Raw genomic sequence first — 72,089 nt, forward strand, 5'->3', positions numbered from 1 at the left:
TCAATTCAATTCAATTTCTTACAATTTTAATTTTACTTCAAAGGTTTAACGATATCTAAAATGAACAAAAACGCTTTTATTCTTTATTGTGGTTATCAGATCACAATTTTATCGTCACGCCCCAGCAGGGAACCAAGGGAAAGTTCAGATATTTAATTAAAATACAAAAATACCTACTAAGATATGTGTTCCGCAATAATTGAATTATTTTATTATATTCTAATATATTTATTATTCATTAGCATTTCAATTATGTATATGTTTAACGAAGATATTGAAGCTTCGTTAAACATAGACCAAAAAGGAGATGGCGGGACGACTTGGACGTATTTTGTCCGGATTGGCGGGAAATTTCAAAAGACAGGGTTGAGTGGAGGAAGCGAGGGGAGGCCTTTGCCCAGCAGTGGGACATTTAACCAGGCTAACAAAAAAAAATTGAAGCTTCAATTAATAGAATAGCTATTTCGTTCCGCTGTGTAGCGTTTATCGATATATAACATGATTAAAATCGACTTTTCACATCCCTAAAAGAGCACACATACACGTTTTTACGCACACATACACAGCCTGGATGCATCAAAAAAGGCAACACTTGATTTGAAGTTCACCTTGTCAACAGTATGGTTGTCCTTTTTTGACAAATGGCATTTTTAAAAGAGCGAGGAGAGAGAAATTATACTAGTTGCTGCGCCGTCAAAGAGAACAGAAAATGTAGGGGCCTTGACTACAACGTAGGAGCACAAAACAGATAAGTACAGAAGTCAATCACATGTATGTACTTTACTTTTCATACCTACGCTCGGCGGTCGCTCTAGGGTTGCGATTGTCGCGAACTATGACTTATGCACAAAAAAACTATCGTGGTAGTGGGACTCGTATCCATCGTATCGTATCTCGTATCTAGTTGTTTGATTTATTGTTGAGGATGAAACGGGAAGAATGGAAATATAAATTAATAATAACATTAATAACTCAATTAGGTATTTGAATTTTAATGTCATTGTTATATATTACAAATTTGCCACAGAAAATATCTTGCGATGATTTCGAGATTGGCGAAATGCACGATTATTATATTTTAAAGTGTAATAAATTCGCATTCTCATGTACGATGTAATAAATTCGCATACGCATTCTCTCTGAAACCACTGGGCCCAGTTTTATAAAGTTACAAGTTACAAGTTTACAGGCGTTTACTGGCAACACTTGCTCCGTTTTTTACAATTTGCGTTTTATAAAAGTACTGTGTTACAATTTTACAGGTTACAGGTACAAGTGCCTGTAGCTCAACCATAGACGAAAATACGGGAGTTTTATAGTTTTAAACTCATAATCGAACAGGCGTTTTATAAAAAATTTGTAAATTACAAGGGTAGATTGGTACACTTGTAACAAAAACTTACATACGTCTTGAGTCCTGTAACAGCACAACAGCAGTTACTTGTAGACTCGTTTTCTGAGAGATTTTAAACTTTACTCTTTATTGTTAAGCACCAACGCCAACGATTGTGCCAGGGCATGCATACTTTTCCATGCACTGACCTTATCAGTTTTTGTTAATGTATCTGAAATATATAGTAAATAGGAAATAAAGTGACAATATGTTTGATATTGATTTTATTGACGATTCGTTTTATTTTATCTACTAGGAAATGGAAAGGGATTATTGCCGATATTTGTCGTTGATTTATTAGCATTCGTCTCTTTATATAAGTATAGTGCATTCACATTATGGTAAAGTGTACTATTCATAATTTTCGATACACACCGTATTTATCTACCCTCTCTATCTTTGAGCCGCTACCGAAACGATACATTTTAATGTAAGAATGTGAAAGAGTACCTACTTATTTATAAGTTATTTACTTATTACGTAAATATTTCATTAAATCTAACTTAATCTGAATCTGAAAACGGCCCAAAAAGTATATCCTTGGCATGGAACGCCGCTCTCAACCACTCGATTTTCCCTTCATTTCTGGCCATTTTTCCAGTAATTAATATTTTACAGCAAACAAAAACACATAATTTAGTAGAGAACCGAGTATCTATGACACACGTTTTTTTTAAAATAGTGATGTCCTTCACACCTGTAGATTTCACATGTAATCGAGATTGACCGTGGTTCTTTACAACTGTAATTATTTATGTGTATTTATAAAACACCTGTAGCCGTTCACAGTGCATTACAGGTGCCTGTAGCCTGTACTCTTGTAACCTGTAACTTGTAACTTTATAAAACTGGGCCTAGCTTAAAAAACGACAATTCACCGGTTAATGTTGAATTTAAACAACCGTCCACTGTACAGTTATAATAACTTTTTGTTTTGTTTCTCCATTATTGCACAAAAAAGTTCACAGACGCGTGTCTCAAGCGGATGGCACTCGCGCTCGCACTGGTCCCAACTGGTCCGAGATATCGTGTCCGTGAGCAGTGTCTATGTGTGCGTTGCTTGAGCGCGCTTTGTATGTAGATTGATTTCTGTACCTATCTCTTTTGTGGTAGGAGTGTGAATGGGGGGGCTAAAGCAAGGGCCCAACGCTTTCTGTTCTATTTGACGGCGCAGCAACTAGTATCATTTCTCTCTCCTTGCTCTTTTAAAAATGCCGTTTGTCAAAAAAGGACATCCATACTGTTGACAAGATGGACTTCAAATCCAAGTGTCCCCTTTTTAGGTGACCCAGGTTGTGCATGTGTGCGTAAAAACGTATATGTGTGCTCTTTTAGGGATGTGAAAAGTCGATTTTAATCATGTTATATATCGATAAACTCTACACAGCGGAACGAAATAGCGATTAATTGAAGCTTCAATATCTTCGTTAATCATAAACATAATTGAAATGCTAATGGATAATGAATATATTATAATATAATAAATAATTCAATTATTGCGGAACACCTATTTTAGTAGGTATTTATGTATTTTAATTAAATATCCGAACTTTCCCTTGGTTCCTTGCTGGGGCGTGACTATAAAATTGTGATCTGATAACCACAATAAAGAATAAAAGCATTTTTATTCTGTTACAACCTCATTTCATACCGCATATCACATTATCGACGGTCTTCATATGTCATGTCTGTCAATTCACTTTTCATTGTCAACGTATTTATAAAACATTAATTAAGCCAATAAATATGTAATTTATATCAGTGGCGACGAGGATTAAAGAAAAATCGTCACAAAATGAACAGCGAACAATTTGACAAATTCCTTGCATTGCAAGCTACACAACAACAACAAATCTCGGACATATTACAATTGCTGTTAACGCAACAGCAAAAGGCAGCTGCCGCGACTCCCACACCAACAACGACACACGGCACGGAGTCGCCCAGCTCTTCGAACACGAACGGTAACAGAAACAATGTTTACAACGGCTTTAAGAGCGACAAATTCAACCCGGATGACACCGCAGTTGAAAATTTTATCGACTATTTCGAAACCAAATGCAAACTTTGGGGCGAGGATGCACGTATCATACAGAAGGAACTGCTATTTACCTGCCTCTCACCGGAGACCTTTCACGAAATTAAGGTTGCCCTTACACCGCACTTTGAAAACAGTACATATGCGGATATTCGAAATAAACTGCTCGACCTATTTAGAATTAAACGCACACGATACAGAGCATTAACGGACTTTTGGAACTGCATACGAAAAGACAACGAATCTATGGAACATTAAGCCCGCTCCACACTCGTGCGCGAATCGCGGCGCGAAGCCGCGAACGCGAGTCTGGAGTCGATTTCGCATATCAGCGAACTAGACTCCACACTCGCGTTCGCGGCTTCGCCCCCGATTCACGCGCATAGTCTGGAGGGCGCTTTACGCTAACAGATTGAAAGAAATAAGTAAAGATTGTGGCTATAGCGATAACTTATTAGAACGACAGTTACGTGACCGATTTGCAACCGGGCTTAACCACGAACAATTACAGATCGACCTGAAACAAAAATGGCCGGATCTACAAGAAATTCAAGATGGTACGACGAAAGAAGTCACCTTCTCTCAGATTTTTAGCGTTGCTCAATCGCGGGAACGAGCAGAAGGCGATACAGACACACACGTCAAAGTCAATAAGATTAAAAGAAACCCCAAATCTTACCAGAACACGTCACCGCGCAAATTACGGACCCATCAATGCTTGAGATGCGGTGAGCCCGAAAGACATCCATTAAACCAGTGTGCTGCCAAAGCACATACATGCAAACAGTGTAACACACCAGGTCACTTTGAGGATTGCTGCATCAAATCAGGCAAAGCATGCTTACCTAATCGGAACTATAAACAAACAACATTTACTAAAGGAAACAAGCTGCACAAACTTAAGCATGACGGGAGCAGCAGCCACTCGTCTCAATCTTCCTACTCAGACGACAGCGGAGATGAAACGGACGTTGTCTGTCAAATAAGCAAAACTAAAAGCAAGGACAGCAAAAAAATTGATGTTTTCATTAACGACATTCCGTGCACGATGGACTGGGACCCCGGTTCACTCTATTCAATTATTAGTACACAATTGTGGGCGCGTATCGGAGCTCCTTCCCTCATGAAGGCTCCCAGCTTGCGCGCATATGGAAATACAAGACTCAAACCAAAGGGTCTAACAAACGTTACCGTACGCATTCAAGACGAGGAAAAACTACTTCCTGTTGTTGTAATGAAGTCAGCTGACCCTATGTTGTTCGGCCTACAGTGGAGCGAAATGTTCCAGATGGATTTCCCAAAGCCAGTCTATTCCATCAAGAAAACTCGACACGAATCCATTACACTAAAACAACTCTTGGACAAGCATACAACTCTCTTCGACGGCAAACTTGGAAAAGTAAAAGATTATCGAGTAAACATACATATCAAGCCCCATGCTCAACCGAAACACATCCCAGCCAGATCAATTAAATTTTCAATGAAGAAAAACATTGAAGTTGAACTATATCGTTTGGTCGAAGAAGAAATTATAACCAAAGTAGAGCCAAATATAACTCCGGTTCAGTGGGCAACGCCGACAGTTAACGTGGTGAAAACCAATGGCCAGATCAGAATCTGTGGTGACTTCCGCAGTACACTTAACCCTGTTCTTATAACACACGCACACCCTGTTCCTTTATTTGACCAACTACGCCAGAGTCTAGCGGATGGTGAGAAATTCTCGAAAATTGACCTAAAAGACGCGTACTTACAATTTGAAATTGAACCTGAATCGAAACAATTCCTGACAATATCGACACACAAAGGATACTACGTCTACAACAGAATGCCGTTTGGCATTTCGACGGCGCCGTCAATATTCCAACATTACCTTGACAAGCTTCTAGAGGGATTGCCAAATGTAGCAGTCTATTTTGATGACATTGCGGTTACAGGGAAAAATGACAAAGACCACCTTGAAACATTACGTACCGTATTCGAAAGACTGGAACAAGCCGGATTGAAAGTCAATTTAAAGAAATGCACCTTTTTACAGCCAGAAGTCGAATATCTTGGACACAAAATTGACAAAAATGGAGTACGCCCTACAAAATCAAAGATTGAAGCCATCACCAAAGCCTCCCCGCCAGCTAATGCCAAGGAGCTACGAGCATTCCTTGGGTTGGTCAACTTCTATGAGCGGTTTATACCACACTTGCACAGCGTCTGTGCTGATCTTCACGCACTAACTGGAAACAGGGTGAAATGGCAATGGACCGACAAGGAAGCTGAGGCTTTTGAACGTGCTAAGTTAATGATTGTACATTCTAAACCACTTGTAGCTTTCAATGACAAATGCCCACTTTATCTAGCCTGTGATGCTTCAGAATAATATTGAACAACCAATCGCTTTCGCATCACGAAAACTCCGACCCGCAGAGTCAAAGTATTCTGTCATAGACCGCGAAGCCCTAGCAATATTTTATGGAATTAGAAAATTTGACCCATACCTTCGCGGCACGAAATTTACATTAGTCACGGATCATAAGCCCCTAATACACATTTTGGGATCTCAACGAAACTTACCCAAACTCGCTAACAATCGCCTAGTACGATGGGCTTTAATAATTGGAAGTTACGATTACGACATTAAGTATACAAAAGGTTGTAACAACCTGATCGCAGACTATTTATCAAGAATGCCCAACCCAGAAGAACTGCCATCCAAATCTGAGCTTAAGGTTCACAGAATTGTAGCGCGATTGCAGACTGACAGCATTGGTGATCTTGCACTATCTGAAAGCGTTATACGAGAAGAAACACGCAAAGATATCACGCTGAAACAAGTATATCATCTTATAAAAACTGGTTGGCGTGAGCATCAATACTCAAACGATGTAAAACCATATGCTCGAAAGCGCGGTGAGTTGTCACTAGAAGATAAAATAGTCATGTGGCAGGGCCGTATTATTGTTCCTGATACTCTAAGGAAGGCGACCCTAAAATATCTGCATCGTGGACACCCAGGCATTTCAGCAATGAGAGCACTGGCACGTTTTTACGTTTGGTGGCCAACTATAGAGGAAGATATAGACACGCATGTGAAGGCTTGCCACAAATGCCAAGAGAATAGACCTAATACTTCAGATTTACCAATCTTCTCATGGTCTATGCCAGATCAAGCCTGGGAAAGGATTCACGTTGACTTTGCCGGACCATTCGAGGGCACATATTGGTTAGTTGTATCAGATGCTTTTTCCAAATGGATCGAGATCAAGCCGATGACCAAAATTACGACAACCAAACTCTGTGATGAACTGGATACCATTTTTACTACCTTTGGCCTACCCCAATTTTTAGTGTCTGACAATGGCCCACAATTTATATCTAAGGAATTTCAGGATTACTGCAAAGAAAAAGGAATAAATCATATCAAATCGTCACCTTATCATCCACGGACGAACGGATTGGCCGAAAGGCTTGTGAGGACTTTCAAGACCAGAATGTCATCCAGCACAGGATGCCTCTAAAAACGTTTAGAACATTTCCTTTTCGCTTATCGCATCACACCCCATAGCACCACTGGCAAATCCCCGGGCCAGCTAATGTTTGGAAGACAACTACATTGTGTGCTTGACAATGCCCGACCAAGTGCTAGACGTTCATTACAATACAAACAGATACAAGCAAATGTTAACTCCGACGGCCAGACTCCAAACTATAGACCAGGTGATGCTGTGTATGTGCGAAGCAGGGAGCAGCCGCGGTGGGAGCCTGCCACAGTATCTCGACGCACGCATCGATACTCCTATGTCATTAACACTCCAGTCGGGGTGGAGAGGAGGTATCACGCAGATCATATACGACCCCGTCTGCCTGATCTAGAAGAAAGCCCTGCAGAGCAAACTTCTCAATCATCTATGGTCCCAGTTGCCTCATCGACGCCAGTACTGGGAACCAATAGATCCGCAATGCCTTGCCCAGGGTCAAGAGCTGGAGTGGAACTTGACCCAGAAGTTATTTCAGCTGGCTCACCTCAGAATGAGGCTCCAGAAGTTAGTCCAGCTGGCTCACCTCAGAATGAGGCTAGCGAGGCCACAGCAGCTACACCGATGGCACCGCGTCGAAGCAAGCGTGCCATTAAACCACCTCGTCGGCTAATTGATGAGATGGACATGTAAATCTTTAAAGGCGGACGAATGTTACAACCTCATTTCATACCGCATATCACATTATCGACGGTCTTCATATGTCATGTCTGTCAATTCACTTTTCATTGTCAACGTATTTATAAAACATTAATTAAGCCAATAAATATGTAATTTATATCATATTCATTTTAGGTATCGTTAAACCTTTGAAGTAAAATTAAAATTGCAAGAAATGTCGATAGTATATCGATATGACTTTATCGACATGGCTACAGCAAAGTGGGCCGCTTTGTTAATCGTACACTAAATAAAAGTGGTCCCACTGACAGCTCGCTTGGAAGGTATCTGTATATATTATTATATCTATGGGCTAAAGGAATAACATGTAAAGGCAGGATTACACTAGTGTGCGGCACCCGATTTCATAGACAACAATTTTTTTTACTGGCAATTCCGTTCTGATCGACGAACAAATGAAATACGGCAACGTCACGTACGTTTAGTGAGTAGGGGAGATTACACAGCTCAATCTTTCGGCGTCTCCAATATTCGTAAATTTTCTAATTGTAATTTTAATTTGTGATAATTATGGCAGACAATAGGAGGTAAGTGTATAATAATGATTAAATTTCATGATAGCTTTGTAGTTTTTGTATAATTCAACGGGATTCTACTAGAAACCGATGTTCGGAAAATTGGCTTGTCATCATGTCCACTTGAATGAAAAACCAAATCAGCATCAAATTTTGCAATTTCATCATTGTGTTATAGTATTTCTAGTAGTAAATTTGTGTTTTAATGCGAAAAGTATCAAATTCTTGTGTGATGTTTGTGCCGAGTGGGGGTTATATTTTCGGTGGGTTGATTTGGAGTTGTTATGTGCAGCCCGGATGATCTGTCGACCGCGATCCTGCGCCGCAAGGACAGGCCAAACCGCCTGATCGTCGAAGAATCCACCAGCGATGATAACTCTGTCGTCTCCCTCTCACAGGTATGTTTCCTTTGTCTCCATTTTGTTTTTGGTGCATCATTCTCCTTGTCCTTAAAAGTCTAGGGACGAATTAAGAATTCTAACCCTATATCAACTTGTTTCCAATAAGGTGCCTGAATATTGGTGGTTTAAGTTAGGCCAGTATACAAACTTTCATTATGATCAACTTGTCAATTCAAAGTAGCATGTAATAATTGTTACCATGAGCAAATAAGATGGTCATCCTGATCTCATTTTCTGTCTTGTTGAATATAAGAGAACTAACAATTTGATGAAAACATTCACATCTCCAAGTTTTACTAAATTTATCATCAAATTTTTACCTGTCATGTCAACTTGTAAGTGTTGCTACAAATTAAAAAAGTCACAAACTTTTTTGTTTGTTTTTTTTTATTTGACTAAGTTTTGGGCTGCACAGCATCCAAAGTATTATTAATAGTAGAATTAGACCAAATAGTAGAGTTAGACCAAGAAATGTCTGCAGCAGCAAGAAAAGTTTGATAGCCCACATAGTGCAAGTGTTATTTCAAAGTCATAATTTCATACAAGTTTGATGTTTAAAATAACACTGTCACTGTGTGGGCTATCAAAATTGCTGCAGACTTTTTTTGGTCTAACTCTAGTTTGGTACACCATATTATTTGTATGGGATCTCAGTTACCAGTTGGTATTATGGCTACTATAGTCACGTAAATGTTCATGCCAAGTTTTATTTAATTTAAGCATTTCATTTTAAAATGAGAGTATAACTCTGATTATATGGGAGTTACTTTTTGGTGGTGGGTCAGTGTGACTCTTAACACCAGTGAGTTACAAATTATTACTTAACATTTTGGGAAGTGGTTGATGGTTACACTACATTTGTGGAATGTTGCAAATTATAGTTATGTTGGCCTATATGTTTTACTGATATGAACACATTCATAACGTCCTTTAGATTATTATTTATATCCAATACCAATTACCAAACTATTACAATATACATATATTAGTATTACAATGTAGTTATAGAACACAAAGCTATTATAAAGAAGTGTGTAATTGTTTATAATATTACATTATTGTTATCAAGACTCAGCATTGCACAACATATAGGAATTTGACATAAAACCTTTTATTGTTAGTCATTACAAATTCCCACACCATGCACCACTTATGAGAATTAAGAACTTATTCATACAAACTTAAAAAAATATCTAATTTCTATCTCCTACTGCTAGATGACAACTTCTTCTTGTTAGGGGCTATATAAGGCTCCATAGCCTATGTATCACTGCAACCATCCCCATTCTATTGGGATCGCCACCAAGTAGTAACCTCGATCCAAACCTGCAACCTCAAACAGCTGCAGGATCTTTTTGATTTCAAGAGATTTTAACTCCTCCGGGCGCAATAGATGACAAGTACAAAAAGTTGATTGAACCTCATATCAACTTTCTACTATTGTACAACCTAGATTGATAAACTTTGCTAGTATGTCAACATGTAACAATACGTCAAATGATAAAATATTGCATTACTGTTCAGAAGGTAAAACATGCTAAAATGGAACATGTAAATGCTGTTCATCCATCACCACTAAGATCCCGAAGGTCCGATCTCACCTTGATTTTGGTTGGGGCGCAATACCTACTACATGGTCGGCAACTAGCAAGGTTAGATTGGTCGTGAGCTTCGTTTTATAGCACTTTAAGGCATGGGTTGGCAATCGTTTTGCTGCCAAGGGCTACATAGTAGTTAACGAAATTGACGCGGGCCGCGCTTCATTAATATTTGTGACTTTAAACATTTTCTTTTGTCAATATTACACGCAAAAATAGCCAAGGAGGCTCGCGGGCCGCAAGTGAAAGGTTCGCGGGCCGCCTGTTGCCGACTGCTGCTAAGGGTTTACAATAATTAATAATATACTCGGTTGGCAGGCTAAAATGGAGCAGCTCCAACTGTTCCGAGGAGACACCGTGCTCCTCAAAGGCAAGCGGCGCAAGGAGACCGTCTGCATCGTGCTGTCGGACGAGAATTGTCCCGACGAGAAGATCCGCATGAACCGCGTGGTCCGGAACAACTTGCGTGTGAGGCTGTCCGACGTGGTGTCTATTGCGCCATGCCCGTCTGTCAAGTACGGCAAGCGGGTGCACATACTGCCTATTGATGACTCCGTCGAGGGATTGACTGGGTAAGTGATACTCTTAAACTGGTTTGTTTGAAACCATATGCATTTTATATGTCAACAATAACAGTTGGGATTCGGAACCGCTTTGCCCTTCTGTCAAGTAGGCCAACTTGAAGCTTTATCAAGTTTTGGTGTCGCAGTGTGTTGCAGACTTGTCTTGGGCTAACTCTATCAAGTTTGTTGTATGCTGTTTGAGATTTTCGTGTTGGTACTGAACAGTATTTTGATATATTTTAGATATGAGTTTCATTCTTACTTCCATATTTTATCAAAACCTTTCTCCCCTAGAAATCTCTTCGAGGTGTACCTGAAGCCGTACTTCATGGAGGCGTACCGGCCCATCCACCGCGACGACACTTTCATGGTGCGCGGCGGCATGCGCGCCGTCGAGTTCAAGGTCGTCGAGACGGACCCGTCGCCTTATTGCATCGTGGCTTCTGACACCGTCATACATTGCGAGGGCGAGCCTATCAAGCGAGAGGTAAGATCATCTAGATGTTTTTCAAACTTTTTCATGACGCGGGTCATGAACGGGGTCCCCTTAAGGTTCGTGTGATGGATGTGAGGCGCATTTTCCGGGCGAGGTATGTAAAAGCGGCGCGCCTCGCGCACGCGCCGCCCGCAATACGCGCCTGTGTGACGGAGCCTTTAGTACGAACAAAATGTTTCGCTTATGTATTGTTTTAAGGCTGGCAGAGGCTTCACAGTTTGAAAAACAGTGATCTAGTCCAGTGGTCGGCAACCTTTTAGCAGCCAAGGGCCACATAGTAGTTAACGAAGATGTCGCGGGCCGCACTTTGGTAATATTTGTGACATTGTCGTTCATCAGTATTACATACAAAATAGCCAGGGAGGCTCGCGGGCCACAAGAGAGAGGTTGGCGGGCCGCGGGTTGCCGACCGCTGATCTAGTCCATATACAACTGCGATGACACGTCCATTTTTATATGGAGTCACTGTCACGTAAAATGTTTGAGAACATTTCTTGGAAGTTTAGCACATAAATTTAGTTAGAAATGTTACCAACGAGCAGTGCTGAGCCGAACGGACCCGAGTTTGCCCGAAGCGAGGAGTTTCGCACCCTTGTCCATAGATTAAAGTAATGAATGTATTTATTGTTTTTTCTCATCTCTTATTTATTTTAAAAATTCGACAACGGCAGCTGTCCAAAGAACAGCAGGCAGGCAGGGCAGGTCGGGTATAGAATATGTTATGTAAACACCGCGTTTTTCGCGTAGGTAGTATGAGTTAAAGAATATATTTAGCCAATATCCAAAACTAAGCTAATTTGGTCAAGTCAGGTGAATTTTGCCATTATTTTGATGATTATCTGTTCATGTCATTAACCCTAAAATATTTACGAATTTATTTTCTTATTTTGACTGCATAAAGTACGATAAGAACGGATAAGTAATATTTTAACAGTCAAACTATTGTTCTAGTTAGTCAGAAAGGCATTGTAGTAATTGCCGCTGCATGTAAAAATAACTAACTGTTACTCGGTAACAATCAACTAGTGTTTACATGACAATCTACCGCAGCTTTTATTGCGGTCACGGCGATTTTATTATTCGCAAGAACATGATACTATGCGAACTAAACTTAGCTGCAAATAAATTTAGAACTAACTGTTCTGCAGGTATTCTATTTGGAATAGTGCCTTACATATACCACCTATATTTCTGCGATCGATAATAGCCGTTGAGGTTGGTGTGTAAAATTGTATTTCCATCTGATGGACCATTAAGTTTCGTTTATACTTTATCATTTACTATTAATTTATTTTGGTTTAAAAGACAGTCATCATTTCAATTTTGAAATATGAGGCCTGTCACCCAGTTATTCAAAAAACCTGTTTTAAAAATCGTAATTTTTAAAACACGTTTTTTAGGGTTCCGTACCCAAAGGGTAAAACGGGACCCTATTACTAAGACTTCGCTGTCCGTCCGTCCGTCTGTCCGTCTGTCTGTCACCAGGCTGTATCTCACGAACCGTGATAGCTAGACAGTTGAAATTTTCACAGATGATGTATTTCTGTTGCCGCTATAACAACAAATACTAAAAACAGAACAAAATAAAGATTTAAGTGGGGCTCCCATACAGCAAACGTGATTTTTGACCAAAGTTAAGCAACGTCGGGCGTGGTCAGTACTTGGATGGGTGACCGTTTTCTTTTTGCATTTTTTTCCGTTTTTTTTTGCTTTATGGTACGGAACCCTTCGTGCGCGAGTCCGACTCGCACTTGCCCGGTTTTTTGAATACCTAAAGGAACGAGTACCTAATGTTCAACGACACGTTAGATTTGACAAACATTTATGAATTATGGTACAGTCGCCATCAGATATATCGGAGCGGCCGAGGTGTTCACAATATCTGAACACGCGCTCTAACGCCTTAACAATAGAGGCGTGTTCAGATATTTGTGAGTGGCGGATGTCGACTGTACATGGCAAAATACTTCTGTTATGCAATTTTATATTAGTTTTATCAAATATTTGAACATGGTTACTATGTGGAAGTTACATGGGTATATTTTAAGCAGATGAATCTCATGAATTGCTTGAAATAAAATAAAATCTTGGTCCACCAAGTGCCCAGTCACTCAAATTGTAAATGTAGACTTCAGAGAATTGAATAAATGTTTATTGAGACTACAATGCTTATTTCTTAATGAGAATTAATATAGTACGCTTATCTGGTATGGTAGATACAGCAACTTTTGTTCGTTCAATTGTTACGTTTAAAATGATAAGAGCGCTGAAGGTAAAAGTAATTATGTATTCTGGAAAAGGCAGTTTTGCTTGTAAAGTGCGGTGAATTTGAATTGTAGGGGCGGAAGATAAACCTTTAAATTTTGAATTTCACACCTTTCTTTACTGACAAATTGGTTGGCTTGCCGAACTACAGATGTGGTGCATAATTATTTTCCATCGTATTTTGTCGGAAACGTACGAACGTGTCTCTGTGTGAAAATTACTGGGTTTGGGTTGACTGAAGTAGCATGACAAATACGAACATTTCCGAAAAAATACGATGTAAAACAATTATGCAACACTACATCTATGTACAATTTCGAGGCAGTATTGTACAGGTAGCCTCGTGAATGTATGAAGGGCTATTATAATATTATAATTTATACGTACAGTAAAGGGCCAAAAAGAATGCACATCGAGCTTTAGAAAGAGGCAATCGGCTAATTTCGACTTCGTATAGCGATATCTGTGTCGCACACACCATGACGTTTGTTTTGTCAGTCATGGTTCAAATGCGAGAGAGTGCAGTCGCCTATCTAAGTCAATATATATATAGAGCTGCTAAAACCCCTATAAAATTAAATTTGTACTATGGCATCTATAGGGAAAAAAGGTAAGCCGTTACTCTACCAGTCACGCGAAATTATCCACAATGTTTATAAATATTTTTTATCTGAAGCCAACCAATTTAAAAAAACATGAGGATGTTAATGTAAGTAATTATTTTAAGAAGGTTCAACAGAGATTTGTCATTACAATATTACACTTTTTGTCGATCTTATATAAAATATATATTTATGAAGATTATTTTTCCCTAACAAGAATATAGCAATAATTAAAAATAGTTACATCGTGTTTTACAGCTCTATATATTTCACGTGAAATCAAAACAAAACAACAATAAAGTACTTAGTTCTAAATTCAAATTCTGATAAACGACTAACCTAATAATTGATGTACATGGAAATGAGCATTCGTTTGTATTCGGAAATGCGATGATTGCCGATGTGCATTCTTTTTGGCCCTTTACTGTAGGTACCTCGACATATATTTATAAATGTCTCAATTCACAGGAGGAAGAGGAGGCCCTCAACGCTGTTGGCTACGACGACATCGGCGGCTGCCGCAAGCAGCTGGCCCAGATCAAGGAGATGGTGGAGTTGCCCCTGCGCCACCCCTCGCTGTTCAAGGCCATCGGCGTCAAGCCCCCGCGCGGCATCCTCATGTACGGCCCGCCTGGTACTGGCAAGACGCTCATCGCTCGCGCCGTGGCCAACGAGACTGGTGAGTGTAAAAAGCTATCTCAGATCATGGTGTAGTTGCCCCTGCGTCACTCGCTGTTCAAGGCCATCGGCGTCAAGCCCCCACGGCGTCATGTACGGCCCGCCTGGTACCGGCAAGACGCTCATCGCCCGTGCTGTGGCCAACGAGACTGGTGAGTACTGTAACAAGCTATCTCAGATCGTGGTGTAGTTGCCCCTGCGTCACTCACTGTTCAAGGCCATTGGCGTCAAGCCCTCGCGGCGTCATGTACGGCCCGCCCGCTACCGGCCAGACGCTTATTGCTCATGCTGTGGGCAAATCGTTCTCTAAAAATTGCATTAAGATGACTAAAAATACGGTCAGGATCATACGCAGATAGAAGGTGAGCTCTTGGTTGACACTAATAGGGCTAACACAAGATGGGTAAATTGGTGGCTTTAAAAAAGCGGTGGGAGCACTGCTTCTTAGAACTACATACCTACGTGAACGATGGCGTAACGTTTAACTTATGATATGGCATCCTATCTTCTAGTATTCTGATGATATGGACACAAATTCTTCCTTATTAGAAACTGGTTTTCCCTTCAGGATTATTCTGTTCCCATTTCTTAGGGTAGATGTCTAGTGACAGTATTAATTTCTAATACCTAATTTACCTCCACAGGTGCTTTCTTCTTCCTGATCAACGGTCCCGAGATCATGTCCAAGCTTGCCGGCGAGTCCGAATCCAACCTACGCAAGGCCTTCGAAGAGGCCGACAAGAACTCGCCCGCTATCATCTTCATTGATGAGCTGGACGCCATCGCGCCCAAGAGAGAGAAGACCCACGGAGAGGTGGAGCGCAGGATTGTGAGTCAGCTGCTCACACTTATGGACGGTAAGTGGTTAACAACCAACCTCTAAATCTAAAGGCCTGCGCAAACCGACGGAGCGTAGCGCACCCTGACGAATTTGTTGTAAGTTTTAAAAAAGAAAAAAAGTTACTGCGGAGTTCCCTTAAAAATAAAATTTAGAAGCAATTTTCATATTTTTAGCTTTTGTGCATAAATTGTTACAATTTTTTAAAGTGCGTTTTAGACTTTGCAATCGCATTGTTATTTAAAAAAGCAGTACGAGATTCCATAAATTCCGGTCTCAGAAACCTAGTAGGTTTAACCTACGGCACTTTAAAAGTTCAAAAAACCGTTCATCATGGTTCAAAACTATGCTTATTTATAATCTTATCTAAGATGTTCTGTTTACCCAGGTATGAAGAAGTCGTCCCACGTGATCGTAATGGCCGCCACCAACCGTCCTAACTCGATCGACGCGGCGCTGCGTCGCTTCGGGCGCTTCGACCGCGAGATCGACATCGGCATCCCGGACGCCACCGGCCGGCTCGAGATCCTGCGCATTCACACCAAGAACATGAAGCTGGGAGATGATGTCGATCTAGAACAGGTAAGACTATAGACAGAGTAAATTCCTAACTTGCCTTACTTAAACGGCCCGGGGAGTTTTCGTCGATTTTAGACAAGTTTTGAGCCGTTACTCCTAAATTTGCACTACAGATAGAATTATAAGACAAACGGCTATCGGTTCTTCAATCTTTTATCTCCATTCTGCTCTGCTGGATTTTAAAAGAATTGTATTCTTATTTTTTTATGAATTTTTGAAACATTGTCTAAAAACACTATAATATAATTGGGTTGGTCTTAAGACGTTTTTAAAAACTGGTCAGATATTTTAAATTTAAACTAATTAACACAAAAGTTATGGCCAGAAAACCAGTTATTTTGGTCTAAAATTGTTCCACTTTGATGCCAAATATCTCGAAGGCAATGAACTTTGAAGTAAATATGGGATACTATATTGCTTAAAGCCGTTGCTGTTAATATGATAAGCTACAAAAAACATTAGAAAACCAAGGGATTCAGATCGTAGGTCGTTGGCGCCAGGGAGCCCCTTAATTTCCCGTCAGTTGACGTCTCCATCCTACGAATGCCGGATAATTAATGCCAATGTTTTGTGACAGATCGCAGCCGAGTCCCACGGCCACGTCGGCGCTGACCTGGCGTCCCTGTGCTCCGAGGCCGCGCTGCAGCAGATCCGTGAGAAGATGGACCTCATCGACCTCGAGGATGACCAGATCGACGCGGAGGTGCTCAACTCGCTCGCCGTCAGCATGGACAACTTCCGGGTGAGTGTACTAGTCAAGGGGCCAGGTGTCTGTGCTCCGAGGCCGCGCTGCAGCAGATCCGTGAGAAGATGGACCTCATCGACCTCGAGGATGACCAGATCGACGCGGAGGTGCTCAACTCGCTCGCCGTCAGCATGGACAACTTCCGGGTGAGTGTACTAGTCACGGGGCCCGGTGTCTGTGCTCCGAGGCCGCGCTGCAGCAGATCCGTGAGAAGATGGACCTCATCGACCTCGAGGATGACCAGATCGACGCGGAGGTGCTCAACTCGCTCGCCGTCAGCATGGACAACTTCCGGGTGAGTGTACTAGTCAAGGGGCCAGGTGTCTGTGCTCCGAGGCCGCGCTGCAGCAGATCCGTGAGAAGATGGACCTCATCGACCTCGAGGGTGACCAGATCGACGCGGAGGTGCTCAACTCGCTCGCCGTCAGCATGGACAACTTCCGGGTGAGTTCACACTACGACTACTATGGATGAGGTCTTGGCACAGAATAAATAATAGTACTAGGTACAGAAGACTCACTCTCTAACAAAACGTGTCTGTCACGATCAGCACAGATATGGCCGCTAGGTGGCGACAGCGCTACGCGCGGCTTATGGCAAACCCCAAAATTGGGGTCGAACGTATGTACTTTTAGCTACCTGTAGCAAAGCGACGAAACTAGGTACAGAAGACTCACTCTCTAACAAAACGCGTCTTTCACGATCAGCACAGATATGGCCGCTAGGTGGCGACAGCGCCACGCGCGGCTTATGGCAAACCCTAAAATTGGGGTCGAACATATGTACTTTTAGCTACCTGTAGCAAAGCGAAATAGCGGAGTGAGCCACGCCTGGTCTTGGTTGCTCAGATCAGATGGCAGAGCGCTGGAGTATCAATCCAGGCCGCGTAGCCAAGATGCCAAACGCTTACGCTCCGTAGCGATCGATACACAACTCTCACTGTCGCGCTAATTTGGAAGAGTGTTAGAGAGACATAATGCTTTTCGTTGTCGAAGCGATAGCGATTGTAACCTTGGCTAGGCCGGCAGAGGCCGTGAGTTCAAGTCTCACAAGACAGTAATTTTTCCACTTTTTAATTTATGTTCTGTTGTCCCCAGTACGCGATGACCAAGTCATCCCCGTCGGCGCTGCGCGAGACCGTGGTGGAGGTCCCGAACGTGTCGTGGACCGACATCGGCGGCCTGCAGTCCGTCAAGCGCGAGCTGCAGGAGCTGGTGCAGTACCCCGTGGAGCACCCCGACAAGTTCCTCAAGTTCGGCATGCAGCCCAGCCGTGGGGTGCTGTTCTACGGCCCGCCTGGATGCGGTAAGACCATCATCTTCCTCGCTTCGTCCCGGCATTTTGCCACGGCTCATGAGAGCCTGGGGTCCGCTTGGCAACTAATCCCAAGAATTGGCGTAGGCACTAGTTTTTACGAAAGCGACTGCCATCTGACCATCCAACCCAGAAGGTAAACTAGGCCTTATTAAGATTAGTCCGGTTTCCTCACGATGTTTTCTTTCACCGAAAAGCGACTGGTAAATATCAAATGATACTTCGAACATAAGTTCCGAAAAACGCATTGGTACTAGCCGGGGTTTCCCGCGACGTCCGGAATGAAAGTCGCATGTTCTTACCGCTAGGCCACTAGCGCTTAGTCATCATATCTCACGTTTAAGCCCGATTTAGACGATGCGAGAACTCTATATGAGATTTGTTTTGGTTGGCTAAGGTGGCATAAAAATTTCACAGATTGTATATGTTCTAACATATCATATATTTACAGGTAAAACTTTACTGGCCAAGGCGATCGCTAACGAATGCCAGGCCAACTTCATCTCAGTGAAAGGCCCGGAGCTGCTCACTATGTGGTTCGGTGAATCTGAAGCCAACGTGCGAGATATCTTTGACAAGGTATGCTCATGAAATGTATCTAATTATGTTTATTCTCGGAGACCTGGGCTATAACCGCCAAAATCGAAGTTGCGGGCATGTTTCTCTGTCGCTCTAGTTACGCCTTGATTTTAGTAAAAAAAGGAAGATGCCCGCAATTTTCGAACTTTGGTGTTCGCGGTAGTTCGCCCTCTTTAGAAGATTTGTGTGTAGTATGTTTATACAATAGTCTATGTCAGGGGTCTCCAAACCCCGGCCCGCGACGCGTTCCAATCCGGCCCGCCGGCCGCGAGAGCCAGGCTCCAGGGGTTCAGCCCTAACAGCAGCAACCAGATATGGATTTACCAGAGTTTGAATTTAAGTGACTCGCTTGTCATTGCAAAGTCTGCAGATTGAGCTTAGTTTGAATGATCGTGTGTGTATTCCAGGCCCGATCAGCGTCGCCGTGTGTGCTGTTCTTCGACGAGCTGGACTCGATCGCGAAGTCGCGCGGCGGCTCCGTGTCGGACGCCGGCGGCGCCGCCGACCGCGTCATCAACCAGATCCTCACCGAGATGGACGGCATGGGCGCCAAGAAGAACGTCTTCATCATCGGTAAGTTGAAGACATTTTCTTCGACGAGCTAGACTCGATCGCGAAGTCGCGCGGCAGCTCCGTGTCGGACGCCGGCGGCGCCGCGGACCGCGTCATCAACCAGATCCTCACCGAGATGGACGGCATGGGCGCCAAGAAGAACGTCTTCATCATCGGTAAGTTGAAGACATTTTCTTCGACGAGCTAGACTCGATCGCGAAGTCGCGCGGCAGCTCCGTGTCGGACGCCGGCGGCGCAGCGGCCGGCGTCATCAACCAGATCCTCACCGAGATGGACGGCATGGGCGCCAAGAAGATGGACCTGAATTTATAACAGCTTGACTTAGGGCTCCGTCACACAGGCGCGTCGCTCTCATCGCGCCCCGCTCACGCCCCGCCCGCAAAACGCGTCTGTTTGACGGAGCCTTTAGGTCCATAGGAGAGCCCATTGATCCGACCTACGTTGGCCCCTTGGCGCACGCTCATCCGGTTTTCGCAACCTGAACAAGACCCGAAATATTGTCTCCCGAACCTATTACAATGTCCTTCAGATTTTAGCGATATACACCTTTTTTTCCTTGTGCTTAACGTGACGACATAAACAAGCAATCAGAATGCGAAATTGTTGGATCTTATGTTTATTTCATTTGCGTACAGAATATTACATGTGCTTGCCGCATAGTGCACTTTCTATGATGCGAGAAGCTGCAATTTTTTTACAACTTACAGCAGATCCATGTCCTTTTAGAGTCGTTGAAAATACCGTCCATAGTGTTTTAGGAATAGTATATACTCATTTGTTTGTAGCCATTACGGGCCGCGGTAGTGTTACTCATCGTCTTGGGGTCGGTTGCACCAAACTGTTCGTATCGTTAAAGAGTTCGCTATATTTTTTGTATGGAAAGTTTCATAGTAAAGCGCCGGAGCGCGCCGGCTGACGTTGATCAGTCAGTCAAATGTGTTTGGTGCAACTGGCCCTTACTGTGGTATAATGAGAGCTTCCCTTCTATTATCATTTTATAAGATAAATTAGTTACACTCGTGGTCTGTTTCAGGCGCGACGAATCGTCCCGACATCATCGACCCGGCCATCCTGCGGCCCGGCCGCCTCGACCAGCTCATCTACATCCCGCTGCCCGACGAGAAGTCGCGCGAGGCCATCCTGCGCGCCAACCTGCGCAAGTCGCCCATCGCCAGGGACGTCGACCTGCTCTACATCGCCAAGGTGTGTATAACTTGGCCCCAGTGATCTGGGCATTTTCATTTTAACTTGTGTTTGTTGTGTTTTAAGCGCGACTTAAGTCGTGTTTCAGTAACGTCTTACCGTTTCTGACAAAATGTATGGGATGTTAAATTGATCGTCAGTTTTGTAACGATTGCTAACCGGCCGTTATGGTACACTGTTAAGTGAAAATGCCCATCAACATCTTTTATGTTTTGGATAACTACCTTTTTGCTTTGAATAGTGGGAGAAACTTCACTAACTCCCCATTCTTTCCAACTAATTTAAAATTTTCATTTATAACTATTTAACACTGATACTAGGTTTTCAACCTGTTATAGTTAAAAAAAAAACTAGTTCATTTGTCAGTTGCAGCACTTGAATCTTTAACTACGTTCAAGATACCACGCCAAAAGTCCATTGCTATGCTCGAGTAGCTTCTCGAATCCTTGACTACGCTGAAGATTTTACGCAAAATTCCTTGTATAGGCTTATATAGTGCGACATAAAATAGAAAATAAATGAGGACGCCACTTCCTACGTAACTGTCACATTTTTTACGTAAAATGCTTAAACATGCCAACAATTTAGTATGGATTTTTTTTGTTCCATTTTATTTAATTTCTAATATTTTGTGTCGCACTATATTTTGGAATCTTTTGCTCCGTCGGCGAACTACTACGGCTTGGCCGTTTATAAAATACACTAGTCGTTGATATGTATTTTTGTGTATCACAGGTGACGCAAGGCTTCAGCGGCGCTGACTTGACGGAGATCTGCCAGCGCGCGTGCAAGCTGGCCATCCGGCAAGCCATCGAGACCGAGATCACACGCGAACGCGCCCGGCAACAACAACAGGCCGGCATGGACGTGAGTATAACATCATCATTGGCCACATCATCTGTTGTAGATGTCATCGCCGTTGATGGCTATAAAGTCCTATAGCAGCGCGGCATTTCTTGCCACATCGACCGCACACAAAACGCGAGTCCGCAGGAGGTGGTAGAGCACGACGAAGACTTTTCCGTCAGTCAGTCATCGTCATTACTAGTATTTCTAGCCTTCTGATTAACAAGTAAGTTCTGCAGTGTAGAGTAGTCTGAAATCACCGTGGTATATGCCAATGGTGATGATAATGGATTCACTGGTTCTTGTTTCTCTTATATCGGGCCTCTTTATAAACACGATTTTAAATAGCATTTACTTCCAACAAACATGTATTTTTGTGGTAGTCCCATAATTGGCCATCCCAACCATATGATAATGTTAATGGGGTGTGTTACAACATTATATGGATTCCCAGGTGTCTACATTTGCCAGCTGAAAAACGACCTTGACGTTTTAAAGTTTGAATTGTATTTTGGTTGTCATTTACGTGGCACTCAAGGAGTTAATGCGCGTATCTGTAACATTGCAGATGGATGAGGAGGACCCGGTGCCGGAGATCTCCCGGGCGCACTTCGAGGAGGCGATGAAGTTCGCGCGGCGCTCCGTGTCCGACAACGACATCCGCAAGTACGAGCTGTTCGCGCAGACGCTGCAGCAGTCCCGGGGCTTCGGCACCAACTTCCGGTCAGTAACACTTAGTTATTTTACACCTAGAATCGGGCCAGGTCGACTCTGTAGAGATGTTACAGTGACAGCTCTGTGCTCTCTTTTTACTGTGTCATTTACAATACGGTAAACTTGTAATTTCTATGATAATATTACGTTTTGGCACTTGAATTTCGTCTCGTTGAAGTTTTGTGCAGCGTTAGCTTAGATGGATTTTATTAATATATATCGCACTTTGACACATTTGTAAATCAAACATTAAATTTTCGCTCAAAACTGTCTTAGGCTACTAATAACGACTAATTAGCCTACTAGAATGTGAATTTGCAAATAATTATACATTTTTAAACGCGACTCTTCGTTTGCCTCTGCATCCAGGTACAGTCAACTTTAAAAATATGGGTGCACAAATCAGCTCAAAAATATGTCCCATAGCTCTGCCCTATCCTATGTTATGTGGGGTCGGCACAACATGTTTTTCTCTTCCATTCTCCTCCGTCTTTCGTCACCTCAGCACTCAATCCTTTCTTTCTCATATCCTCTTACACAACCTACCTCCTTTCCAGCTACTACCTACATTTTTACTTTTTGATTGGCGTTTGTCTACAAACAAGTCATCCCGGCTACGGCCTTTATTAGCTTTCTAGCACGTAGCCTCGTCTCGATTATTGAGCGCTGATAGGCGTGGCTCACTCCGCGATTTCGTCGCTTTGCAACAGGTAGTTAAAAAGCCGCGCGTGGCGCTGTCGTCACCTAGCAGCCATACCTGTCCTGATCGTAACAGACGCGTTTTGTTAGTAGACCAGCGGTGGAACAAAAATGGGTTTTGATAACATTAAAGTTTTTTCTTTTTTGATATGTTATTGTAAGCATGTTAAATAACATTCATGTAAAAAGTTAGAAAATTTTAGGTGGAGCGTTCGGCCATATTTAAATTTTTAATTTTTGCTAAATAACTATGTAAATATAAAATTAAAGTTACAAAAAACTTTAACATATTCAATAACACTTTAATTTATTCACACTATTCGGTTTTTAGAAATCTGGAACAGCTGCTTTCTGGTGAACGTAAAAACAGGAATTATTATGAAAATACAGAATTAGAGTAGCTGATATTGCAAAATTACGATATTATCTATCAACTTAGTATACATGTAAAAAGTTAGAAATGTAGACAATGTGCTTGTCTAGATATTGATTTCTCGTTAAGCAGTATAGCCAATATTGAATTAAAGTTTGTAGAGTTAATATTACACGGTCATAATAAAGATCTTACTTCTCACACAAAAGATTAGAAATATAAAATCACGGCGACACTAAATACTGATACGTAAGTATGCATTCCGAGCTTATATTAAGTTACATTTCAAACGCGCGGCGTTTGCGCGCGCCGCGCTGTGCGCCGTGGCAGGAGGCAGCGATCGACGGTCGCGGCTAGCGGTTAGCGCGGTGCCCTTAAAAATACGCAAAGCGTTTATAAAATTATTATCAATGGTAAATAGTTATTTTACACAGTACACTAATGAAAACTTACCTTCCCTTATTTATTTCTATATGTACTAGGGATTGCCCGCGGTTTCGTTTACGTAGAATTCGTTATCGTGTTAAGTACAGAAATAATAGATACATTTGAAAATTATTTTAGGTGCATTGTCATACAGATAACTACCCTTGTTAAAGTATTCTTCAAATTCAATACACAGGTGTCATTTCAATATAATTTTGCGTAATTTGGCGCTTTTAGGTTATAAATGACTAGCGACATATATTTTTTAAGAGCGATCATCTCTGATAATATTTACTTTATCATAAAATCAATTTCAAACTGACGTTATTCAATATTTATCATTTTAAAGTCAATATTACCAACCAACTGATCCAATTTACCTACGGTAACAACTCAAAATTTGCATCAAATTAAATGCCACTTTTCTTATCCGTTACGAACAATCAAGAGGGCCTTTACGAGCTGATGTGGTGAAAATTTTATTTAACCTTCGTCCCTTGAAACCTTCACTACGCTCAAGGTTCAACTTTACGAACCACTAACTACGCTCGTGGTTCAATTTTAGAATGTTTGAATTTGTGAATGCCTCGAACAGCCAAACTGTGGAATGAACTGTCCGATACGACCTTCAAACCTTCAAAGACCCCCATCTTAAAGGTCGGCAACGCGCTTGCAACCCTTCTGGTGTTGCGGGTGTCCATGGGCGGCGGTAATCGCTAACCACCAGATGATCCGTCTGCTCGTTTGCCTCCTATTTAATAAAAAAAAATGTTTCGCTTGTTTGGGTATCAATATTAGCACGAGCGGTTAATCAACAACTTTTCCCCTTGTAAAACAAATAAATAAGGTAGATGAGGTGCAGGCATATGAGGCCCGGCGGGTAACAAGGCCCAGCATTCAAAAATAGCAGTTGCTCCCTATTATTCCCAATTATTCTGAATTTGTACTTGTTGCTAAGAAGGCCCACTGTCAGTGCAGGTAAAAAGGTCTAGTCCCGGGCCTTATTGAACGTATGAGATGAAATATTAGATTAAAATATTTTAAGATAATTTTCAATATTTTTAATCTCTTATTAATAAGGTCGATTTGAAGAAACTTCTATGAAATTATGACTTATAAATAACACTTGCACTGCGTGGGCTGTCAAAATTGCTGCAGACTTTTCTTGGTCTAACTCTAATAATTTTTCACTTGCTTTATTGACCTAAAGACGTTTTAAAGAATCAAAAAGTCTAATAACATTGAGGCACTTATACTTTTTAAAGGCAGTAACTAATTACAAGTGACTTTTTTTTGTTAATACATAGGTAGGTATTTACGATCATCATCATATATTTAAGAGTATGACTCTTGTCGGTGGAGCAAATTCCATGTTTGGCGGTCCTCCGCCTTCTCTTTGACAGCCCGATACGACACGACTTTGATCTTTTCCTTTATTTGATCCATGTACGCTCTCCTTGGTCTTCCCCTCTTCCTGTTTGCTTCAACTTTCCCTTCTATGATATTTTTGATAAATTCGTCGTGTCGTATCAGGTGCCCAAGCATCCTTCCTCTTCTATTGTCTATAGTTCTTAACAAACTCCTCCTCTCTCCTACTACATAGGCCACACTGAATGTTTTGCACTACTGGCCACTGGTAAACATTTAAATTATGAATTGTATATTTAAAAAAAATACAGGCTTTTGATTATGGAATGTGACAAATGTTGGCGACAAATCGATCGTCTTTTGTTTTTAATGGCTTGTCAAAGTAAGTCAGTGCGTTGAACGTGGCTTTAACGCGAAAATATTTTTAGAGCTATGATTTTGTTATGATTTTAAAAGTTCGCTTACTCCGCAAGAGTGTAGTGCTTGCCTTCAAAATGCTTTTGGGATTGAAGCACCACATCAGAGCATCGTGAGGCGTTGGTATGGTAAATTTAGTAGAGACAGTATTATTCTAGATAATGATTTTCGTGAAGGTCGACCGTCCACGGCGATCATTCAAGGAAACGTGGCTACTGTGAGACGACTCATTGAAGAAAACCCACGAATCACCTATGACGAAATTTGAGGACAATTAGGGATAGGTATGAGACAAATACAAAAGATTTTACAAGAATATTTAAAAGTCGGGAAGCCTTGTTGTCTTTGGATTCCTCACGAATTAACTTCAGTCCAAAAACAGGTACTTTTTGACTGGTGCCGAGAAATGCTGCGTAAGTACAAGCAAGAAAGTTCAAATGCTGTATATAACATCGTTAGAGGAGATGAAATCTGGATTTACTGCTACGATCCGGAAAAAAGGCATTAGTCCAGTCAATGGGTCTTTCGAAGGTGACAGGAGGCCCATAGAAGTTCAACAAGCCAAAAGCGTTGCCAAACATTTTTATCGTCTGTTTTTTTAAACGCGACTTTTTTGTACCGTACTTTTAAATAATAAAAGAACGTTAAATACTGAGTAGTACACTACCATTTGTGTGCCCGCAGTCATTGAAAAAGACCGCGAGAGACGACCGAGAAGCCGCATCCTCCTGCGTCATAATAATGCGTCCACCGATACCGCAATAAAGGCAAAAACATTTTTTCATTACGAAAACGTGGAAAATGTCTCTTATACGGATTATAATCCAGACATTGCACCCTGTGACTTCTATCTATTTCCCAAAATTAAGGATTTAATTTGGGGTTTGACATTTAAGACCCCGGATAAGGCAGTTACTACGTTTCATCACCACGTCGAAAACATGCAGTCAAGTGATTGGGCCTCATGCTTCCAAAAATGGTCTGAGCGAGTGAATATGTGCATAGAATGTAAAGGGAAACATTTTGAGAAGCAATAAATGTATTATTATGGTTATAAATGATTTTATTCAAAAGTTACGCAAAACTTTCAGTGCGGCCCTCGTATGCGTAAAACCTCTTCGTTAGTTTTCTTTTCTTTTACGATAGAATTGCGAAAAATAGATATTTTGCAACGAGTGACGAATTTTAAAACACGGTCAAAGGGAGTGTTTTAACGTGCTTATTATAGCACCGGTCGTAATGTAGCACCAGATGTACTGTAAAAATTATGTTAAAAGATAATACTTACTGTTACGACTAAATATTTTTACTGTAAAAAAATATCCCACCAAACACATTTTCATGTAAATTTTGTTGCTAAGACGAAACCATAAGACTCGCACTGTCAAAAAGTTGTCAGATCTCTTGTCGAGCCAAGCTTCAAACTCTACAAGCCCTAACTTCACTAACTCTACACCTTAGTCAAAATATGTGGGTTGGCTGTTTCGCTACCGCCACATGGGCATAAGGTGAAAAATTTATTAAATTCATTATTTTTAGGGTTCCGTACCTCAAAAGGAAAAATACTGAACCCTTATAGGATCACTCGTGTGTCTGGCTGTCCGTCTGTCACAGCCTATTTGCTCCGCAACTACTGCACCAATAAGTTGAAATTTGGTATACACATGTAAGTCTCTAGCCCAAGGACATACACGTAAAGTAAATAATAGAAATTCAAATAAAGGGGTCACTTTTGAGATGAATGATAAATAGAAGAAAAAAAAAACTATATCTTGTTATAATTAATATAAGAGAATTAGAATATGAAATAATATAAGAGAATTTTGTTAGAATTTTAATTAGTAGAAAGATAGATATGTATATTGTCATGTTATTTTCTCGAACTCCCCATCGGCATACAAACCTCCTCAAGGTTTTGCCCACGATGGGTCTTGTAATAATAATGTACTTTATTTAGCTTATTGTTCAATAAATTAAAAAAAAATATATATATATATATATATATATATATATATATATATATATATCAAACAAAGGGGCTCATTGTAAGAATCTCAGATATATTTTTTCATAATTTTAAAATAAATAGTTTAGAAGTGATTTAAGAAAATACGCAAAAAATGACCATTCCCCCCTCCCCCCTTATCTCCGAAACTACTGGGTCTAAAATTATGAAAAAAATACACATATTAGCTCTCTTCCTATAGATGACAGGAAAACCTATTAGAAATGTGCAGTCAAGCGTGAGTCGGACTTAAGTACCTAGTTTTCCGATACCTACGGGTTTTTTAAAGACTACTCACTTTTCTCTTAAAAAAATATATTGTTAAAAATTGTGTAATGTACAGAACCCTTGGAACGCGAGTGCGACTCGCATTTGGGCGGTTTTTGTATTATACTTACATACAATAGTTCTTGTAGAAACGAAACGGCCAAGCCACACACTTTTGGTGTAGAGCTAGTAAAGTTAGAGGGCTTGTAGAGTTAGAAGCTTGGCAAGAGATCTGATAACTTTTTGACAGTGCGAGCCTTATGGTTTCGTTTGGGCAACATTGTACATCAAAATGTTTTTGATGGGATTTCACTTCTTTTTGTAAGTTGTTTATGACAATCTTCCATCCCCTAATTTAAAGGGTTGGGGGTGATTTACTATTAAAAATCCTGAAATAAGTATCTGGGGGCATCTGTTACACAATGTACTTCTTACTGATTCCCCATATAACCCTTCACCCCGTAAGGGTAAACTTTGGGGTTGAAATCTGCCTTCACCCCGTAAGGGTAAACTTTGAGGTTGAAATCTATTCTATATCCTTCCCCATGACAATACCTATCTACATACCAAATTTCAACTAAATCGGTTCAGCGATTATTGATTTCCCATACAAAATTAAACCCCATCTTCATCCCCTTAGGGATAATTTTTTTTTGAATTTATTTGTTGTTTGTGTACTAAAACTATCTTACATACCAAATTTCAGCTTCTTAGAGGACTTCAGGAAGTACCCGGTATTGATGATCATCAAGTGAGTGAGTCAGTGACGAAATCGAAGTTTTTAGATATGAATAAAATCTAAAGTATAAGAGCTATGCAATTGATATGCTTAATAAGTCCGAGAACTTTGTTTATCTGGTATAATCCAACCCCAAGTTATGAGGGTTCCAAAAAACGACGAAGCGCTTCGAGAAAAGGTAGATAGTGCCCTTGCGCTTTTCTCGTCTTGGCGGGGGCACTGCCGTGCCCCCAGATGTTAAAAGATGAGACTACTGTAACTAATAAAGATTTATGTTTAGTTACCTACTATTTTCGCGTAAACTAGACAATTTTTATATCTTTAGTTATTAAGACCCAAAATAATTATTTTCACTTATTATAAATAAATCCTCCTGTTATGAAGTATCAAATATTGTTATTTGTATATGTATAAGTCTTAAGTTAAAAACAATAAAATCTGTTATTACCTACTGTCAAAATGATTATTTTTTGCGGGATTAAGTAATACACTGGTAGTGTTCAATAAGGCCCATAATAGGACTTTTATAAAAGGTATATTTTCCAAGAGTATCGTAATATTTTTATAACTATTTTGGTATAATGAAGAAACTTAAATAAATGAGAAACCTATTTGAGTGAGTTTTTCATACTTCATATCCTGTTTATTAAAAAAAACCATTTTAATTTAAGGTGGGCTGTATATAGGCATATACGGCCCACACGGAATATACAATAAGGTAAGTGAGGCCACTTACCTTATTGTATATTCAGGATGTATACCGTGTAATATTGATCAGTTGGTTTATAATATACATATTATGATATTGACGTTGAATAGGACAGGACATGACAATAGGAACCAGAAATAGGTATAGTTGGTCAAACCAATTTGTCAGTAAATAAAAACAAAAAAACTATATTCATCCTTTTCTTTTGGGTGCTAGTACTAGTGTAAGTCAAAGATAGTATGATGATTCTCCCTGTCTATGTTTGAAATGAGACAGTCCTTTGACAAACTATGTATAGTAAAAAATAGTTGTGAATATCTTGTACATTTTTATTACAATATTAGTCAAGATAATGAAATATAGCTGGTCAAGCAAATCTTGTCACTAAAAAAAGGCGCGAAATTCAAATTTTCTATGGAACGATATCCCTTCGCACCTACATTTTTCAAATTTGCCGCCTCTTTCTACTGACAAGATCTGATTGACCAGCTGTAGGTATTTTTACTTAATAAGATATTTTAATTTCACGTAATGTCCGCATCTAATTTATATATGTGCACGGTAAACAAACAAATGAATGATAAGAAAAGACAGACAGTGTTACTGAGCGGGAGGTGGGGCAAGGGGCGAGGTATAGGTAGGCTATGATAGGCTCTCGAGCGCCGCGCCGGCGACTGACGGACCAGCGCGGCGTATGTATGAATTTCGCGCCTTTTTAACTAGATTTTACTATTACAATGCAAGCTACACACAGAAATTTCTTACTTTCCATAATATGGCTGCGTATATTATTTTATAGTAATAGACTTATTTTTACAGACTCTAATTCAATATTAGATCTTATAGGACAAAAAACGTATATTAATTCTAAAGCATATATCTTATTCTTCTAGCTTTTTAGCTTGCCTATTAACTTATAAATTTAGATATGTTGTTGTGGATTTATTAAACTTTAATTCAATATCGACAAAATAATAAGCTAATTGTAGTTTGACAAAGAAGCACGTTAAAAAAAATTCTAATAATTTTACATTATAAAGCGTCATACATATTATAAACAATGGAACTTAAACATTGCACTTTAATTCAATATTAAAAAATCATTACTAAAAATATATAAATACCTAATTTATATCTAACGCTCGTTCTAACTTTTCATCATATATAGCATATATGCTTAAAAATATGTCCTATATCAGATAAGTATCACTTTTTCAACTTTAGAATTATCAAAACTTTTAGTGCAAAAATCCGGTCCCACTATTGAGCTATAGAGTGAGTCTTCTGTACCTAGTACTATTATTTATTCTGTGGCGATGGTTAATGTTGCGTGTGGTGGCGCAGGTTCCCGAGCAGCGCGGGCGCGGGCGGCGGCACGGGCACGTCGGGTGGCGACCAGCCCACGTTCCAGGAGGAGGGGCAGGACGACGACCTCTACAGCTAAGCTACCGGCTGCTGCCCCGGGGCACTGCACGAGGTAAGTTCCGTGTTGTGCGGCGCAGGTTCCCGAGCAGCGCGGGCACGTCGGGTGGCGACCAGCCCACGTTCCAGGAGGAGGGGCAGGACGACGACCTCTACAGCTAAGCTACCGGCTGCTGCCCCGGGGCACTGCACGAGGTAAGTTCCGTGTTGTGCGGCGCAGGTTCCCGAGCAGCGCGGGCACGTCGGGTGGCGACCAGCCCACGTTCCAGGAGGAGGGGCAGGACGACGACCTCTACAGCTAAGCTACCGGCTGCTGCCCCGGGGCACTGCACGAGGTAAGTTCCGTGTTGTGCGGCGCAGGTTCCCGAGCAGCGCGGGCACGTCGGGTGGCGACCAGCCCACGTTCCAGGAGGAGGGGCAGGACGACGACCTCTACAGCTAAGCTACCGGCTGCTGCCCCGGGGCACTGCACGAGGTAAGTTCCGTGTTGTGCGGCGCAGGTTCCCGAGCAGCGCGGGCACGTCGGGTGGCGACCAGCCCACGTTCCAGGAGGAGGGGCAGGACGACGACCTCTACAGCTAAGCTACCGGCTGCTGCCCCGGGGCACTGCACGAGGTAAGTTCCGTGTTGTGCGGCGCAGGTTCCCGAGCAGCGCGGGCACGTCGGGTGGCGACCAGCCCACGTTCCAGGAGGAGGGGCAGGACGACGACCTCTACAGCTAAGCTACCGGCTGCTGCCCCGGGGCACTGCACGAGGTAAGTTCCGTGTTGTGCGGCGCAGGTTCCCGAGCAGCGCGGGCACGTCGGGTGGCGACCAGCCCACGTTCCAGGAGGAGGGGCAGGACGACGACCTCTACAGCTAAGCTACCGGCTGCTGCCCCGGGGCACTGCACGAGGTAAGTTCCGTGTTGTGCGGCGCAGGTTCCCGAGCAGCGCGGGCACGTCGGGTGGCGACCAGCCCACGTTCCAGGAGGAGGGGCAGGACGACGACCTCTACAGCTAAGCTACCGGCTGCTGCCCCGGGGCACTGCACGAGGTAAGTTCCGTGTTGTGCGGCGCAGGTTCCCGAGCAGCGCGGGCACGTCGGGTGGCGACCAGCCCACGTTCCAGGAGGAGGGGCAGGACGACGACCTCTACAGCTAAGCTACCGGCTGCTGCCCCGGGTCACTGCACGAGGTAAGTTCCGTGTTGTGCGGCGCAGGTTCCCGAGCAGCGCGGGCACGTCGGGTGGCGACCAGCCCACGTTCCAGGAGGAGGGGCAGGACGACGACCTCTACAGCTAAGCTACCGGCTGCTGCCCCGGGTCACTGCACGAGGTAAGTTCCGTGTTGTGCGGCGCAGGTTCCCGAGCAGCGCGGGCACGTCGGGTGGCGACCAGCCCACGTTCCAGGAGGAGGGGCAGGACGACGACCTCTACAGCTAAGCTACCGGCTGCTGCCCCGGGGCACTGCACGAGGCAAGTTACGGTACTCTAGAGCGGCCACACTGGAGATTTGCGAGCGAGTTGGAAGCAGGGCGAGCGCGCAGTGAGTTCGCAAATCGTTAGTGATGCCGCGCTCTAGGCTGCTTAGACGCCATAATAAACTTCTGACCCTAAAAAACGTTTTAATATGTGGGCTTGGAGCATAAGGACCTTTCTGTGATAGAAAACCAATGTCTGTCTTATTACAGAACTTGTACGTTTAAATATAATTACGATCTAGATTTCAACTTTCAAAAGTACTCCAAAACCACAGGCTAAACGCAAATGTATACAAAAACGTTCAAGAGTAATTCGAGACTATTATTAAAATAAATACTAATAGTGAAAAATGACCCGCGTGATTTTATATCCTGAAAATACTATACTTTGAATTATGAATCAGCATATTTATTTTTAGGATCGGTCCCAAGTCCCAACAGTAACTCGTTCAGTATATGATTTACATTTTATTTGTTGTACATAGCTTAACATTGTGGGCACATACAGTCAGCAAAGCTACTTAACATTGTGGGCACATACAGTCAGCAAAGCTATTAGCTTAGCACCGCTGCATACACATTTGTATGCAGGGGTGCTAAGCTAATTAATAGTTTTGTTGACTGTACATAGCTTTTAAGATCTACTTACAAAATATTTATATTTTGACAGATTCCGACCTATTTCGGACTACGACTACGGTACCCGGGGCCTCTCAACACACACGCGCGGGGCGCGTCCTACACGTATCTCCAGCAGCCGGCACACACACACACAAACACAGAGAGACCAGAGGCCGGCTCCGCCCGCGCGCCAGTTCTAGGACTGACTTATACTTAAGATTATTAAGATTATCGGTGAACCACATCCGGACGGGTGTAGCGGGTCCCGGGTTGCGGAAATGTCTATAATGTCTATATTAAATTCCAATATGTATTCCCGACCGGGTATAAGTGTATTTATTTTGTCGATCGATTGATAGCATTTCTTTGTGTTCGGATTCGCTTGTGTTTAGTTGTAATTTGAATAATGTAGGCTCGCGGAGCCGTTAAGATCATAATGATATAGTATAATTGTTAACTGTATGGCAGATCCTGTGCGTAGGCGACTATTACACAATATCGCAGTGATTTTTTAATAAAAGATTTTTATAGACCAATAATTGTGTTTTTATTGTTTTATCCTTACATTTGAACACCACGCTTCTCCCTAATAATAAAGCGAAAGTAACTGTCTGTCTGTTATCTCTTCACTCTTAAACTAATGAACCATTTTAGATGAAATTTGGTGTGGAAACACTTTTTGACAGTTATTTTAAACATTTTATTTATACAGTTAAGACTGTTACCTTAAAATTATTTTTAATATACATTTATATCCGACATTACGGCAGAAGCCAGAATGTGATAAAAATAACTTCGTACTTTGCTCTGTGAAGTTCTTTGTGATGCGAAAATAAAACATTAGTCACATTAGATAAGATTATTATATAGGGGCTGTCCATAAATTACGTCATCGATTTTTGACCCTCCCCTAAAATCATCCAAAAAACATGCTTCGAATGACCCCGTTTCCTCTACCATCATCCGATGTCTAGACCCCGCCACCCCCTAATTTGAAATGACGTAATTTATGAATAGCCCCAAGGTACGAATACAAACGAGTTATGTCCCTGTTGAGTGTTGCAACCTATAAAAACTTAGAACACATCAAGGGATTCCCCTACATTCAAACGTGTTTCAAAGTCATTTCATGAACTACTGGATTTTATTGTACATATCTAGTCCTATACCACAGAATTAATAATAGTACTACCGTACAGAAAGGACACTTCTTGCAAACCCGATGTTTGACAGCGATTCAGGGTCGAATCATGCTATCCCTTTCTAATATATAGCACTATCCCTTTCGGCTATTTAGGGTTTTCAAAATTCAAGTGATTATCTTATGGCTCCTCTACACGATGGGCCAGCGCCGGCCACTCCAAGGGACGCATTTATGCGTTAGAGGGAGCAAGTGATATTGCTATCTCATTCTACCGCATGGCTGAGCCCCTTGGAGTGGCCGGCGCTGGCCCATCGTGTAGAGGAGCGATTATCTGTGGTCGTGCACGCACAATTAAGGAAGTCAAGTGATGCCAAACCTAATAATTGCTCGTAAGGAGTGTCTCCCCACTGCCTATACTTATGGTATGGCCATTAGTCAAATGAGCTATTGACTCTTGACTGATGATCATCAAAAACAAAAACAAAATATTAGGTAACAACATCTGGGGCCAAATTCGACATGTGCAACTGTCAGATTTCGCATCCACGTCAAATCAACAGTTGATTTTATTGCATACTGAGTGTTGATTCCATCAACGGTGGATAATATCATTTGGTACAACCAAAACTCAACTCTAAACTAAGGGTGGTTCGGTTTGGTTGGCTTGTCACCCTAACTGTGGATTGTTAATGTCAAATTTTGACATTGTACGTGTTCGAGAACTTATGATTTTTCCCTCATCAACGGGAGATCAACACGATACGTCAAACGTCGCTTGTCGAATAGGGGCCCTGTGCTTGTTTTATTTATACTTTTGTAACAATGACGTGCCTATTATTTAATTAGACTTCCCTAACTACTACTTAATGTCTCGGGTAATTAACACATGAACATATTTGACTTAAATAATTATTGTTCGTTACTGATAAGGTTATTTATTTAAGTACTATCTTTTGCATGCGACTTCGTCTGCGTAGAATGATGATGATTATGATTTATAAAAACTATCCTATGTCCTTCCCCGGGCCTTAAACTATCTCCATGCCAAATTTCATCTAAATCGGTTCAGCGATATAATCGTGAAGAGGTTACAGACAGAGTTACTTACTAGGGTAAGATGGGTTAAATATACGACACAGTTAAAAATAATATAGAGGTTTTTTAACACTCAATAACTTCTATTTACTCCTAAGTATAGGGAACGTGCATAGAAGAAAAAGTTGATTCACCGTATAAAGAAATGGGTACCCAAAGCTAACCCAGTATGTAAGGGGTTGTGCACAAATCACGCGAGGTATTTTCGGCTACTTATTGACCCCTCCTCCCCCTTGATGATATTTGGTGAGGTTTTTGGCTACCCCTCACGTGTATTTTTTTGAATTTTTTCATTCGACCTAATTTTAAGATAAATAGTGTTCTATTAAGAAAATATTGTTTATTTTTGTATTTTCCTTAAATAGACTCGCTATTTTGAAGTGCAGAGTGAAGATTTATGTTTAACGAAACCGAGAAAAAGTATATCTACTCATGTGGTAGGTTCTTTTTTCTTAGTTTCGTTTACTGTAGAAAAATACACGTGAGGTTTCCTTATACCCCCCTCCCCCAACGTTATCTATCGTGAGTTTTTCGTGACCCTCTCCCATCGAATCTCGCGAAATTTGTGCACAAGCCCTATAAGTAACATAAATAATATATGAGTTTATCCAATGATTGGCATTAGAAGTCCCTATCATAGCACCATTTTTTTTATTAACCTTTAGGGTGCCGACCAGAGGCAGAGCGTCCATAGAACTCGATTTCTGCCGGCTTGCCAAACTGCTCCGGCTAACATAATATATTACTACCGGCTACTAATATTCTTGGCTCGCCACTGGTACGGATATTGTGGTAGTTTGTGAACAAGGAAAAAAACCGGGCAAGTGCGAGTCGGACTCGCGCACGAAGGGTTCCGTACCATAATGCAAAAAAAAAAAACAAAAAAAAAGCAAAAAAGAAAACGGTCACCCATCCAAGTACTGACCCCTCCCGACGTTGCTTAACTTTGGTCAAAAATCACGTTTGCTGTATGGGAGCCCCATTTAAATCTTTATTTTATTCTGTTTTTAGTATTTGTTGTTATAGCGGCAACAGAAATACATCATCTGTGAAAATTTCAACTGTCTAGCTATCACGGTTCGTGAGATACAGCCTGGTGACAGACGGACGGACGGACGGACGGACGGACAGCGAAGTCTTAGTAATAGGGTCCCGTTTTACCCTTTGGGTACGGAACCCTAAAAAAAGTAACTGTAGGTATTATTTTAGTTTTATTTAAATGAGTCCTTATTGTCCATCACGAGTTCCTGTGACTAAGTACATGATAAGTGATAACAGGGGGATATTGTAAATGTTCGAATAAATACAACACCCATCAGTGTTTGCTGACCCGTTGGCCGCGACACATTTAATACAAAGCATATGCAAATATAAGTGATAAAAGTTGTGTGGACGTTAATCTGTCCTATGAGGAGCTGTAAAAATGGGTAAGCTATCTTTTCTTTTATGTAAGACTGCTTCGTTTCACATATCAATTTTTTTGCAAAGTCTTAATTTTTTTCTTTCATAATAACCTTCTCCTGACGTCGACAATAACAAACAGAACAAAAAAATAATTAGCGAAATTGGTCCACCCGTTCACGCGTAACCAAGTCAGGATTGATTGTTATACTTATGAGGAGTTTAGTATTTGTTTTACTGTCAATTAAATTCTGGAAGATGGAAAAAAATCGACACGTTCGAGACAGTGCCTGCTAAGAAAATAGACAACATTTATGAAGATATTATGTCTGAAGGGTATCATTTAACCTATTTTCGTAGAGTCTGACCTTACTGCCAAGTTTGTGCAAAGTTAGGGTAGACAGAATCTATATACCTACTTAAGAATTGAAATATAACAACCACCAGAAGTTAATTGTTAAATTATTTATCTCAAATTAGGGAAGCTGATGTAAAATTAAGTTGTACACGTTCCGCCACCGCACTGTCATAAAATGGAAAAACTATGACAGTCTTTTTCACTGCACTCTTCTTACGATTGACTTCTCTTATGTTTTTTTGTTCAATTATAAAAAAGTCGTTATTTCTTTCCAAAGACACATTGAATAAACCAAACAGGCAAACCTTTTGGCCCTTCCTTGATAGTTAATAGGTAGGTACCTAGTCAAATTGTGTATATATATGTATTTCATTTCCCAGATATTTTACCTATATTATAACATGTTCCCTAAAATAAAATAAAAAAATAATAAAATTGCAATTAATTTAGAAGTTGTTATGGCCCACTCGTGTAAACAAAGAACGGTTAATTCTTCGACATGAAAAATGATAAGAGTCCTACGCGTCGGTTTAAATTATAAAACATCCGATATGAAAAACCCATACTTATCTCTTTCGTCGAAATTGTACAATCTATTTAAAAATAATAATTGGCCAAGCACGAAGTCAAGACTACGGTGTTCAGAGCACCGTACGACACATCCCTAGGTGGTTTTAAGTTTGGATACTAATACTAATTTATCCCATAAGTACATTTTATTGACTAGGAAATAAGAAGGTAATGTCTGGGAGCTCTGGGACCTTGGAGTTTGGACTTTTATTAAAGTCCTCTGGGCTAGTATAGGTAATGTAGAAGTTACAAAGCTTCTACCTTAGATATATTTTTTAGAGATTAAAGATTTTATTTACCACCTTGTCGGGTTGATTGTATATCCATACCAAATTACAGCTTTCTAACACTAACAATCAACCTCATCTTGGAGGTGAAAAGAGGAAAAATCGTAAGTCCCATTTCGGCCAACCGAAATCAAGAACGTTTATATAATATAGGCCTAATACCGTTTATCTAAAACGTTTGGTGAAGGCACATTTCTAGTAGAAACAAATTATTATGAATTTCTCTGTAATTTGTACAAACCATTTCGTAAACTGACATTCCGCTAAACTGTTGTTTTTACATCTTACTAGTACTAGCATCCATAACATATTGAAGTATGATATTCTTCCACTTGTCTGGACATTTTCATTATTATTGATTCTTTTTTGGAGAATGGCTTTTTCTGCCACGGCACTTTGCCAATTATTGATTCTTTCAAACACCAAAATAGTTGATAATTTAATATACGTCAGAGTTGACAGGCAACTTCGAGCATGAAAAACTAAATCCGTCAAAAATACTGGGTATACATGTCGTAGTCAGATCGTATAATCCGCCGTATTACATTACGGCTAGCCGTTTTCAAAAACAGGGGCGTTTTGAAATGCGGCGGTTCGACGATTAGCCGGATTGTCATTGCGATACGTTCTTCAATAAGGCGGCCCACGTTTAGCCGCATCGTACATTGTAGAGTGACCAGTTCTTTCGGTCGCCTTCGTAACCGGAGTTTGACAATGTTTGCAATTTAATTTATTTCTACCATGGTCCCACCGCACTACATGTGTTTCTTTTCCAAAACATTTCCTTCACAACTTAAATAGACGGAGCCCCGCAAGCGGGGCTCCTATTTCTGGGCGGTTTGCCCTTCGGGCATCTGAAGTTACATAACGAACCTAACCTAATTACCTACCTACGCTTTTTTCCCCAAAGTGTAATTTTTTCACGGACGTCTCACTTAATCAATAGGTACGTAGGTTAGGTTCGTTAGGTAGCTTCAGATGCCCGAAGGGCAAACCGCTCAGAAATAGGAGCCCCGCGAAGCGGGGCTCCGTCTAGTTAAGTTGCGAAGGAAATTTTTTTTTTGAAAAGAAACAGTCCGACAAACTCCAGATTTGATGGACACCCCAGCGTTTGTCAGGCAGCGCCACGAGTGTTAAAAATGGGAACTAAAAACTGTCAAAGCGGCGGCTAATGACTCGCTGTATTACATTACGGCTAGCCGTGTTGAAGAACGTATGGCGCCGAATACATTCCGGCGGATTCTCATTCAGCCGCATTCAATACGGCTAATCGTTAAACCGCCGCATTTCAAAACGCCCCTGTTTTTGAAAACGGCTAGCCGTAATGTAATACGGCGGATTATACGATCCGACTGCGACATACATACAACCTCATAATCTTTGATATAGTCGCAATTGTTGTATTTTAAACTTGTAGACTGGGCAGGCACAGGCTTGTTTCTGACTCAAAATATAATTAACGTAAAGTATTAATCAATTTGCTCATGTTTCATATAAGTCACAGAAATAAGTACCTAATAATAAATGTCTAAGTTTTAGTACAAATAGGGTAACTGCGTCAGGTTGCCGTCCAGTACCTGTTTTCGTCCACTTGGCGGAGTTGCTACAAAGAATTGCGTATAATTTGAATATAAACCTAACATACCGGACAATTTTGGACTTATTGTACATCAGTTTTTAAAAGCAAAAATATTTTAGTAGAACTGGTATTCATGAGTACCAAATCTTAACTGACATTTTTGTCACTCAAACAAGTTTGATCAAGATCGGCTTACTTTATATTTCGTCAACTTTACCTTTGTTTCCAAAAACTGTGAATTATTAAATTTAATTTTTTTTTCGTAACAGAACAGTATCTAGTTGCTGCTCTCATAGATCGGTTCAAAAATATACATACTTTATACATAAATGTAATGGTACTTAATGAAAAGGAATAGGTACTGTTTCGACGAATCAGATACTCTCAGTAAAATCTATAGGTAGATGACGCCATAGCTGTTAATAAATATTGAATGACTTTATTATCTCTATTCTATCGCTTTACTAACTCTATGTGCTCTAATGTGAAAAAAAAAACACAACGACAGTGAAGAACGGAATTCTTAATTTAAATTTGAACTGATAAACTCCAATAATAAATATGATTCTTACTGAGCACACTGCGATGGTCCATTGGTTGGAAAGCCCGTTCGAAATTTAAACTTATTTGCTTTATAATAAGGTTGCATTTTGCAGATCTTTTACTCTCTCATACTTATAGTAGGCTATTCAGAAAACAAATGAAATATCTCACAAAAGTAAGTAAGTAGAATTAAACTTTGTATCAAAGACATAAGTCATAAATTTCAATGCCAAAGTTTTAAGTAAGGATCTTACTTACTAAAACTACTTCTTAATATGAATGACCAGTGTAAGCATCACTTAGCTAGCCCTAAGCAACCAAAGATCAGGCTGCAGTTTAAAAACTAATAAAGTTAGAGTTAACCTGATAATTTTCCCGCCGTCTCCATACTCGTTTTAGTTGGATATTGACTGGTCAGCTGCCTGTTAGCTATAGTTTTCCCGAAAATCGCCAGGACAGAGGTGAAAATTTTTGTATGAAAACTTGCAACTTTAAATGCATTTTTTATCGAAACTATTGCATTCTAAAATGAAGTCAAAATCAGTCCATCGACTCAATTTTTTGCAAGCTTTCTAATGGTACCTCACACGATTCTTACAATTGAAAATAAAATTCAGCCTACCCCTCTTAACCCCTAAATTTCCCCCTAAAATCAGAAATAAGTAGTTTCGATTTATTCACAGTGTTAGTGATGGTACTTGCCATAACTATTCCAAATTTCAGGTACCTACATCAAACGGTCTTTGAGAAAAACGCATTTAACCGATTTGCAAGACCGAAGTGATCCCATAAGAGCACCGTGAACAAAGTTTTGTACGGTGCTCTAAAAATCGATCCTTGAACTTATAACTGTATCTAATCATTTTAATTTCAGGTTATAATACCCAAAAGATAATTTTGCTGGCATTTGCCGCAATAAGTCAAGTGGATGGTGATTGCCAGCTGGCCGACTTGGGACGGCAACCTTGTGAAGGCGAATTAACTTGCACTGATGACTTTGGCTCCGCTATCGCCTACATAAGAGATTGGCCCTGCAGACGCCATGAAACCTACGACTACTACAACGGTTACCGACGATTTAGAACCGATGACGACTACAGTCTATACGTCAGAGCAGAAAATATTGACGGAACAGATTCATTCGACGCCTACGGTGTCGTCAATGAACTCAGAGACCATATACTCACTCTATCGATTACCAACGGAAAAATGAACTCAGTCCCATCAGCCATTTATAATGCACGTAAAGCAACAAACATTGATCTTTCCAGCAACACAATAGAGTCTTTAAAGCTAGAAGCTTTCACAAAAATTAACAGTTTAAAATTGCTCAACATGTCTTGTAATCATATAGCAGATTTAGAAGTCGGCGAGAGATCGCCCGGCGCCGGATTCAGCGTGGTACAGACAATAGATTTGAGCTACAACGCTATATCGTCCATACCCAACAATTACTTCAGACAGTTTCCAGATTTACTACATTTAGATCTATCTCATAATTATATCAAAAGTTTCGATATACTTACTTTTGAAGGCATTACACAGCTCCAAAAGTTATACGTTTCAGATAACGAAATAACTAAATTGGGTGTAGTTTTTGCAAGATTCGAATTTATGAAGGAATTGGTTTTAGACCACAACTATTTGACATCAATTGAGGAAAGCAATTTTGATAAAATGTCCAAGTTGGAAAAACTTAATATAAGTTCGAACACTTTAGCTAGTATTGGAGATGCATCGTTTGACCATTTGGTTGAATTACAGGACTTGGACTTGAGCAATAACACAATTAGTACAATCACTAAGTCTATATTTCAGCATAACACTAATTTACAATCGTTAGACATATCATCAAATAGAATTTCTAAAATAGAACCAGGAGCATTTGAAGGAAAGCGTATTGAGGATTTTAAAGTCCATAATAATCCTATTGCGGGTTCTTTGATCAAAAACACCTTTCTAGGCATTTGTGTCGACAAACTAGACTTGAGTAGTGCTAATGTTACTGAGCTAGGTCCGGAATTATTTGAGGGGCAATTTCAATCTTTAAATTTCAGTAGAAATTCTATATCCAAAATTCATAAAACAACCTTTTATAAACTCGAATTATTGACAGAACTAGACCTCTCATATAACCAATTACAAGACATAGAATTTGACACTTCGAATCTAAACAATCTTTCCTACTTCTATATCAACAATAATAAAATTAAGAAAATCAGAAACGACACGTTTAAATCTCTAACTTCGTTAAAAGTTGTCGATTTATCTAATAACGCAATTGAAAATATTGAAATACTTTCTTTCCAAAATTTAAAAGAGCTTGAGTCGTTGAATTTAAATAATAATCCCCTTGTTGAGGTTATCCCGCCACATATGTTCAGTGGACTAGCTTTAACTACAGAGCTCGATTTCACTAATTCCAAAATAAAAACGATTCAAAACAACGCCTTCAACGGAATGGAGTCCGTAAAAAAGTTCAATTCTACACATAGTAAGATATCAGTACTAGAATTTAATACATTTAATGGCACTGGGTCAATTGAAGTTTTGGATCTATCTTACAATCAAATAGAATCTTTTTCTATAAATAATACGAATATAAAATTTGTGAATGATTTGTATTTACAATACAATAAACTTCAACATGTGACCGATCAAACTTTTTCAGGGCTAAGTAATTTAAGTTCATTAAGTTTAAAGGGGAATAATCTAATTAACATTGAGAATGGAGCTTTTCGCGATTTAAATAATCTTCTAAAGCTTGACATTTCTGCCAATAAAGATGTAGTATTTAATTCATCGATATTTTCGAATTTGAAGTCACTCTCTGTAGTCCTACTCGATCACGTGACATCAAGATTTACTTTCGAGAGTGTAGTAAATACTACAATTACCAACTTGGATTTGTCTTTTTGCGAAATATCAGATATCAATGAAGTCCAAGTGTACCAGATTACAACTCTCGAACTGTTGAATCTGGCTTCAAATAAGATTAGGACTGTTGATAAGAAATCGTTCCAAAATTTACGCCAAGTTGCATGGATCGATCTCAGTAATAATAAGCTTTCCAGTATCCAACCAGGGTCTTTCAGCGATAATGAAGACCTGAGCATCCTAAATTTAAGCAATAACTTCGTGTCTTCGCTAAAGTTTGGTGTATTTGATGGTCTAGCGAATTTAAACACCCTTGACTTGTCAAGTAATACGTTGCATAGTTTTAGTGCAAGCATATTTCACAACACACCTCTTCTGCGATTAGTTTATGTTGACAATAATCTAATAGACGATGTAGATTTTGTAGAGTTTACTAAAGCAAATATTAGAGAACTTTACATAGGTGGAAACCCTGTACCTTGCAGTAGGTTAACCGAATGGAAAAAGAATACGGATATTCCGCACAGACTGCACAGTCATACAGGCTTACTGTCCGTTAAAGCGAGAAATGAAATATATGATAAAGAGAATGTTGATGGCATAACTTGTAAAGGTAAGACTAAGTTTAATGACTTTGGTCAGAACAATAGTAACGAAACTGCTCTTGCAGCAATGTTGTCGAGCTCTTTGGAAGAATTCCGGGTCACAGTGGAAAGGTTTTTGAACCGTAACGATTCTAAAATTGATCTCGAGTCAATCGGTCTCCAAAAGGTCTCTACTTCAATAGAAAATTTTCTAGAAGTATTTAACAAAAGTGAAACAAGAAATAATATTTTAATTGAAAAACTAATGAACATCAACAATAGCACTAACAGGGCTTTAGAAAACATACAAGAATATGTAAAACTTCGTAATGTTATAGCAGTGGATTCTCAAACAGATTCGCCAATAAGGAATGATGAAATAGAGAAAACAATCATTGCAATGTTATCGAAAGAAAAACAATCTATGAAAAATGAAATTAAGAGTATGTTTGATGATTGGAAGTCGAATAATGTTGTATATAATAAATTTGCCGCTCAGTCCGCTAGTGATGGAGGCTCAAATGATCTGAGGTCTGCATTATATTTCATAGCTACGTGCCTTGCGGCACTCCTTGGTCTACTAGTTTTAAGTCTGATATTCGTTTTCTTTAAGTTACGAAATAAACATGCGTATAGTAACCATTTGTCGCATAGCAGACAACCAATATCCAATGTGATGGAAATGGAATAACTATAAAGTTGTGAGTTGTAGATTTTTGTATGATGTTTTTAATGTTTTTAATTGTACTTTAAACATAGGTTAAGCTTAAATTAAAATGTTTATAATATATACCTGAAAAATGTGTTTTATTTTTGATATAATCGATAGTGGAAATTTCAAACAGCCTAGTTTTCAGGAGCGCAAAATAAAATAATTTTTTTTTATGAAAATGGTAATTTGGGTAAAAACTTCCCCATACAAACGTCCCCATTTTCCTCCCTGAATATTGATGTTCTGGAAAACATCTTTATACAATTTATTGTATAGCCACGAAGGACCGTGGCCGTGGCTGTGGCTCGTGGGAGTCTTGGGACTCGTAGGCTACTAAAATATTTCTAGTTAGCGATACTAACGTTCAGTTAAATGACTGGGTTACAGGGCTATAACTGCGGAAATCGAAGTTCGCAAATTGCGGGGATCTTTCTCTTTTACTCCAATGACGGCGTAATTAGAGTGACAGAGAAAAATCCCCGCAATTTGCGATTTTCGGTTTTCGCGGTAGCCCCTCAGGGCAAGTAACGCCACGTTAACAATGAAACAGCCGTCTTATAGCTGTCTCTTTTTAGAGCACCGTACAAAACTTTGTTCACGGTGCTCTTATGGGATCACTTCGGTCTTGCAAATCGGTTAAATGCGTTTTTCTCAAAGACCGTTTGATGTAGGTACCTGAAATTTGGAATAGTTATGGCAGGTACCATCACTAACACTGTGAATAAGTCGAAACTGCTTATTTCTGATTTTAGGGGGAAATTTAGGGGTTAAGAGGGGTAGGCTGAATTTTATTTTCAATTGTAAGAATCGTGTGAGGTACCATTAGAAAGCTTGCAAAAAATTGAATCGATGGACTGATTTTGACTTCATTTTAGAATGCAATAGTTTCGATAAAAAATGCATTTAAAGTTGCAAGTTTTCATACAAAAATTTTCACCTCTGTCCTGGCGATTTTCGGGAAAACTATAGCTAACAGGCAGCTGACCAGTCAATATCCAACTAAAACGAGTATGGAGACGGCGGGAAAATTATCAGGTTAACTCTAACTTTATTAGTTTTTAAACTGCAGCCTGATCTTTGGTTGCTTAGGGCTAGCTAACTGATGCTTACACTGGTCATTCATATTAAGAAGTAATTTTAGTAAGAAAGATCCTTACTTAAAACTTTGACATTGAACTTTATGACTTATGTCTTTGATACAAAGTTTAATTCTACTTACTTACTTTTGTGAGATATTTCATTTTTTTTCTGAATAGCCTACTATAAGTATGAGAGAGTAAAAGGTCTGCAAAATGCAACCTTATTATAAAGCAAATAAGTTTAAATTTCGAACGGGCTTTCCAACCAATGGACTATCGCAGTGTGCTCAGTAAGAATCATATTTATTATTGGAGTTTATCAGTTCAAATTTAAATTAAGAATTCCGTTCTTCACTGTCGTTGTGTTTTTTTTTTCACATTAGAGCACATAAAGTTAGTAGTACAGTACCTATTCCTTTTCATTAAGTACCATTACATTTATGTATTAATTGTATAAAGTATGTATATTTTTGAACCGATTGGTGAGAGCAGCAACTAGATACTGTTCTGTTACGAAAAAAAAATTAAAATTCACAATTCACAGTTTTTTGGAAACAAAGATAAAGTTGACGAAATATAAAGTAAGCCGATCTTGATCAAACTTGTTTGAGTGACAAAAATGTCAGTTAAGATTTGGTACTCATGAATTCCAGTTCTACTAAAATATTTTTGCTTTTAAAAACTGATGTACAATAAGTACAAAAATGTCCGGTAAGTTAGGTTTATATTCAAATTATACGCAATTCTTTGTAGCAACTCCGCCAAGTGGACGGAAACAGGTACTGGACGGCAACCTGACGCAGTTACCCTATTTGTACTAAAACTTCATCATCATCATAGGCCTTTCAGTCTATTGCAGACTATACAAACAGTGTCAGGCAGGGCGACAACTAAAACTTAGACATGTATTATTAGGTACTTATTTCTGTGACTTATATGAAACATGAGCAAATTGATTAATACTTTACGTTAATTATATTTTGAGTCAGAAACAAGCCTAATGTCAAAAACCGAGAAATGCCGAATCACAGACTTAATTGTAATATTATTCCTTTTTGAGTCGTGCCTGCCCAGTCTACAAGTTTAAAACCTTCCGGAACATAATGTTGAAATCTCATAATGTTGAATTCTCGAAATGTTGGATTCTCATAATGTTGAATCTCAAAATGTTGAATTCTCCAAATGTTGAATCTCAAAATGTTGGATTCTCCAAATGTTGAATCTCAAAATGTTGAACTCTCAAAATGTTGGATTACAAAATGTTGAATCTCAAAATGTTGAATTCTCAAAATGTTGGATTCCGAAAATGTTGGATTCCCAATATGTTGATTCTCAAAATGTTGAACAGTAAATCTTGAAATCTTGGCAAATCTAAAAATTTTGGTACTCGATATAGGTCCAGGTAAGGGATGAGCAGAATGTCCAAGTCGCAAAATGTGCAGGCTACGTAAAATGAGCAGATCGCAAAATGTGCAAATCTCATAATGAACAGATCGCAAAATGTGTAGATTTTAAATTATACCTACTCTATCCACGTTAACGAGCTAGTAGTACCAGAAAACTCAGACTGCACGTGATTGGTCAGCGATAAGGGCGATGCAGGTGCAACGGGTGAGTTTACATGATAGTCAACTCTGTCTATTGTACGGTGCGGACGCGTCTAATTGCTCTAAATATTTTTATATTAACAAACACCTTCTTTTTTTGAAATTGTTATGTATACCCAAACACCTATTTAGTGACCTAAATCAATATTTTGACTATCCCTTATCCTTAACTATTTTGACTATCCCTTATCCTTAACTATTTTGAACTGCATGTTTATAATCAATAAATAGTTCTTTAAAGTATTTAGGGTCGGTTGCACCAAACTGTTCGTATCGTTAAAGAGTTCGCAAAATTTTTATGTATGGAAAGTTTCATAGTAAAGCGCCGGGGCGCGCCGGCTCACGTTGATCAGTCTGTCAAATGTGGTTGGTGCAACTGGCCCTTAGTCCACCAATATGTCATTTCAGTATTGATCATAAACATGCAGTTGGTTATTAAAACTTAACTAAATAGAGTATAAAATAAATATAATAGGTCATTTCTCAATAAGTTGGCACCGCCAGGTTAAAATTTATGTTTTTCAAAAATTTTGCTTTTTTGCATTTGTCTTTATTGGGATCGTTAAAAGGCAACTTAAACTATTAGAAAATGTGGAAGGGAAGCAATTCCTTCAATTAGTTTAGAATTAGTTTAGGCGTTTGAAATTCAGGTGAATGATATCAAGGACAGGTGAAAGATATTTTATCTCCAGGTTATCGATAGTAGAAGCAGGCTATCGAGAAATGAGTACAAATTCCAATGAAAATATTGACAGGTTATCGAGAGGCGTCATTAACCTGTGTCCGTTGCCGTTAACCTGGTTTCTTGTCATCATTCACCTGTAATGAGTGTCATCCACCTGTCCACCACATCATTTTCAATGCCTTCTAAAAATAATCGAAAAATGTGTCATCTTCGATAAAAAGGGACCTTATTGTCCACCATGATGATTAAAATTTTGGATCAGGTTTGTTGCAACATAGACACACGCTGTTTTGGTCATCCAACACGTCTTGATGAGCACTAGGAAGTGCAGTACCCAAGATAAAGCTGATGCTGAATCCTCGCAGTACCTACTGGAACTCAGGTTTGATGCAACATAGACACACGCTGTTTTAGTCAATCAACACGTCTTGATGAGGACTTGGGAGGGCAGTACCCAAGATAGAGCTGATGCTGAACCCTCGCAGCACCTAGTGGAACTCAGGTTTGGTGCAACATAGACACACGCTGTTTTAGTCATCCAACACGTCTTGATGAGCACTTGGAAAAGTGGTACCCAAGATAGAGCTGATGCTGAACCCTCGCAGTACCTAGTGGAACTCAGGTTTGGTGCAACATAGACACACGCTGTTTTGGTCATTCAACACGTCTTGATGGGGATTTGGGAGAGCAGTACCCAAGATAGAGCTGATGATGAACCCTCGCAGTACCTACTGGAACTCAGGTTTGATGCAACATAGACACATGCTGTTTTGGTCATTCGACACGTCTTGATGAGCACTTGGGAGAGCAGTACCCAAGATAGAGCTGATGCTGAACCCTCGCAGCACCTAGTGGAACAGGTTTGGTGCAACATAGACACACGCGCTGTTTTGGTCATCCAACACGTCTTGATGAGCACTTCGAAAAATGGTACGCAAAATAGAGCTGATGCTGAACCCTTGCAGTACCTAGTGGAACTCAGGTTTGGGGTCATCCATTAATTACGTCACACGTTTAGGGGGAGGGAGGGGGTCAAGAAAATGTGACATATTGTGACATGGGGGAGGGGGGAGACACAAACTTTGTGACGTCACTTTAACTTCATCAGTAACCGAAAATTTATTTAAATTATTTAGTTCGCTGTACATTTAAATAACAAGTTTTTAAAACGAAAATAGTTTTTAATCGTTTAATTTTCTTTCCTAAGCAGTTTTGGGTTATAAAATTACTAATATTTATATCGTCAAAAATATTTTGATAAAATATTAATAATACTTAGGTACTTACTTAATTCGATTTGGCGATTTCGTAGAAAAAATGTGACGTCACACTAGGGGGGGAGGGGTTTGCCAAATGTGACCAAGTGTGACAAGGGAGGGGGGGTCAAAAAAACTAGAAATTGGTGTGACGTAATTAATGGATGACCCCTTTGGTGCAACATAGACACACGCTGTTTTGGTCATTCGACACGTCTTGATGAGCACTTGGGAGAGCAGTACCCAAGATAGAGCTGATGATGAACCCTCGCAGTACCTACTGGAACTCAGGTTTGATGCAACATAGACACATGCTGTTTTGGTAATTCGACACGTCTTGATGAGCACTTGGGAGAGCAGTACCCAAGATAGAGCTGACGCTGAACCCTCTCAGTACTCAGGTTTGGTGCAAGGTCAGGTCAGGTCAGGTCCGGGTTCAGGTTCAGATAAGAGCCGGGATCCAGGTTCAGGTCCGGGTTTGAGTCTAGGTCAAATTGGTGTGACGTAATTAATGGATGACCCCTTTGGTGCAACATAGACACACGCTGTTTTGGTCATTCGACACGTCTTGATGAGCACTTGGGAGAGCAGTACCCAAGATAGAGCTGACGCTGAACCCTCGCAGTACCTAGTGGAACTCAGGTTTGGTGCAAGGTCAGGTCAGGTCAGGTCCGGGTTCAGGTTCAGATAAGAGCCGGGATCCAGGTCCAGGTCCGGGTTTGAGTCTAGGTCCGGGTCCGAGTCACAGTCCGGGTCCGAGTCCGGGCCCGAGTCTGGGTCCGGGTCCCAATCCAAGTCGAAATCTAAATCGTCAAACGTGTACTATGCGTCGTTGAAGAGTTCTGTTCTGATCATCATCAGCAGTTCCACTTCAACAAATGCGACAGTTTTTAATGAAAATGCTTGATTTTCTGATGAAAATCCAAAAGTCACTATACGCATGCCTTTACGATTTGAGGAGTTCCCTCGATTCCTCATCAGTCATCATCAGAACTCAAGATTGACAAAAACTAACTTAAAAACTTAACTTGCTTAACAAACATAACGAAGAGATCAAATCGCCAAACGTGAACTATGCGTCGTTGAAGAGTTCCGTTCTGATCTTCATTAGCAGTTCCACTTCATCAAATGTCACTTTTGTGAATGTATATGCTTGATTTGTAAATAAAAACACAAAAATCACTATATGTATGCCTTTAAGATTTGAGGAGTTCCCTCGATTCTTCATGGATCCCATCATCAGAACTGGGTTTTGACAAAAACGGGACCAATCTGTATGCATATAGATACAATCAAAAAATTTTTTTGAAAGTCGGTCAGGTAAACAAACGTTAAGCATTTTTTTTTTTTCATTTCAAACGTTTCAGATTATCATCATCATCATTCGCTTGCCCTTGCCCCATTCATTTGGGGTCGACGCAGCATGTCTTTTTCTTTTCATCCATACCTCTCTCTCTCGCCCGTCATCTCATCACACAATAAACAAAATGAGCATGTTTTCACCTTTTTACAAAACATTTTAATATATGTCTAAAACTAAAAACCCTCATAAGGTACCTTTTCCCGTGGGACGTCACAAATCTAGTTTGAGTATGTGTAACGTGGATTTTAAATAGTTATCGATCACCTGTCATATGGCAAGTGAATGACGCTTCATTCACCTGCCATTGCATCATTCACCTGACTTTTTGGACAGGTTAACGAGACTTAAGACAAAAATACAGAAATTTCAATAATATGTAGCTTTAACAGACAGGATAGTTTTTATTCCTAAATTAACACACAAAAGCCATATAACCGCTATATAATTATAATAGTTACGAGTATTAGTTCTGGTATCAGTGACATTAACCTGCCGCAAAATCTCAGCCACCTGGCAGTTTTAGCCAGATGGACGATATGCAGGTGATGGGGGAAATGGCAGTTATATCGCGAATACACAAAATGTATTAGCTTGATGAACTCCATACTTAGGCATATAAAACTAAACTATTGTTTACGTTACATATCTTGATAGTAATGCGATAGGTTACATAATTAGCAAGATATCGACGCCAGGATAAAGAGTACTTATCCATTACAAACTCCAATTTCCGATACTTTGTCGTTTGTGTTTTATTTGCGAAGCACAATAACCACGTCTTCGTCCTACCAGGTGATAGCTGATGAGTGACGGCTTCGGCTCGTGCGGAGTGAGACGGGAAAGGTGCGGTGGGGGTTACACAATCGTCGTGAACGTGACGCGCCAGGTGACTGTTAAGAATTGCCTTGGACAAACTTTGAAGCCGAATAACTTAATATATATGTATAGTATTGTTATGCGATAGTAATACTTTAAAAGTTAAGGATATATGTTAATAAAATACGGTAATGACGTTAAATTAAGTTAATAATTTGTGTGGTTTTCATACTTTTCATAGCTCGGAACATCAGTACCTCGCGTTGGGACACTGCAGGTTAACGGATAAACGTAGTTACAATATTTTTTTTTGTAATCATTATTTATTAAATATTTTTCAAAGTATTAGGCCTCTGTGTAAAAAGTCTCTCTAAATATGTGTTAAAATTTTATATATAAAAATTATACATAATGAAAAAAAAGTTCTAACATAAACCTATTTACAGGTGGCGGTGCCAACTTTTTAAGAAACGACCAATAACCATAAGACTTGCATAAAAATAAATAATCGAAGCGACGTCATGTAAGCCGTGTCGAACAGCGAGGTGCCATTGTTTACGCCCACTGCCCTTTTTTGTCCCTTTCATCTGCATACAAAAGTGCAAAAGAGAGAACGCTATACTAGCTCGTTAACGTGGATGGAGTATAGAGCTCGAATTCTACAGTTCCAAGAAGCGTAATCGTTGCCATTAAGACTTGGTCTAATAAATACAATTTGATTATCATATTGTATGTACAGTTGCCATCAGATAAATCATCGCGGTCAAGGTGTTCCAATATTTCTGAGTAGGACTAAATTTTGAATACACTGCAAATACCATTTATTCAATTTATTAGGTGGTGGTAATTAATTAAAAAGTTTTTGGCAAAAATTTAATTTTTGTTACAAGCTTTTATAGCTGACTGTTCTTTTCTTTCCACAGGCAACTAATACTCATCAAGACAATTCTAAAAACCCCAAACACAATTAGGTTTCGTTTTTTTATCACAGAGTTCCTATGGCCACCTCCGGTCTCCATCATCAGATCAGCTCGATGACACCATAATATTGCATTGTTACCAGACTTACATATGTATGCAAAATCACAGTTCAATCGGACACCGGGAATTGGATCAAATTTAACTTGCAAGATTTGATTACAGACAGACATACAACGGTCAAGTGAAAGTAAATAAAAGCTTCAAAAAGTGGTAATTTTTTCCGCCATCTTGGATTTTTTGCAATTTTTTTTCATAGGAATCTAGGGTCTAGAGCAGCGGTCGGCAACCTTTTAGCAGCCAAGGGCCACATAATAGTAGTTAACGGAGGTGACGCGATTGCGCATTGTCGTTTGTCAGTATTACATGCAAAATAGCCAAGACGGCACTCGGGCCGCAAGTGATAGTTTCACGAGCCGCATGCGGCCCGCGGGCCGCAGGTTGCCGACCGCTGGTCTAGAGGGTCCGAGATTCCGTGACCGAAATTTGAGCGCGCTAGGACAAACTTGAAAATCGGCCGCCATCTTGAATCAGCCATTTAAAAAAATGGCGGCTTCTAAAACTGCCAGGGTCCCTCTATGACATTTGGTCGAGCACCCCTTAAAAGTGTAAAACCTTTTGCTTTGGCACGTTGCAATCCTCCTTGCTAGTTTTGATACTTACCTACCTACTTTTTCTGTCATGCGTGACATTACATAACTAATTTATAATCAACTAATTTATTGAAAAAAAAAATATGTTAGGTTCTAGCATAGGGGTCTAGGTCCTGGTCCAGGTCCAGGTCTGGGTCCAAGGCCAGCTCCGGGTCCGAGTCCTAGTCCGGGTGCAGGTCCGAGTCCGGGTCTGAGTCCGGGTCCCAGTCCAAGTCAAAATCGAAATTCGAAATCGCTAAACGTACTATGCGTCGTTGAAGAGTTCTGTTCCACTTCATCAAATACATACAATCAAAAAAAGAATTTACAAAATCGGTCCAGTAATAACGGAGATATGGAGTAGGTAACAAACATAAAAAAAAACATACAACCGAATTTTAAACGTTTACGTCTCTTTGAGCACCCTGCTGGAGTGTATAGCGACTTCTGCTGCTGACTGTACGAGTACCTACTTACAACCTCTTCGCATAACTACTTACCCACCTAGCTGATACTGGCCACTTGTAATTAAAAGGAAAATCGCAATAACAGTGACGGATGTCAATCGACTCAAATTTTTCATGAATTGTTCACACACATCTTGATAAAAAGTGATAAATACATATTATTTACTAAAATATTAACACACTTACCATGAATCCGTATAAAGTAATAAATTTTATGAAAAACCAAAAGAAAAAAGACATACTAGTATTTAAAGGAAAGTATACTATGAGTAAAGATGGAAAAACTAATTTTGATGGCTCCACACGATGGAAATGTACTAATCGGAATGTATGTACCGCAACGGTCACACTGAATAAGGACAAAACTAAAATAATACGTGAAACAGTTCATAAATGTTGCATAAAAAATGACAATTCATTATTAATAAGGGAGCTTCTGAATAACATCAAGAAAGAGGTCTGTGATGACTTGAAATCTATTCAAGATATTTTCGAAAACAAGGTAACAGAATTTAAAAAATGTTATCCTAATTTTCCTGTATATGATTTACCCTCATATTCATCGGTTCGTCCCGCCTTATACAGAGCAAGGAAACAATTTTTAGATTCAGATAAATTATGTTTTAAAAAACTTGACGACGTTAGAATACCACAAGGGTTGCGAGAAAAGTTTACTGTGATTGAAGATGGAAATGAGGAAAAGATAATTCTAATTTGTTCCCGCAAAACGTTAAAAACTTTACGTTGTGCTAAAAGTATTTCGTACTATGGCGATGGAACTTTCCGCGTTTGTCCGCGACCCTTTTTTCAATTATATATTTTGCATCTTGATGTATATTCTGATAAAAAAAAGCATACACGTTTATCCAGTCATATATGCTTTTTTACCGAACAAAACGCAAAGAACTTATACTCGACTGTTTTCACTGATGAAAAATGAACTCAAAGTCAACATAAGACTATTCAAATGTGATTACGAAATTGCCCCTATTAATGCTGTAAAGCAGATATATGAAGATGTAAAAATTACAGGGTGTTATCATCATTATAATAAAGCGATTTGGGACAAGGCGAAAGAATTAGAGATAACCGAAAAGAAAAAGAAAAAGAAAACCACTAATAAGTTTGTCAATAAATCTGAAAGGAACATTGTCCGATTATGCTCTTATTTTGTTCTACTGCCTTCCATACACATGCAAAACACCTGGCATGTGATTAAAGATATAGCTCCAAATACACCGAAAATGAATTTGTTTGTGAAATATTTTGAAGACACCTGGTATAATAAGGACTACAATTTGTTAAGCTGTGCACATGACGCCCATAGAACTACGAATTCGTGTGAAGGGTATCATCGCAAATTGAATTCTAGACTCCCAAAGACACCTACATAATATATTTCTCATATGGCATACGATACAAAAAGAAGCATATTATTTTGACAGGAAAATTGAAAGAGGTATGTTTCTTCCGTTCCAAAAAAATCGAAGACTAAGGGATATTATTTTTGACCAAAAGTATGAAAAACTATTGACTAAATTAGAAAAACAATTAATTTCGCCTTTGAAGTTTCTCCGTAAAATAATATTTACTAGGCTTAAGCTAGGTACGTAAATTACCAAAAATAATTATTATATTTTAAGTTAATCCGTATAGTAAGTATCTATATGGAGAAGAAAATAATAATATTTTGTTTTGTAGTTATTTTTGTATAAGAGAAAATACTTTGTTTTTTTAAACTACCTACCTAGGTTCATAATTCTCTAAATATAAATACATTAACTTTTACACAGTTTTTTATTTATTTGTTAGTTTAGTCGCAGGTTGCTATACCACTAATGATTCGGTCAAATTGTGTTTTTTGATAAACTAATTATAGCCAGCCTTTTATGAATGTAGTATGATACCTTAGGGTATGGTGCTTTACGCACACTAGTGTCCCTTCCCCTGCCCCTGACGCAACCCCCCCTTTTTGCATGAAATAGGTCCCGGTTCACAGTTTTTTAAATATTTTGAGGAAAGTATACATTTTAGGAAAAAAGTATCAATGAAAGAGATAATCCTTAATAAATTCTTAATAAAAAAGGTCATACTCATTTTTTTTATATGATGCATCATATTCATGTACATATTCATCATCATCATCATCATCTCAGCCATAAGACGTCCACTGCTGAACATAGGCCTCCCCCTTGGACCTCCACTCGTACCGGTTGGAAGCGATCCGCATCCAGCGTCATTTTAGTCAGTGCCAGGGGGGGACGATTATATGCAATGCATAGTTTGGGTGCAATATGCAATATTCGCAACGAAGCGGGAGTCATTTTGATGACGTCATTCCGCTAAAGTAGATGGCCGGCGCGCCGCCGTCTCCCGGCAGTTTTGGAGACCCAATACCATGCCCAACAACATACTAAAAGTTGGTAGCGGTTTCCGGCTCTGAACTATATTCCCATAAGGCAGTGCACTAATAGAGCAGCGATTGATAATCAACATAGATGACGAACTAAACCGCCACTACCGCCGTACGTCAAAAAATTAACTTTCAAGTTTGAACTCTGTCATACTCATAATATATGAAGGTGTCATTTATCTTGTCACTTTGTCTCATATAAGACGATGGCGGTCAAAAGGTTAAAACTGTTTAAAAATTCCCGGAATCCAACATTTTGAGAATCAACATTTTGGGAATCCAACATTTTGAGAATTCAACATTTTGAGATTCAACATTTTGAAATCCAACATTTTGAGAATTCAACATTTCGAGAATTCAACATTTTGAGAATTCAACATTTTGAGATTCAACATTTGGAGAATCCAACATTTTGAGATTCAACATTTGGAGAATTCAACATTTTGAGATTCAACATTATGAGAATCCAACATTTCGAGAATTCAACATTATGAGAATTCAACATTATGTTCCGGAAGGGTTTAAAATACAACAATTGCGACTATATCAAAGATTATGAGGTTGTATGTATACCCAGTATTTTTGACGGATTTAGTTTTTCATGCTCGAAGTTGCCTGTCAACTCACGTATATTAAATTGTCAACTATTATGACTATTTTGGTGTTTGAAAGAATCAATAATTGGCAAAGTGCCGTGGCAGAAAAAGCCATTCTCACAAAAAAAGAATCAATAATAATGAAAATGTTCAGACAAGTGGAAGAATATCATACTTCAATATGTTATGGATGCTAGTAAGATGTAAAAACAACAGTTTAGCGGAATGTCAGTTTACGAAATGGTTTGTACAAATTACAGAGAAATTCATAATAATTTGTTTCTACTAGAAATGTGCCTTCACCAAACGTTTTAGATAAACGGTATTAGGCCTACTTATCTAATATAAATAATCGCGAACCGGTTTCACGGTAGACCTAAATGAAATTATGCTCAATCGAAAGAGCTTGAAAAAATATCACTTTTGAATCGAGAACATGTATCCGCAAAATTCGTATTGTCGAGTATTTTGCATTTAAAAGTAAAAAAAAATCGACAAAGAATGCAAATGTTCAATTTGTTGATTGTCATTTGACAGCGTTTGTTGCGTTTAGAAACTGCAAACATGCTTACAAGTTAGGTTGGTCGTTTTTTTTTTTAAATAAAAACCAAGACGAATATTACTGTTTATTTGATGACTCCGGTATGTATAATGGTTATTATTTGCATTAAGTTTCGTTTCATATGGATATGTATACCGGTATAATTATTACATAATTTTTTTTTAAGCCAGAACGTGCGATAGTCTGTTACGGCTTTTAAGACGATTGCAACACTGCCTAGACGTCAAACCGTCAAATTCGGCTTTGGGGTGTTTTGAATTACTAATTTATTCGAAAATACGTGATAAAAACCTGTTCAATAGTGTATTGTGTGTGTTAACAATAAAAAATAGTCACCGAACATAGTGCAAAGTGCAAACGCCATCGTAACGTAACGAGATTTGAACTTCAAAGCGTTCCATGGAAGTATTGTGTTTAGTATAAACATCGGTCTCTCAGTTGTATTTTAATATTTCAGAATAGTTCCAAATATTCTTACATGTCAATTCACTACTAGATACCTGGAAATGCAAGTGAAAGCAACCAACCTTGAAGCAGCTGTGATAAACTAATAAGTGAGCGAGATGAAAAATGACGTTGTTCAAAGAAACTTTGAGTTTAAGTGCCAGCTGACTGTAAACAGTGCGAAACAGTGAAAAAGCTACAGTGTATTGTGGACATATTTAATAACTGTGCTTTAGTTTAGACTATGAATCAAATTTGAGGTGTATCGGTGAATTGGAAAGTGAATAAAATCTAATAAGTTATCTCCGGAGTCAATGTAAGTTGATATAAGATTAAATATAATAAGATATATAGATAGTATATATGTCGCAGTCAAAAGTGTGATCTGGTCAAAAGAACTTTTAACCGACAAAAACAGGCAAAACTGCTTTTGACTGAGCGTGTTGGTCAAAAGTAGTTTTACCTGAAAATCATTGATTAATAGTAATTGGGTAGGTAAAGTTTTTTGAAGATAGGCAAATTATATTTTTTTCCGATAGTATATATTACAGCAATCACGGAAATGCAGCTCTTTTATTTTTATTTCATTTTATTGATTAAATATAATTTTTTAAATGATCGATATGACGTTTGTGAGGTGGAATGGCAGATCCCAATAATTCCTTTGCGCGTCGTAAATGGTACGAGATAGAAAAAAAAACGATGTCAACTGTCAGTGTCACTTAGCTCTCATTCCCGAAAAATAACGGACAAGCCTCATGTTACCTTGCGAATTGCTATTAATGTTATCATTGAGATTTTCGACGACCTCAGCACGACCCACGGACTTCTGATTCCCCACGACATCTGCGCGTATTTGGACAAAGATTGAATTTACTTTCGATAACTTGGCACTGCATAATTATTGGACAACGTTTTCTTCCCCACCCCTACACGACGGCCCCTGCGCTGACCCTTGGACAGAGTTTTGCAAGAAAAATAAGCGAGTTCATACGAGATTGCGAGCAGATTCTACAAATTTGAAATTATTATCATAACAGTGATAAGCACAATGCCGTTGAATTAGAGGAGCAATGGCCGTACAGGAGTACGTATCCGTGAAATACATAGGTACATAAAACTATCTTCACTTGTGTTTTGATTTTTATTATTAAATTGCCATGAGCTGTTAAGTTCGTAAACAAGAAATCGGTCTAATTTTTTCTAACAATTTCAACCATCTGTTAGTTTTGTGTGGTTATCCTCATTTTATGAATGTTGTTCTTATTTTCAGGTGGATGTAAACATTCATTGGCGGTATTATACTGATGGCTAATTAGAACCATTGAGCCATGACATACTTCCTTGCAGTGTTATTCGGCTAAGCCTCGAGCATCCTGTGAATCTGAAGGATATAATTATTTCCATAAAAAAGAGCAATCGAATTAGGACCAAGATATCCCGAGAATCTAAAGACATTTTATAAAAAATGCAATAAAATGAAAATGGGAGACTCTCTTATTTTAACAATGTTACAAGATCATGACAATGTTATGGTCTATACTTATTAAAATTTTAAAACCAACATGTCTTTATCTTTGACTTGAAAATGTACAAATGATTTGGGTTAAGTTTTATGAAATGCAACTTATGCTAAAAATCTATTATTATTATATGTCAAATTATCGTGAACTCGATGTTGCTTAAGGCGTATCCAGATTAGTTCGCCTTTTCGCCAATCTGATTAAATTGCCCGATCGAATCGGGACGTGCGGACGCAAACGCCAATTTGGCTCGCCGAATTCAACCGCCGATAATGACCGATAAAATGAGGTGCGGACACAAGAACACCAATTTGTGAGCCTAGTATTTTCGTTATGGGGCATTTTTTCAATTTAAATGTCTCTAATATCACCATAAATCTAAAATTGGAGATTGACGCCAATTTCATTTCTGATCAAATCGACCGATTTTATCAGTCCCGTCTGGATACCGCTTTAGCACCGCGAAAGGGCGCTGCGCGGTGCGCCCGGATTGACGCATGCGCGTACCGTATGCTTAGTATCTATGGTAATATAATTTTAAAAAATATGCAAATAAAAGGCGGCAAAGTTTATTCGTTGTGCAATACTCAATAAGTTACCGCTTGTTATTTTAATACTCGTAATAAACAAAATGAGTTCAAGTGACGAAAACGACCTGGAATAGACGGCACACCGCCTCATTTGAAAGCAGAAACAAACTTAATAATGAATAACTAGCTTCCTGCTAAGTCCAGGGACAAATACAACAGGACTTACGACATGCTCATGCTGTGGAAGGACACAAGAAGGACAGCCAAAACGCAGGAAACACCTACTCTGAAAATGGTTTTTAGCGTATTTCTGTGACCAAGTGAAAACTAAAAAGCCATCTACATTTAATATAAACTAAGAATATGCGTTGTTTTTTTAATTGTATTCGCGTCACTTTACCCCTATTAAATACGCTTTACTAAATTGAATTTGTTTTATTTCCTCACATAATTTGAGAATAGTGCTTACTATGTATACCTCAATGGAAGCAAAAATGTAGTATTTTTGCGAGTTGATACACTTGCTACTTGTGTATAGTGGCAAATGTATTAAACCCGCAATCAACACTAATCAATATGTAAACAGGCCCCAACGTGAAGCACATTTACCCTACAGACATACTTATCCATATTGACCATATTTGAACCTTTCAACTCTCTTCAAGGGCACGCCACACAGCGTGATCCTATATACTGTTGTAATGTTAATGCTTAAGGATAATAATTTGTGGATTTATAAAATAAAACGAAACGGAATTTACTGGATTTATATTATATTATTTTGGATTTATATTATAAGTTTTCTAAAGTACAGTCGCCATCAGATATATTGGTGCAGCTAGGGTGCTCATAAATATCTGAACACGCCTCTATTATCAGGGCGTGCGTGTTCAGATATTGTGAACACCTTGCCGAGCCCATATATAATAGCCAATAACGACCTAGTTATAAGACTATTACAATCTTAATCATCATGTATGTATAATACAACAATCACGTTTATATAGTCCTCACAAACGTATAAGTTACCATTTTGGCCAATATATCTTCAGTTTGGCACCGAATCGCTGTTAAAGACTTTGGTGTGCTCAAATACGCCGAATTTGGAAAGTAACGTCTGTACTTCCTACAAGACGGTACGACGCACTTTTGAGTTCATCTCTGTAATATTCTATTTCCATTCGAACGTTTCCGGGATCGTCTCCATCTATTGTGTTGATACTGAGATCCAAAATGACTCGTGTAGCAGTCCAAGAGTCGTGGTGAAGGCGTTAATGAAAATGTTCTCCAAGAAGCAGTGCCAAGTAGTCGAAAGCAATCGTTATCATTATCAAAATATCCGTGTTGAGCGTGCTAGGGACGTTAAAAATACTTATTCTAGAAATCACACCGACATCCAATTACAAGAAAACACAAATGTTTCGTCCGACCATTATTTTCAAATTATTTGCAAGTTATTTTCCAAGAATGACACTGACAGTTGACATCGATTTTTTTTCTATCTCGTCCCATTTACTACGGCAAAGGAATTAATTACTCGAATCTGCCATTTCACTTCACAAACGTCATATCGATCATTTAAAAAATTATATTTAATCAATAAAATAATATAAAAATAAAAGAGCTGCATTTCCGTGATCGCTATAATGAATACTATCGGGAAAAAATATAATTTGCCTATCTTCAAAAAACTTTACCTACCCAATTGTGACTGTTACTATCAGTCAAATGTACTTTCAGAGATAGGTAGGTTAGGGTTATTTTTTTTTGCTACGCTCAAAAAATGAAACTGTTCCCAGAGTTTGGTAGGTTAGGGTTATTTTTTTTGCTACGCCCTAAAAACGAAACTGCTGCCAGAAATAGTTATGATTTTCAGGTAAAACTACTTTTGACCAACATGCTCAGTCAAAAATATTGAAAAACTAATTGATATAAATGAAATGTGAATTTATTTAAATGTAATATGTACTGAAATTTAATTTTTTGGGCAATAAAGGCTATTCTATCCTATTCTATTCTAATTTGACAGGTGACAACAAAAAAAACATTAATTCCTGCTAAAATTTCAGAGTCATAGTTAAGCGTAGTGCATAAGTATACTTGGAAAAATCCGACCTATGCCGCCGTGGATGGCCCGGTGGCAGAATGGCACAGGCACCTGCTGCAATAGCAGAGGACGCTGCTTTGATTCCAGCCTGGGGCACTGGAGGCCATAAGGCTGCTGTCCGTCTGTCTGTCACCAGGCTGTATCTCAAGATCTCATGAACCGTGATAACTAGATTAACTAGACAGTTTACATTTTCACAAATGATGTATTTCTATTGCCGCTATAACAACAAGTACTAAAAACAAATTAAAGAAATATTTAAGCGGGGCCAATGAAATGAGTAAATTTTTATTAATATGTTTTAATATGACATGTTGGTGGCAAACAAGATACAAGGCTGTTAATGCCGATGGTAAGTGGGAGTTTAGACTAGACCTCTGCTTCTCCAAGGGACTCGCATTGCTGACCGAGTAAATTTTTATTAATATGTTTTAATATGACATGTTGGTGGCAAACAAGCATACAAGGCTGTTAATGCCGATGGTAAGTGGGAGTTTAGACTAGACCTCTGCTTCTCCAAGGGACTCACATTGCTGATCGAGTAAATTTTTATTAAAATGTTTTAATATGACATGTTGGTGGCAAACAAGCATACAAGGCTGTTAATGCCGATGGTAAGTGGGAGTTTAGACTAGACCTCTGCTTCTCCAAGGGACTCACAATGTTGACCGAGTAAATTTTTATTAATATGTTTTAATATGACATATTGGTGGCAAACAAGCATATAAGGCTGTTAATGCCGATGGTAAGTGGGAGTTTAGACTAGACCTCTGCTTCTCCAAGGGACTCACATTGCTGACCGGTTACAAATCTATTACACTCATACTAGGGTACCGTACCTGAAGGGTAACTAAAAACGGGAACCTATTAGCGATTCCGACTCGCACTTGGCCGGTTTTTCTTAGTAGGTATATGACATTTGTTTCAGTTTTACTTCATTGTCCGTCTGTCTGTCTGTCTGTCTGTCTGTGTATCTCATGAACCGTGATAGGCAGTTGAAATTTTCACAGATGATGTATTTCTGTTGCCGCTATAACAACAAATACTAAAAAGTATGGAACCCTTCGTGCGCGAGTCCAAATCGCACTTGACCGGTTTGATATTTCAGGCTCCGTCACACAGGCGCGTTTCGCGTGCGGCGCGTGAGCGGGGCGCGCCGCTTTTTCATATAAAACGCTCAGGCCCGGCTCTGAAAACGCGCCGGTGTGACGGAACCTTTATTTCAGTTTACTCCACTGTCCGTCTGTCACCAGGCTGTATCTCATGAACCGTGATAGCTAGACAGTTGAAATTTTCACACATGATGTATTTCTGTTGCCGCTATAACAACAAATACTTAAAAGTGTTCCGTTCTTGATGGGTGAGTCCGACTCGCACTTATCCAGTTTTTTTTACGGATAGGCATTAATATTAAAGAATGAAATAGTAGTCATAATTTCCATACTTTCACTTTAGTGCCATCAGAGATATATATAACTCCGTATAAGATAAATAAAGTCTAAGAAAAAAACGTGCCTCGGATGTCAAGCAAAAGTCACTGTCGAATAGATGGCGCCATATACCTTTGGTCTATTGTCGTTTAGATGGCGTTGGCGACATCGTTTGATATTTAACAATTTTAACACGTATCAGTGAAAGAACATGGGTCATTGTGGAACAATAAAAATTAATAATCATATATCCGTAAACATATTTTAATTCATTTATACATTTTCAATTTTATTTTAAGTTTTAATCGTGTGTCGATAGATGGCAGTAAATGTACCGTGACTACAAAATTTACTTTGACAGGACCCCTCTATACTATCTATTCTTTTTGGTGCCATGAAGGGTAGGTACAAAAGGGTTCCCTCTTTTGAGATTGGAAAGTGGGCTAGGTTATAAATGCGGCCTTCACAGAACCGATCTGCGACCAGAAAAGTGGGTCAGGTTAGAACTGTGATCCTTATAGAACCAAACTGCAACCAGAAGTGGGTTAGGTTAGGTTAGAACTGCGACCCTTACAGAACCGAACTGCTACCAGAAAAGCAGATGAGATTTTTTTAATTACATATTTGTTTTTAGATATATCGGAATAGTAAATTTTTCGAGTTAATGTTACGGATTTAAAGTTTTCTGAGATGAGATAGGTTTGTAACCGCCTTGATGAAGGTTTGAAGTCTAAAAGTAAATAATTACTTAATTCATAATGAGTATTACCTATTACTATTATTTATTTTAACCGAGCGAAGCCGGGTTTTCATCTAGTATTATATAAACGTTCTTGATTTCGGTTGGCCGAAATGGGACTTACGATTTTTCCTCTTTTCAGCTCCAAGATGAGGTTGATTGTTAGTGTTAGAAAGCTGTAATTTAGTATGGATATACAATCAACCCGACAAGGTGGTAAATAAAATCTTTAATCTCTAAAAAATATATCTAAGGTAGAAGCTTTGTAACTTCTACATTACCTATACTAGCCCAGAGGACTTTAATAAAAGTCCAAACTCCAAGGTCCCAGAGCTCCCAGACATTACCTTCTTATTTCCTAGTCAATAAAATGTACTTATGGGATAAATTAGTATTAGTATCGAAACTTAAAACCACCTAGGGATGTGTCGTACGGTGCTCTGAACACCGTAGTCTTGACTTCGTGCTTGGCCAATTATTTCACTTTGCAACAATTGCAACTCAATCAACTGATAGAAGGCTTGTGACGTCACGCAGCGCGATGGCGGGGCGCGCGCATTCGGCCAAGCAGCTGCCCGCCATTTTGGATTCTCGCTTTAACAACAAACAAACGGCAATGTAAAGCTAAAGTTAAAATTAAGGTTATTTAAATGACAACACGTAATTAAGTGACATGTCGTGGACAATCGAAAGTGACATAAAACTTATCAATTTAGTTAAGAAATATGATATGTTTTACAATCCTAAAAGCAGCGATTATAGAAATGTAACGTTGAAAAGTGATGTGTGGAAAAGAATTGGGAGTATTCTGAACAAATCAGGTACGTTCTAGTAAGAATTCATAACCTATTAGGATATTGCAGAGATATATAGCTATATGAAGTACCTATATGATTTCAGTTGAAAATAAAATGGTTCACTACTTACTTTTGTTACGTTACCATAGATAGTATTAGTTCAGTGACTGATACGAGTGGCACTCGAACTCGGAAGCTATTGTAGTGGTCTCGGCATTTTTTAAAAGATGGCGCTGTTATCATTATCAATTTCAACCGTATAATAATTTTATTATATTATGTTCTATAATTGTACACGCTTAACAAATTAAAAAGAATTGTCAACACTCCGTGCTAATTAATTGGATAAAGTAAATAAAAACCGTACGTTAAGTCTTGGTAAACAAAATATTGAAAAAAAGTACATAAAAAGTTTCTTGCAAAATTATAGTATCTATACAGCCTGGCAAAAAAGTGTTAAATTAAAAAGTCGCAGCACTGTAGTGTCGTCCCGTTCTCTTATATTAATTGATTTGAAAGGGACGACACTACAGTGTTGCCACTTTTTAATTTCTACTCTTTTTTTGCCAGGCTGTACGTACGTAGTAAGTGTACCTACATATTATAATAAGAATGTTAAGTAATACATATCAGGAAACCTCAAAGCCGCCTTTATGTATGGTTGAATTTTGTGAAGTTCTCACGATTTAAGAGAAGTACTCACGTTTAGAAGAACAAGACAGCTGAAGCATTTTTAATTATTGTTTATTTAATACGTCTTAGTACAACTAATATGTTATTTTGAAGTATATTCAAATCTTTGACACGAATGTTATTTTTCATGAGGATGTTGCTACCATGGCAACGAGGTTAGTCTTCTGAAAGAAGATATGTTTGCATAGAGCATACTTCACACCCTCGGAAGCTTTAAGAATTTTAGGTTAAATTCTTAAGTCCCATTCTGGAACTCAAATCCTGTAGTCTGGGCCCGAATAGCGGCTTGGTAAATATGTCAGCGAGTTGGACTTCCCCAGGAACTTGTTGGACATTGAACTCTTCATTGCTTACACATTCTCTAACAAAGAAGTGTTTTAGTTTGATATGTTTGGTGCGCTTGTGATATTCGTATTTGGGGTTGTGCGCTAAGTAGACTGCTGACTTGTTGTCTAAGTTTAAGACTGGCTTTTCCGTTTTTGTTAGATCATTAAACAATCTATTCAGCCATAGTATTTCTTGAGCCGCTTCGCTCGCCGCTATGACTTCAGCCTCCGTTGAAGAAATGGAAACTGTGGTTTGCTTTTGGCTTCTCCAGCTTATAGCGGCGCCGGAGAATAGGCATACCATACCGGAAGTCGATCGTCCAGTAGACTGGTCTCCTCCATGATCTGCGTCGCTGTAGCAGACCAAGTGCGGCGTTGACTTTTTCGTAAATCTTAAGCCCTTTTCTTGGGTCCCTTTCAGATATCTGAAGATGCGCTTAACTAGCATCACATCTTCCTTTTTAGGTGCTTCTAGATGTCTTGAGGCGACTCCGACAGCGTAGGAGATATCAGGCCTTGTACCTACGGACAGATATGCCAAGGCGCCTACGGCTTGCCTATAAGGGAAGTTCGACTTCATGTTTTCATCCGCTCCCGCATCATTATCTTTGATCAAGGGTGACGGTGCTGACTTGCAATGTGACATTCCATATTTTTCTAGGATTTTCTTGATATATGACTTTTGGCATAGAGATATGGAGTCTTTTTGCACGTTTATTTCCATTCCGAGGAAGTAAGACGCAGGTTTTGTCGTGATTTTGAATCTAGCTTTTAGTTCCTTCAAAAACTCGTCACCTGCTGTCGTTGAGTTGTGCGCTACAAGTCCGTCGTCCACGTAAAGAGCTATAGCGACTTTGGATTGGCCTTTGGTTCGCGTGAATAGGCATGGATCCGCTTCACTCTGCTTGAATCCAGTTTTCAGTAAAAACTCTGCTATGCAGGTATTCCAGCAGCGTGGCGCTTGCTTCAATCCGTAGAGGCTGCGTTTTAATTTACAGACTCTTTTAGTTCCATCACGATAACCTTCGGGCTGTTTCATATATAGTTCTTCCTTAACTTCGCCGTTTAGGAAGGCGGTCGTCACGTCGAACTGTGTCAGTTTCAGGTTTTCACGAGTAGCGACAGCAAGCAGTGAACGCACAGTGCTCAGACGAACCACTGGGCTGAACGTTCTGTCGTAGTCCACTCCAGGTATCTGGGAATAGCCTTTGATGACCATTCTGGCCTTGTACCTCTCGACGGAACCATCGGGGTTCATTTTTAACTTAAATACCCATTTGCATGGCAGGGCTTTGCGTCCTTTGGGTAGCTCGACCAGATCCCAAGTTTGGTTTTCTTTCAATGAGAGAATTTCACTCTTCATTGCTTCTTGCCATTTTTCGCTGTCTGGCGATTCCATAGCCTCTTTGAAAGTTTCAGGTTCCTTCGGTTTATGAAGATTTTCAACTTCTTCAGCTGCTGCCAAAATAAAATCGTCGTACCTTTTTGGAGCTGCGATGGTAGACCTGTCTCTCAAAGTTCGAGGTGGTGTTGAAGTTGAAGCATGTGGATCAATTGTTTCATTTAGATCTTCTACATCCTCAATATCAGAAGGTTCGTCATCATCGATGAAGTTGTGAGAACCGGAAAGAGATTCGTACTCGCTTTCATAGTTTTGTGGTTCCAATTGTTGAACTTCTTCAGTGCTATTGACCGAGTTTGGTTGCAACGTATCATCGAGATCTTCGTCTTCCGAGTCGTTTACTGGTGTGACGTCTCCATCTTCATTGTCGTCAAGCTGTATTGTTACTTGCTTACGTGGTAATCTTGACGGTTTTGAAGGTTCTGGAGATTCGAAGGAACAATCATTGTTGAAGATATTGGTGATGTCGTTTTTGTTTGTGTCGTCGTAAAACATGGATTTCATCACACGGATGTCCTTCGATATTACCACTTTATTTTTGGATGGTAGAAGAATCTTGAATGCTTTTGATGTTTCAGAGTAGCCAACGAACATGCCAGGAATTGCTTTTGGTGCAAATTTGTGACCATTGGTGCCTTTAATGAGAACAAAAGTTTTAGAGCCAAATATATACAGGTGGTGAATAATTGGTTTTCTACCAACCCATAGTTCAAATGGTGTTTTGTTTTCTATAGCACTGTTTAAGTTCCTGTTAGACAAATAGTTCGCTGTCATGATTGCTTCACCCCAGCATTTTAGTGGCGCGTTTGCGTCGATCATTAGGGCTCTAGCTTTTTCAATCAGGGTACGGTTTTTTCTTTCTGCTAATCCATTTTGGTGCGGTGTGTGCGGGGCACTAAGTCTTCTCTGTATCCCGCAGCGTTTCAGATAAGCGTCGAAGTCCCTGTTGATATATTCGGTGCCATTATCGGATTGTAATACCTTGAGTTTGTTCCCCGTGTGCGTTTCAGTTAACTCTTTGAACTCTTTAAATTTTTCTAAGACTTCGCTCTTGCATTTCAGCAGGTAGACTCGACTGTAGCGGGAGTAATCGTCGATGAATGTGACGAAGTACTTGTTACCGCTTATTGTGGGAGTTCGTATAGGTCCACAGACGTCAGAGTGAACAATTTGTAAGCGTTCAGTCGTTCTTTGAGTTGTTTTCTCGCGAGGAGCCGGTACTCGATGCATTTTTGCTTGAATGCACGCTTCACATTCCGGTAATGTCTCTTTAGGATTAAATTGCAAGCCAATTATGTTTTGATTTTGAAGTGCTAATTTCATGTCTTTGGTGTTCATGTGTCCCAATTTCTTATGCCAATCTTCGATGCTAGATGATTCAGTTTTTGTGGTAGTTGCAGGTGTTTCATCATCATCAGTGGCCAGGTTGTAGCACTCATGCTTGCTTGGTTTAATATAATAGAGACCGTTTTCTTTGTAGGCAGTGAGAATAATCTTATCTTTTGGATTGTTTACTATTGCCTTGTTTTTTGTGAATAGAACTGTACATCCAGCGTCCGTTATCTTGCTGACAGACATTAGGTTGGTGCATAGGCTAGGTACGTATAGTGTGTCTTTCAGGTGTGTGAGTGCGTCACCGCTGCCATTTTTTGTAATAAAAGACACTGTACCTTTCCCTTCAATTTCTGCAGTAAAGTCTTCAGTTGCGAAGTTTAGTTGACTGGATGTTTTTTCAATTTTCTTAAACAGGTCTCTTTGGTACGTCATGTGAGAGGTACAGCCGCTGTCCACAATCCATTTGCTGTCTTCGAGCTTCTTATTTTTTGTTAGAAGACATTGCTGCGAAGCGATGTGGTTCCGATGAGATGTAGGTTTTTGTTTTTGTTGTTGAGGTTTCTCATTGTTTTTATTCCAGCAGCTTGTACAAATTTTGTGCGTTCTGCGTTTAAAAATGTTGCCTTTTCTTTTGCAAATTTTACAGGACGCGTATAATGCTTCTTCTTCATATGAGGATCCAGGTACGTCATCATTGGTCACGTTATTGTTATGCCGGGCTTCAAACTCTTCCAGAATTTTCGTTTTAAGCTCATCAGGCTTAGGTAGAGTGTCCCGCGTTTCAATTGCAACCCTGAAATTCTCATATTCGGGAGAGAGACTGTATAACATCATGATAGTTAACAAGTCTTCATTTATAGTAACATCCATATCAGCCAGCTTGTCAACTGTGTCCATAAATTTGTTCAAGTGTGCTCGTACATCTTGATTGTCTAATTTAGTTAGGATCAGCTGTTTAAGAAGGGTCGCTTTCCGCGCAGGTCCCTTACTGGCATATGTGTTCTTTAATTTGTCCCATACTTCTTTCGCAGTGCCGCAGTTTTTAATTTGTTTCAGCTCGGACGGAGCAATAATCAGGACGAGTTCACATTTCGCTAATCGATCCTTTTCTTTTGTGTCGGCAGTTGCGTCAGCAGCTAAGGCTGTTTCAACATATTTAAATAATTTATGTCGTAATTATCCTTTGTGAGTGGATCGATTTTTATGTTCGACATTTCGACTTGGTACTCGTACTTACAGTTTCACCTCTGCTACCATGTGAAGTTCTCACGATTTAAGAGAAGTACTCACGTTTAGAAGAACAAGACAGCTGAAGCATTTTTAATTATTGTTTATTTAATACGTCTTAGTACAACTAATATGTTATTTTGAAGTATATTCAAATCTTTGACACGAATGTTATTTTTCATGAGGATGTTGCTACCATGGCAACGAGGTTAGTCTTCTGAAAGAAGATATGTTTGCATAGAGCATACTTCACAAATTTTGCTAACTGAATAAAGAAACAAGTTTTAGCCGACGATATAAATTGTTTTATATTTTTATTAGAAATATTTTATTTATTTATTTGACAGACGAAGACTGCTGCAGAAGATGGGGCTACGTGAGGGGTCACTACGTTAGACGGAGAGGAAAACCTGCACCAAAAAGATTTAGTGATGTCGTTAAAAATGGCTTAAAACGAGCTAAGCTACTTACATTCTTGGATGAATATCGTGTGGAGTATTACAACAATGACAGTAGTACTGATCAGAGCGTCACCGAGCCTCCGTCAAGCGAAGTCAGCTATGAAAATTATGATGACCTTGATGATGGCGAAGAAGATATTGTTGAAGTCAAATCAGAAAACCATGACATTGTCGACGTAGAAGATAATAATTATTACAAGGAAACAGAAGAAAGGGAAAACGCTGAGCCGAAAGCTAGTACAGAAAGTCCGAACAAAGATACAAATTTGGACAGTTTTGATGAGACAGACCATTTTTTTGCGTCAATGGCGAAAATTGCAAAGAAACTACCCAGACGTGATCAAGTTATGTTGCGAATGCAAATAGCTACGATGGTTGGGAACGCAGAGTTGAAGCAAATGGAAAACGATCACAAATGAAAGTGACTGTGCATTTCGCAACAATGAAGAGGCAACAGTGGTGTAGCTAGACGTCGGTGAAGCGGCCTTTTGGCCACGGCTGCGCACTTAAAGGAGCCTCGCGGCAGCCAACCCTTTTATAGCTTTGGGAATAAACTCTCCGCGCATCATGGTAATAACTTCGCCCTCAGCTAGCTCACGCTACGCCATTGAGCGACAAGATGCCGTGTCGTGTAAATGTCATTTTTTCTTAGTCCTTCTCCAATTCCTATAAAATAAAAGATTAGTGTTTTATGAATGTTACATGAACCTAGGTTGTCGATATTCGACATTGCTTGAAGAACCGATGTTTGCTGTATCACATAGTGACCACAGTGTAATAGCACTAATGAGTGGTGACCAAGAATCGAAAGACGCAATCAAAGGACCCAATGAACTGGTCAAGAGTGCAGAAAAGAAAACCGTTGGAAGAAAATAGCGGACGACCAATCGTTGTGGAGATCCTAGTGGAGGCCTAAATCGAGTAGTGAACGTCTTTCGCTTGATATAATGATGATGAACTAGCATTAAATCTGCTTGGCAGGTAAAATGTGTTTCATTTGTTATTAGTATTTAACGACGCTGTAAGCTTTTATTTATTGAATATTTTAAAATTCTAACAGTTGGTATGGATATACCTACCGTAGCATAAATCTCCGCCTAATGGTAATGTACAAACGTGTTGTAATAAAATACACGTTTTATACAAAAAAGATTTTTATTTCTGAAGTTTGATTTTTATCTGTTATAAATGTGTTAAGTTGGAGCTTCAAGCATATACTATTGAACAACATGCGCCCTAAATAAATATAATAATAATCCTCGACAAACAATATAACGTTTTAATGAATGATCCGATTTCAGCAGATTTAATACAATTTGGCTGGTTTGATTCGATGGGATAAATACGAGATCAAAACTTGTCCTTTATAAAAATGTTTGTAATTTTCCAATGAGTATTGAAAATACCATACGTTTTCGTACGGCCTAAAAGGGTGTCCACCTTTTCAATTTCTTTGTCCAACGTATGTTTTGTGTCACATTTTGCTTAATGAGAGAGTGAGACGCAATGACATTGTACCAAGATATTGGACAGGTGGAATACCACCCTAAGATACATTTGTAAGTTTTACTTACGTAAGTAGGGACACAGTTATACTACAGAATGTGAGATGATTATTACCATCTCATACTAACAAATAGCTTTGTCCCTATTTACCTATGTAAGTAAAACTTCATAGGCAGATACGGGGAAATTGCACTTATATCCCTAGTAGCATTTTCGTTGGGGCCCACGGTGCCAACGGTAGGGAAAACGTTGGGATGAGGTTCGTTCCGTAGCCAACATTAATTTTGTATTGGCCCACCATCGCATTTACCAACATTCGCTGTGGCACAGATGCCCAACAATGGGCCTTTGTGTATTTTGGTACCGTTGGCTAAACAACGATAATATTCGTTGGCCCAATGATGACATATATCGCATTTACCAACATTGGCAGTGGCAGTGATGCCCAACAATGGGCCTTTGTGTATTTTGCTACCGTTCGCTAAACAACGATAACATTCGTTGGCCCAATGGTGACGAATACCGCATTTACCAACATTGGCTGTGGCATTGATGCCCAACAATGGGCCTTTGTGTATTTTGGTAACGTTGGCTAGTCAACGATATCATCCGATGGCCCAATGATGACAAATATCGCATTTACCAACATTGGCTGTGGCACTGATGCCCAACAATGGGCCTTTGTTTATTTTGGTAACGTTGGCTAATCGACGATATCATCCGATGGCCCAATGACGACAAATATCGCATTTACCAACATTGGCTGTAGCATTGATGCCCAGCAATGGGCCTTTGTGTATTTTGGTAACGTTGGCTAATCAACGATATCATCCGATGGCCCAATGATGACAAAAATCGCATTTACCAACATTGGCTGTGGCACTGATGCCCAACAACGGGCCTTTGTTTATTTTGGTAACGTTGGCTAATCAACGATATCATCCGATGGCCCAATGACGACAAATATGGCATTTACCAACATTGACTGTAGCATTGATGCCCAACAATGGGCCTTTGTGTATTTTGGTAACGTTGGCTAATCAACGATATCATCCGATGGCCCAATGATGACAAAAATTGCATTTACCAACATTGGCTGTGGCACTGATACCCAACAGTGGGCCTTTGTTTATTTTGGTAACGTTGGCTAATCAACGATATCATCCGATGGCCCAATGACGACAAATATCGCATTTACCAACATTGGCTGTAGCATTGATACCCAACAACGGGCCTTTGTTTATTTTGGTAACGTTGGCTAATCAACGATATCATCCGATAGCCCAATGACGACAAATATGGCATTTA

At 39.5% G+C, this 72,089-nt stretch overlaps 3 protein-coding genes and 1 long non-coding RNA gene across 4 annotated transcripts; all 4 read left to right on the forward strand.

Moving 5' to 3' along the window:
* The first annotated feature begins 8,026 nt into the window (after positions 1-8,026).
* Positions 8,027-30,652, forward strand: LOC134672020 (transitional endoplasmic reticulum ATPase TER94). The gene is made up of 15 exons (XM_063529920.1): positions 8,027-8,169; positions 8,450-8,555; positions 10,475-10,728; positions 11,014-11,206; positions 14,551-14,761; positions 15,405-15,617; positions 15,987-16,180; positions 16,755-16,919; positions 18,020-18,227; positions 18,688-18,815; positions 19,223-19,388; positions 20,422-20,591; positions 21,327-21,458; positions 22,006-22,160; positions 30,499-30,652. Exons 1-15 carry the CDS (start codon positions 8,153-8,155, stop codon positions 30,596-30,598), a joined length of 2,412 nt encoding a protein of 803 aa, XP_063385990.1. The 5' UTR covers positions 8,027-8,152; the 3' UTR covers positions 30,599-30,652.
* Positions 30,653-31,784: 1,132 nt separating this feature from the next.
* On the forward strand, positions 31,785-33,196 carry LOC134672332 (uncharacterized). The gene is made up of 2 exons (XR_010099321.1): positions 31,785-31,891; positions 32,707-33,196. It is a non-coding gene; the product is annotated as an uncharacterized LOC134672332 (long non-coding RNA).
* Positions 33,197-36,229: 3,033 nt separating this feature from the next.
* Positions 36,230-44,228, forward strand: LOC134672063 (toll-like receptor 3). The gene is made up of 2 exons (XM_063529963.1): positions 36,230-36,323; positions 40,509-44,228. Exons 1-2 carry the CDS (start codon positions 36,320-36,322, stop codon positions 43,784-43,786), a joined length of 3,282 nt encoding a protein of 1,093 aa, XP_063386033.1. The 5' UTR covers positions 36,230-36,319; the 3' UTR covers positions 43,787-44,228.
* A 19,357-nt stretch (positions 44,229-63,585) lies between these two features.
* On the forward strand, positions 63,586-70,425 carry LOC134672333 (uncharacterized). Its single transcript, XM_063530228.1, has 2 exons — positions 63,586-63,855; positions 69,162-70,425. The coding sequence occupies exons 1-2, from the start codon at positions 63,708-63,710 to the stop codon at positions 69,692-69,694; spliced, it is 681 nt and encodes a 226-aa protein (XP_063386298.1). The 5' UTR covers positions 63,586-63,707; the 3' UTR covers positions 69,695-70,425.
* Positions 70,426-72,089: the final 1,664 nt, after the last annotated feature.

Source organism: Cydia fagiglandana, chromosome 16 (assembly GCF_963556715.1).
Source record: "Cydia fagiglandana chromosome 16, ilCydFagi1.1, whole genome shotgun sequence".
In the NCBI taxonomy this organism is placed as follows: domain Eukaryota; kingdom Metazoa; phylum Arthropoda; class Insecta; order Lepidoptera; family Tortricidae; genus Cydia; species Cydia fagiglandana.

What these genes read in the sequence shown, in the direction of transcription:
- LOC134672333 (XM_063530228.1), top strand. Translation starts at nt 63,708, where the DNA reads ATGTCGTGGACAATCGAAAGTGACATAAAACTTATCAATTTAGTTAAG. An exon ending in GAGTATTCTGAACAAATCAG is followed by an intron (nt 63,856 to 69,161) that starts GTACGTTCTAGT and finishes TTTATTTGACAG; the next exon opens with ACGAAGACTGCTGCAGAAGA.
- LOC134672020 (XM_063529920.1), top strand. An exon ending in GCGAGCCTATCAAGCGAGAG is followed by an intron (nt 11,207 to 14,550) that starts GTAAGATCATCT and finishes CTCAATTCACAG; the next exon opens with GAGGAAGAGGAGGCCCTCAA. An exon ending in TCAGCATGGACAACTTCCGG is followed by an intron (nt 16,920 to 18,019) that starts GTGAGTGTACTA and finishes TGTTGTCCCCAG; the next exon opens with TACGCGATGACCAAGTCATC.